A 61,798-nucleotide genomic window follows, 5' to 3' on the forward strand; every position below is an offset into this window, starting at 1 on the left:
ATCCATGACCAGATTCAAAATGATGTATGGTCGGTACATTATGAAGTAAAAAGCGATCATTTTCAAACTTCAAGCAACCAGTCCTGTCTGCTCCAGGCATACTCATATTTTCAAATACCCAACAGTACTCTTCCTTCTGAGACACACTGTATAATCGTTATGAGTTTGGCAAAATGTCGAATAGCGATTCGTCTGTTTTTTTAAATCATATTACGCATGTATTCATTTGATTAGCGAACAGGGAGCTCACCTTTAACGTTAAATAAATACATTTTACCGTTAAATAATTGCTTTGTTGTCCTCTGTCTTTCAAGTGTCTAATCTCCTGGTCTCTGATTCAAGATAATCCATACGTAAACGCAAACATATAAATCAATATTCGGCATTTTTCCAAAATTATAACGATATGTACCCATATGATAATTTGATGGCAGATGTGTGAACTGGTATAAGAATACCGATTGACCGGCTTCGGCGAAAGCTCTTGCATATGTATCCGTCGGACACCCGTAATTTTCGTCAGTCATTACGTCAACATAGGTAAAGAAATAGTTGGCATCGGGGTCATCTGCAAGCTTCCAGTCTACATAGGTGTGCATAATGCCTTCCAATATCAAATCATTCCGGTATGTGCGTAGACCATCTTGGAGTTCGCTCTCAAATCTTTCCCTGTCAGAATATGGGTTCCTGCGTGGGAGCTGGTCTGGGTAAGCGAAGGCGGCGTTAAGTGTACCATCATCCTTGTTGGTACCTAGCAGAATGTTTCCTTGGAAGAAGTTTCCTGCTTGCAACAGGTTGAGAGGTTTATCGGAAAGGAAGTCGCCATCGACCACTGCAACAAGTGGCATGAAAGTGGTACTGGTGAGAATAATCTGAAATTTGTCAAAATGTTTTAGTATTTATTACTATTGAGTGGGTTACATGAAAACAAATATGAAGTGCATTTTGTAGCCTGTATGTGGGGATAATGACCAAACTAACCTCATATCTGGCCATTTTAATCCTAAACGTGTCAATTTGTGGTCGCTATGCGCGAATTTATTCAATCCTTGCACCATATTTCATCAGGTTAGCTTCAGTATGGCAAAATATTTTTCGCGCCTTATTTTGTCGCTGGAAAAAGGTGCTGGATTCACTATACTTCAAGTAATTATTTTCAACGCCTTCCCCCAATGTCAAAAAGAAATCTACGTCACTGCGTGGGGGTGAGTGTGTGGCCTGTTGGGGGGTACTGTAGGCGTGTGTGTAATGTACGATGGGGGCATAGGTGTAGTTAAACTAAAACGTTATTACTTGGTGTTGCTGTTACCTTATCTGTTGCTCTGCTAATATTTTTAGCAGGTACATCTCTTAAACAGGCTACCATTGCAGCACTAGAGCTGGTATCACAACCACAATCACGTGCAATAAACTCAGCCTCTTTGTAAGCTTCGGCTATGTCATGCTGTATGGCCCATGGAGAAGTACCTGTGCCGCTCTGGGAGAACAAAGGGAGTCAAATACAAATTTGTTCATTAGTGCATTGTGTAAAATGATGCAGATAAAGCTGTCACAAATAACTCTACCAATTCGCGGAATTTAGCTTTTGTAGCATTCTGTCGCCAAAAGAGGCTGTATTCACTATACTTGTAAGAAACTCCCCCCACTAATGTCATAAAGCAATCTACGCCACTGTTAATAAAGAATAAGTCACAAGCAGTGCTGACATCTAACTGGTTAACAGCTAAGCGATCGTCTATCATTTTCTGTTCGCATTATTTCTGGAAGAAAATTCGGGCTTGTAAAACTTCAGACGAGCGTGTAACTTTTTAGAGTTCCACGCCCGACTGGCTTGTGCCAAAAAAAGTTACGATCCAGCCCTGTACACCGATACATGTATTTTTAAATGTTGCGCTCATTGTTTCAAGAATTGATGTTGCTCTTGGGGATCAAAACAAACTTCATGTTCCTACTCACCGTTGTTGTTTTCTTTTATAAGACGAACCCCAAAACTATAAACTTTCTCTTTTTTCCACTAACTATAGAGGAATATATTATCGGTTGCTATAATGATTCCTATTCACGTTTAACGGATTGTCTCATGCACTGCACGGGTGAAGGTTATAGTTAATTTGGTATTAGTCAGTAGGCTGCCTGACATGGCCTGATTTACCATTAGGGCAGATGGGCCCGGGCACAGTGCCTGCCCAAAAACAAAAACCTGGCGCCCCAAAAATTGCCATGTGCACCCCATTTTAAACCCGAAAACAATTTTTTCTGCCAACACATGGTAAAATTACAAATTTTGCACGCTTCACGTCACCGGTCCTTTATATAGCAAATTCATGTACATTTTGGGCTATTAAAAGAGTCTGAAATTGACATTTTACCGCGCTTCGATATGATATTTTGCTTCGTATTGGATATAATGATAAGGCCGACTGTATTGAATTCTCACCTCCATCACACCCTGGTTGAAATAATTCCAACTATGTGGTGACACAAGGTGCATTCCTATACTAGCAGCCCCGGTACTCTGACCAAATATCGTCACCTTATTAGGGTCTCCACCAAATGCTGCAAAAAATCAATAAAATATTTATATACCTTCGTGGTATTATAGCCCTACATACTGACGAACTCTGGATAACTCACGGTTGTTTGATAGCATGTAGAACTGTATTTATTTTAAAGCAAGTTTGAACAATGATGGCGCTAGTAAAGATGCAAATAAGATTTTAAAATCTTATTTGCATCTTTACTAAAGGTAGACACTTGTATAATTTTATTAAAACATCATAAAATGAGTAACATACAGCAAGGGAATTTTCAAACTTCTTTTCATCATGAAATGATAGGAATAACTCATAAGCAATAAACTCCGGATGATCATAAACTATCTATATACAATGGTGACGATAGAGGATGGTGTTTCTACAGTGTAAATCGATGTTCGCCATGGTCCATGTGACAACTCACACTGCAAATCGCAATAAGACGCTTCACGGATTAGTTTCGAGACGGTTAATAATAATGGGGTATTCCAGTTGAAATCCATACAGGATAAATCGACTATGGCATAGTCTATACAGACTACCTGATATATACTGGTTTATCCATTTCAGTGCTTCTAATTGATCCCACAGTCCATAGTTGCCCGGTAGCTCTGGATCCCCTAAACATAACAAATCACAGTAATTGATTAATACATGATTAACAATACAAATTCTTAAATACATGCATAATATCTTGCAATAATATACAAGCATAATCTGGATTAAAGAAACTTGAAACTTGGAGCGCTAAATAATGTGATAAAGCAATCCAGTCGCTCTACTAAAGTGTTAATTATTAAGCACTGTAAAACAATCTTAAAGTGCTAATATTGAGCACCTTATTGCACAGAGTATCCTTGATGGATATTGTTTCTTTTTAGCACTGCGGGGAACCTTGATGGCTATTGTTTCTTTTTAGAATTAGAGAAACGGTTTTCTAAGGTTTTTTAGTTAATATGTTAAAAACATGACAGAAAATATTGTTTAAATTAATAAAGGTATCAATCGGAAATGATTAGGCAATCAAGTTAGTTCAATCAATAAGACGTTCGACTATGGTGCGAGAGGTTGCGGGTTCGAACTTTGGCGGTGATAAGTATGCTCTAATATTGTTTCAATTAATAAAGGTATCAATAAGAAATGATTAAAACATTGTACAATTGCATAAATGTTAATAGCATTTTAACCCCGAGCCCCTTTTATCTAAATGGAAATTCGATACATGTTGTCTTCAATACACCTTGCAACTGTTGTTCAACTGTCCTTGCTTGGCTCCTTCAATGAGTGATTCAAGATTGCACGAGTGAATAAACGTGCTACCTCTTAAGTGGTTCTTAATGATCAAGCATCCAAGAATGACCCTCTTTAATCACCATAAACTTGCAGGACATCATTTCCTAAGAATAGAACAAAGCAATACTCCCTCGCCCCTCCGTGACACTTTGGTGGTCTCATGATGAGCGTATGTTGGAGGCGCGGCGCTCTAAATTCAGCAATAAAGTTTCTTTATTTTTAAAACTGTTACCTGTTGCCAAAAATCCATATGAATTCAAGCGGTAATGAATGCTGACGTAGACTATATCATGAAACCCAACCAATGCTGTCCCGTCATAGATAAGTCCCATGACCTCAGGGACAACGCTACCATATAGGAAAGCCCATCCGTGTATAAATACCATAACAGGAGCATTAGCTGGCTGTAAAATAGACAACAACAAAGGAATATCTTATTCTGTATACAAATGCGTAATGATGCAACCACTACGGTTGCTGTAAACAAAATGTGACCGTACAGCACGAATGAGCCGTAAATTCCCTAAATTGTATTCTGAGTTACAGAGTAAAATGTGCATGAAGGTCGTATTCATCGGTAACTCTAGCTGGCGCGACATCTATCTTTTGATAGTCAAACACCAATCAATAATATTGTTGAAGAGGATAATAAGCTTCTACCTTAGATGGCTATAGAAATTTTAATAGCTCTGGTCTTTGTTTGCTTTGGCTAAACCCTGTTCAAGTGGTGGGTTGCATTGTATTATGTATAGGAATGTATAACCAACAATTAACAATGAGAGAACTTTCTTGAACATCGTTGACTTGGGGATGATTTGAAATGACCGCCAATTATGACTGCTTTATATTTATTGCCAGCAATGTGGAAAAAGAGACACATTTAGAAACGAAAAAAGCTACCATTTTGTTGAAGTTCAACAAACCATACCCTGCTTCAGGATATCGTTTTAAGTCAAATAATATATCATTTTAAAGCTTATGATGTATATTTGCTAAACACGAAATAAAACAAAATTGACCGGGGGAGAAATTTACGGCTCATTCGCCGTGTACGGTCACAAATGCCTAATGATGCAAGCAGTACGGTTGCCGTAAATACTACGGTTGCTGTAAACAAAGTGCTTAAAGATATTTGGGCATTTTGGTTTGTTCATATTACATAATAGTAAAGTACATGCAATTTAACATACTTTTCATTTTCTCCCTTTTCTGTTCCCTTTTTCTTCCTTTTCCTTCTCTCCTCTTCTTTTCATTCCCCACCACCCCAATTATAGTACTCTGATTATCAAATAGGCGCCAAAGGTGTTCCTTGTACAGAGAGCCATCATACGAGGGGCAGTCAGTATGTTTTAAGAGTTGACTCGTGACGTCATTTGTGGATCGTTTTCATGGCATTTCTCAATGATTACATAAACCCTGTACCTTTGTCTTTGAAACAACACATGTAAAAATTATATCACACACGTGATTACGTAACAGCATTAGCATAAAATCAATGGTCTAGAGTCACCTGGTGAAATTGAGTCGTTTTTGTTAAGGGAAATAAGAGGCTGAAATGAGATATTGTTGTATTTTCTATATTTTCTCGGGAATTAAAGAATGGAGAATGCTGCCTTTTGAAACAGTAATAGTTCATTAAACCATGTTTGTTGGGCTGTAAAGGTTTTAATTCATTTAAAATGTGTGGTCTTATTTTTGACAAAAACAAGGCTTGTCTTTCTTTAAAAATCTTGATATTGCCAAAAATAGCAAACGTGGAAATTTAAATTTTTTGCCAGTTCTGTTGACTAGTCTCCAAACATTTAAACAGGAGTCTCCCTAGAAAATATTTGAATCCGTGATTAAAATATAACTGTTATTCTACCATTGTTACATTTATACAAAAAGTAGTGGTACAAAGATAGAGGCCGTCGTTTGAATGAGAAATTTATTTTTAAAACTTTTCTGTTCATTTCAGGTTGAGATCATCCATAAAAATTCATATGAATATTTAAATTACAATTTTCATAGCATTTTGTAATATTTTAGGCCCTATTTACGTGGAATTTTGCAATTTTCGTGCATTTCCACCATGTTGTATCGGTCATCCCACCTACGCATGCGCAGATTGTTGTTTGATTTGCACCAGTTATCATCGCACTAAGTACCAGCTCTCACACGTGACCAGTCATTATATTTTAGACTGTTTCATTTTGGAGATAATTGGTGTCATTTGTAGTAACTGCTTTTTCATTTTCGCCATTTTTGCAGAATAATTTCGCTTCCATTCAAGCCCTAAAGTTGTTGAAGTTTCCAGACGTCCCATTTCCACCAAAGTTTAATGACAAGTCTCATATTTTAACAAATGCAAACTGAGGACCTAGTGTTTATTCCTGCCCAAAACTAGCCATATGCATCTTGTACTTTTGCTGTTCTCGGACATTGTAAACACGTATTTTTTCTGTAATTTAAAAGGCCCGCCTTTTTGCGTGATTTGGGAGTGTCCCTAGACTATTGGTTTTATGCTAATGCTGTTACGTAATTATGTGTATGATATAATTTTTACATGTGTTTTTTGAAAGACAAAGGTACAGTGTTTATGTAATCATTAAGAAATGCCATGAAAACAATCCACAAATGACGTCACGAGTCAACTCTTAAAACATACCGACTGCCCCTCGTACATATGTACATTTAACTCAAGGTAAGTTTCAAAAAGAATAGTGTGAAATACTCGGACTGTCAAATCGCCCTTCCCGCACATTATAATTTTTGTTGGATATGCTTACCAGAAATTTAAGGTGGCGGGTCATGGGAGCTGACGGCGTACCGCTAAAAGGGTGTTCTTTGGAGCTACAAACAAGTAAAGGGGGTCTTTTGAAGCTGCGTACAATGAAGGGTCTTTCGCGACTTTTTGGTTGAAAAACGGCTGACAAAAAATTTAGGGGTCTTTCGGAGCTGCGCGATTTAAAAGCAGGGGTCTTTCCTGGGGACCATACCCGTATGATAATTTGTGTTGAGTGCCACCACGTCAATTCCTTCCCGGAATTACTTTAACACTGATTAACGGCTACCCGGGAAACACGAAATCATAAAACATATTTCAAAAAAGGTTACATAACATTTTAAATTGCCTAAATGTTATTGTAAATCATTTGCTGCCAATCTTTAATAAAATGTTTTTGTCAACTTACAAATAACATTATGAACCACGTTTTATGAAACCTTTAAAAAAAAAACACTAAAAAAAATGTTTGGAAAACGTTTTATACCCTTTACTATATTTAACGTAACCTTAGTAAAACCTTTAAAAAGAAAACTAAAAAGAGTTTGTGTTTACTTTATCTTCTCTAAATATGTCATTATTAAATTACAGAAAATTGTATACTTATTTACGCTTGGATTTGGAGTCCAAATATTCAAGTGTAGACAATCTTCATTTGCAAGATTATTATCATAATAAAAAGTTTGAAGACATGCTTTTCTGAAGTAGGTGGCATTATACTCCCCTTCCCACGGTGTCACTGGAGCTGGTTTGGCAAAGCGATACTGCCCCACAGGCGGCTGTGCAAACGGTATTCCACGATACACATCAAGGTTCTTGTCAATAACAGGGTATTCATCTCGATAAAAGTTGTACGTTTCCCCTATTACTACTCCTAGTCCTGGTATTGACACTTTAGGCTGGGTTTGCGACTTTGCGACAGTAAGAAGTAACATTGGAAATACAATCCGAATGACGATTTGGGGAATCATTGTGCTATTTAAAACTAGACTGTATTGTCTTTGTGGTCATCAACACAATGGACATAGGACCCATGAATTGATATCAATTTATGATTAGATATCTGAATTTGATCGCGCCATCCTCTTGACCTTTACACGACGTCATAGATTTGGATACAGAGAATCAAAAATACAATCGCTAGTGCCTACAAAGGAGGAAGGGGATGTTTTCCCCTAAAGTTTTTCATTGGGCATACTTAAAGCCTTAATGTACGATCTTATAATATGAAAATTGTTAATTTTTATTCAAATCTGACTTTGTTGGCATATTTGTAATGTTTACACACATCCCAACTTGCACGTAAATGGAACCAGTCAAAGTTGTTGTGTTTGTAAGTCAACAGAGCAAAGTTCGACATAGTTATTTACCTTTTTATTTCAGCTCAAAATAAACAAAACCATTTCCGACAATCATCACTAGTATAATTTCAGCATTTTAAGTATATAATAGTAAATTGAAGGCTTTATACTTAATGACTTTAAGTAATTAAAAGTAATCGAATTTTTAATGACTATCCTTTGTGGTCACTTTACTGATATCAATTTTAACTCACCACCTTACCAAGCCATCAAATTTGACCATTAGGAAGGTCTTAAGGGGGACGGGTCGAGTTTGAGTCGAGTCAAGTCTGGTGCTAACTGCGCAATTTATCTTTCACGAGAACAGCATTTTGCAGCAGTCGCGTGTTTGTCTTCCTGTGCAAACCAGACTGAAGTGACTCTTAGATGATTTTGGGACGAATATTCCCTCGATTTATTCCCTCGATATATCACTCGATTTATCCTAACCTAATCTCTTAGCATAAAGTTTTGCCGAACCATTGTTTTTAATCTTTACATTTGTTTGGAATAAGCTTTTCATATTCTTCAAATGCTGCCCGCCATTCTGGCATAGATTCATGAGTCCAATCATAGAATTCCTCTCTCCACTGTCGCTCCTCCTCTGTTAAGTCGGCTGAAAGAATAAAATGTGAAAATAAAATAATCGATTTGTGAGAAATTGCTATAAGTTGAAGAGACATCTTTAAGACAACTTTGCCTTTTGTCACACAATGTTAGAGTAAGGGTTCAACCGTTATGGGTTTTCCATAGTGACGAATGATTCGCATAACGGCGTATCTGACATTGTTGACATTTTCGTGAAATTTGGTAGAGTAAATGAGTAGACAACACTTTTCGAAATTACCAAACTCTGGCTGCGAATGTTGCCTAATTATTGTTATGACTTTTAATTGGGGAATTAGTCATGGGAAAGAAGAGCCAAAGGTATGAGGGAATGGACGGACCGGGATCCGGAATGACTAACACAAAATGAACCAGATGAAACAGAAATTGGGTATATTAATTTATTAAGAATTTAATGTTTTAACAATGAGTCTTACCAGAGTTACATCACAAGTATAATTGAATATGATTCACGTGCAAGACATGATGACATTATAATCGTCATCATGTTACCAAATTGAATCTAAATAATCATCCTGAGCACGTCTGAGCTTCGTCTGCTTGGGTCGCAGGGTTAACGAGGAGTGAAGACTTTATTAACGCAGAAACAAATCCTTGCTTCACTCAGTGCAATTGATGCACGTATTACGTATATAAAACGTTCACTTGATGAATGGTTTATCATGGCTTTCTGCACTATGATCAATAATCAATTATTGACTGAATTATCGTCACAACATTATTGAGATAATTAATTGATTATTAGTGGTCGTGTGCTTATGTGATCTTTTGAAATTCATACTGCAGGAGTCAATTATCATTTTTAGCATGTGTTGTATGCCCCAGTGTATTTTGGGCTATATGTTGTGTTAACAATCGGTGGGCGAGTGGTCTAACGCATTGAAAATAATACTGACGTTTTAGTTCGATAGCCATGATAGCGACAAGGTGCAGCATGGGTTCGAGGCCCTCCTCTGCCGAACTAGCGGGTTTTTTTTTTATTTCATTTTAGAGAAATGGGGCTAGGCGAATTTATGTATAGCGTAGGATGGGTGTGGTCGCGTGTCATATCATGGAGAGCCGATGGTCTAATTTTCAGGGCGTCAGCCTGGCACGCGGAAGGCCGCTGGTTCGATTACATTCTCCGACCTTTAAGCTGGGGTTTGAGCCGACACTTGTCAACAACATGTTTTTATTGTAATGCATTGGGTGGGTTAAATTGTAATTTTCTCTTATCAAATGCTTTGGAAATATCGAAAAACACAGCGCGAGTATCTGATTTGCTATGATCCATGCAATCGATTTCCCGTTAGAGTTATTCTTATTATAATTATTGTAGGAAGTTAGGAACATGGACAAGAATTCGATCTTGAGAAACCATTAAGAACTGTAATGCAGGAGCTATCTACTAAAGAATAACATCGGACAACAAATGTACAACATCAACTCAACAGTGATAAGGACCAATACGTGTCGGTACATCGTACTAGTTATATCTATGAGCGCAAGCATGACCATCTCAAGTTTCTGGAAGGTCATCTAATGTCCATCACTGGAAAGCAGCAGTATAACACTTAGTAAACACTTAAACAAGTCAATGGCTTAAGTGAATGCATAAGGAGTTTCAATTTATTGACACTAACTACGCATGAAAAACTATAAAGATGTTTATGTTATTGTAATCACAAGATAGTTTTAAGGTGTGCTTTTAACACGTTCTTGTTTTAATAATTAACATTTTGTTATTGCTCACGCGTCTGTGTGATAATATTCGTAGTTGAACACTCCCTGTACCTTCACATATTGTCATTAACGTTCCCAAAAGTTTATTGCAGATATGAATGCGCCAGCGATACTATGCATGGCCACTTGACAGTGAGTGAAAAGGAATAAAAGCCTTGACCAAAACTCTGCCCCCCGTCCCCTCCCAAACAAAATGATAGTATCTCTAAACACATTACAAAGCAGATGCTGTCTTACTGGAAGTGGATTTCAAATCATTCTCCAAAGTCAACCTGAAGTAAATATTATAGCAGATGCAGATAATCTCGACTGTTTGCGAGTTGGTATATGCTCATAATGCTCCCCCAAGTATGCTTCGACTATATTTATAAATACGTATTTATAAATATGCACATGAACGATGGGCGCGACATACCAAGACCAGCAATCGTGATCAAATCCTCATGCCATTGAAAAGGATAGGAACTTTTTAGATAAATATCATCAAATTTAAGTTTTAATTGAATAGAACAATTATTACACATAGGTGGATACAGTCAATTGAGGCTTGTGGATCAACGTCTAGGCGGTGTGCCTACGTGTGCGTAACGCACTGTAAATCATTGTGCCTTCTTTTCCTTCTTTTTATTTTAGGTCAGAGTAGTGCCCCTCTACGTAGTAACGTCTTATGCATATAGGCCTTTACTAGCAAGTCATACAAGGGGACAAGTTATGATGGCTTAAATGAATTGGCGTTACCCACGAATCCAAAGATAAAGCACCATATATAACATTGAATGTCCTTCAATCAAAATGAAATTATTACCGTTAGAAAGACGTTTGCATGATCTCTTATCATATGTAAAACGATTGAATTCCACCAAAGTTTGTGGACTCTAGAGGCCATTAAGTCAATTTGGCTAATAATTTTGTTACCCGCGTATCAAAAATAAAATGATCGTTCTGAAAAATGTTAAGTGAATATGCCATAAAGGACTATATCATGAAACGAAGTTTCGTTCTATAATTCTGAGGTCCAAGTGATTATTTTATGCAAATACGTTTTACCCATAAAATTCCATAAATTCAAATTAGACGTTACCCACGTATCAACTGTTACCCACGAGTCCAGCAAATATAATTGCCATAACTTAAATTAACATTTAATGACTTTGGACACTGCATTTAATTTCACAAGCGCTTAAAATTGTAAATCGTAAAAATACGTTCACCGCTTTAAAAAAGAATCTACGACGGTTTAAACTTCTGTTACCCACGAATCCCGAATAGATGCTAACCTTGAAAAACAAGGAGATTGTTTATTTTAAGTTTAAATCAGCACATATTCAAGCCATGGGTATGCTATAATTTTACAGTACTTACAGTTTATACACCTAAGAAACGCAAACCCCAAACGGTACTATAGTACTTATAGCTTTACCCACGAATTCGGCGTTACCCACGAATCCAAGGATTTACTCGTAAATTATATGTTTCTTATGCATCTTAACATTTTGAAAACATGCGAAATAGGTTCCAAAACAGTCCTGTTTAACAGCGTCCTCTTGAAGGTATACTGAAGCTGTATCATGAAGTTTTGATTGATTATCCTAAATTACCATTTTTTGGGTAAATGCAATTGGTTAGAGAAACGGGAATCATTGAAACACAATGGAGGAATAACCGCATGATGGTTTCCAACCTTCTGTAATATTTTCTATTTTGCCGCTTACCAATACATACCTTCAAATATGTGTTACCCACGAACATTTTGGTTACCCACGAATCCCTACTTAAATTATAGTTAACAATGTATTGATATTGTTTTAGTACATAGGAACTGTCAAACACGATTTAATAGAATATTGCTGCATGAAAATATGGAATGATTTTATTAAAATAATAAAATAAAACTGTTTGCTCTGTCTATTTGAATTTGGCAACTTCATTATTCTTAAAATTTTTATACCCAAAATGCCATAATGATCCATTCTAAATATTCCATGTAGTTTGTATATTGATTAAAATTCATTTTAGTGCCATTGCAGCCTGAATTATTTACATACGGAAAAGTATTTTTTTTTTTATTTAAAAAAAATTAATAGGAATTGCTATTTTCCAGACGCTGTTACCCACGAATCCATCCGAGATCCTCATCCTGCGACGAGATACAAAATCTAACTTTATATTTATATGAAGCATTTATTCTAATCTTTCGAAATAATACAGTAATGTTAAATGACAGCCACTTTGGAAAGAGTTCGAAGAATTGACACAATCTTAACTGTACACCTGGTTCTTTCTTAAAATTTGTAATAACCAAAATATTTCTTTGTAGATATATGTAATAAAATTCTATTTTACGTTCAAAGTCTTCACCGATTTCTAGTGTATATGAGTCACACATAAAATATTGAAAGATATTAGAGAAAGTGAAATTTTATGGCGTACAACAGGTGAAAAAGGCTTGAATTCGTGGGTAACATGCATATGCGCATTTAACACTTTATTTGGTCTAGCAAGAAAAGTCATTTTTCAATCCGGTGGCACTTCCACCTGATGATTCCCCAGAAATGATCGTCTCATTTGATAAGTCTAGAATTGAAAAGGAAAACATTTTCAAAATGGCCCCCAGAGAGAATTTTGTCCCGCTTTGGCTGGAATTGACCATATATATAAACAGAGATTTTGGCATCAGCGAGACCGGATGTACTATTGGGCTAGATGGGCTTGGGCCTCTCTTAAATTAATTCTACAATCACAATGGACCGTAATACACCTAACCTTTAGGGTTAACCTTAGGGTGTTAAAGGGTTAGGGTTAGGAATAGGGTTAGGGTTAGGGTTAGGGTTAGGGTTAGGGTTAGGGTTAGAGTTAGGGTTAGGGTTAGAGTTAGGGTTACAGTTAGGGTTAGGGTTAGCGTATTGCGTCCTATTACGGTTGCAGAAAGTAAATAGGCTACGTGCCCGGGCGCGTGCCCCCAAATTTTGAAGACCCCCCAAAAATGAAGACATTCTCTTTTCCATTGTTTATATTGAAAATAATGCTTGCTAATAAACAAATCATATTTGCCAAAAATATGTTGTATTTGATTGTAGCTCCTATCACAGTGTGGGTCAAATGTTGCTATCATTTCTGCATCTCAGCTACTAAAATTTCAACAGCTTCAGGAGGTCTGGACTCCCACCAGGGGCCCGCAAGCAGGCCCTCGACCCCACACCGAAAGGCACAGCGACGCGTGCTGCATCTTGCCTTACCCACTCCAACATCATCTCATAATTTCGGCTAGCCTAGGGCCCCAACAATTCAAAACTAATTTTTCCCAGGAGGGAGAAAACGCCAAAAACGTTCGTTTTGATATATGATTGGTTTTAACTCAATAACCCGAAGCCCCATGGAAATATAAATGTGATTATTGGCTTATTTCCTATAAGATCAATGTTTAAAATTAAGAAATACACTGCATTTTTTAGCTGAAAGTCTAAAACTGGACAATTATGTCTCCTATACCTGATTTCATATTTTAGCTGTTCATTGCCCATACAGACATCACGTTTACTTGAAGCGAAATTACCTAAAGACCCATACCTAATTAGACCATGACCCACATTTGAAGACACGGATGTCTGCTGGCAATACTTTTTAAAAGATTTTCAATATAAATTAGATTTACCAATTGAAATCAATTATATTTATCTCATTATAATAAGGCAAATAGTGTTTTATTTTGATTATGCTTTATTTGATTTAATATTGATATCAAATATTTGCTTTCAAGCTGTTTCTGTTTCACAACTATGATTGATTTATATCTTAACTAAACTGGCTCCAAAATAATTACAAATTAAATGTATTTTTCTAGAAATAATTATACGCATGCGCCTATGCGAAATAATATTTCTGAAACAACACGGTTCGCTGTGAATTGACTTAAACTTCAAACGATTTCAAAAGCAGCATACAATAGTGTTACACGAGAATTGGTAAAAATAGAAAGCGAGTATTTTGCATTAATTACCATTGAATCTTATCTTTTGATGTAATTATAATTATTTGAGGTCATAATTTTGTATTAACAGTCTCGGTGTGTGAGTACATTTTTGCGGTGAATAAAACGATAGGTCTGTAGATTAATTGAGTTATCGTAACACACAATGTTCCAGAATGATACTAACTTTGTTGCTGGTAGTTAAGGGTTACGGTTTTGATACTTAATTTTGATATGTCTCTCCAATGCAGTGGTGTGTGAGTCTATTTGATGAAGGGGAAGGTGGTTTTAGCTTTGAGTATTTACCCAGCGATGGAACCGATATTAGCATCCAAATGTAAGAAAATTTATATTAGTTTCAGAACGTACTTTCATAAATAATCAAGATAATTACAATATGTTACAACAACATCAATTCCCCTTTTTCCTTCAAATGAAATTCACTACAAGCGTTGTCTGCAAGGAGCAATCGGAAGCACTTAATTCGGCCTTATGCTATAGAATTGAAGAGTGTTGTATCACTTGCTTTTTATCAATAACCAAAGTTGCCAATATAAGCAAAGTTCAACTGTATTTTGTACTTATTAAATTCTACCAAACATTTCGACATAGTCTACGGGAATTGTGCCAATTACTTGAACCCTTTGATTCACATATCGGCCGATCCATTATACCCATGGTTACTCTATTGATATGTATCGTCGAATGTCGGTAATTGGAGTGTTGCAAAGAAGCAGCATCGTTGTGACTGCTCATGCATCTGCCTTCCACGAACCCATGCAACCAAACGAACTGCAGGGATGATGAAATTCTACTGACATAGGATTCCGATGTACAGATCATAAAAGGTCAAAGAAAATCATCCGGATACCAAAATTATACCGAAAGATCCTAGTGCAAGCCCTCTCCCTTACCTGACATCACTTCTTAAAAGTGCAGTACACCGGAGAAAATGCAGATTAGGTCCAGTCCAAATGTTCTTTATAAACTTGTTCCATGCTATGCATATATATTCAGCGATGTTAAATGATGTTTCTGGGAAAAAACATTCATTTTCCACTTTCGTATTCTTTTTTTCTAATTTATTTCATAATTAAAAAACTGTATATTTTGGCTCTTTTCTGTGCATACTGCGAAGTCTTTCAACTGTTATATTAAGCACAAATGGAGAAATTATATTTGAATTCTGGGTGGACCGCAATACTGCCCCTTCAACACCCCCCCACACACACCCACACACACCCACACACACACACCCAGTGACTAGTACTCACCTGCAAATGTAACCATTCTCGGAACAAAGTTATTCCACAGATTGCACGTTCCTGACTTCAACGCTCTCTTATCCGTGAACGTGGGTGAAAAGTCTTTGTAAGAAAGATCAGGAAGGGTGTACGGTTTCCATTCCTTCTCAGGATCATCCATATTTGTGACCGTACAGCACGAATGAGCCGTAAATGTCCTCAATTGTATTCTGACTTACAGTGTAAAATGGGCATGAAGGTCATATTCATAGGTATTTCAATTTGGTGCTACGTGTATCTCATTAAATGAGGTACACGTAGCACCAAATTGAGGTACCTATGAATACGACCTTCATGCCCATTTTACACTGTAACTCAGAATACAATTGAGGACATTTACGGCTCATTCGTGCTGTACGGTCACATTTAATGAACTGGTGAAATAATTGTTATACAAATTATGGATTCTTCAACATATTCACATTATGCAACATGACCAAGTAAACGGACAATGATTGCTGTACCATTTGTACCACAAGATCAGTGGCGTAGCGAAGGGAGAGGACAGGTGGGCCAGGGTGCAGGTGAGAATCTAAAAAGTGGGCGGGGATATTGACACACCCCATAAGACAACGCCCGTGCCACGTGCACAGTGCACCCCAATTTATACACTGCAACAACGTCTATTTTATTTTTTTATGTTGACTTTTACTTTTTCGTGGACCCTATTTTAACCATCGTCATTTCGGCGCCCTGCCCCCTAATATGGTGCCCATGGCACGTTCCCCATCCCCACTTTTTCTTGACCGCTCTGGGGAAAAAATTGGTGCAACAATTAATAATATCAGTTTGGGCGCCGCCATTTTGTATCCTTGCCCTGGCCGCCACAACCCCTAGCCACTCCACTGCACAAGACCATGTCGGATAGTTACATTCCTCGTGAAACACATTAATTATTTATTACACAGGCCCTATAGTACACAGAGGCCACATGGAAAAATAAATTCCTATATTTTAAGATTCCGATGCATTATTTTCGGAAAAACCTCTAATGGTGTTAACATTCATCTTTTTCTCCTTTTTTGAGACTGCCATATTTGAAAAGTGACGTGAGATGAGATATTTGGGCTGAAAATGCACTTTTTGTGATTTTATTGCAATTTCAAGATTTTTTGTTCCTAAAACGTTGTATGAGAAAGCCCCGGGGGGTTCTTCCTGGTTGAAGGTATACGGGGATGTGCCACGGTTTTGGGGTACCTTTTCAGCGATTTTGGTATATCGATGGGTGGGTTTTCAGTGGATACCAATGCGCCCAATTGGGCGCATTTGGGCAAAAATGCCATTCAAGCGCCCAATTATGGCAAATTTGGGTGCTTTTTGGGTGCTTTTTCTTGAAAATTGGTATACTGATGGGTAGCAAAAACAGCAAAAAGTAGGTATAGAGAAAGTCAGCATCCGAAAGTCTGCGTGGCACACCCCCGTACAAAATTTTTCGAAGAACCCCCCCCCCCCCCGGGGGAGAAAGCACTGCCAAAGAATGTTGTCAAAATGCTATTGTTAAATATTGTATGGTAATTTTTATGCAAACTGTTTTTTCAACAATTAAATAACATTATGTTAGAAAAATTTAAAAAAATGTTTTTGTGAATGTTATCCGCAAGTTTTATACACCATTTACATATTAACCCTACATTTAAACGTTTTCTGTTGTGTTTGGAACCTCCTCAAAATACAAGGTATATGCATCTCCCCTCCAATATTGCATTGAGATATCATGATGTGACTTTATCTTCATGGATATTAAGTAGTCATGTGATACAGCTTAAGGTCATAAGGTCATACAAAAAGTTTTACCCAAATACTCAACTCATGTTACTTTTCAGAAATGATAGCTGAAGAATATGAAAAGAACAGGTTGCATATATTACGAGCCTAACACCATCAAAATTTTTATTCAAAAATGTTGCACGGAAACCTCGAAATCACCATGTAGCCTCTTTTCTCATGTTATCAGGCTATGATAAAGTTGTAGAGTAACGAATTATTACCTGACAGATCTCAAACATTGCCAACCAACATTACAATGTGAGCTGGCATACAGAATAAACCTTTGAAATTGAGAATTCAATGTCACACTTCCACACTATCCAAAATGAGGGCTATCAGTTTAACGTGTTCTGAATTTTGTTTAAATTCAAAGAAGCGTACTATTTTTTCATTGCCATGATACATCTACCCGAAGTCTGAAATATTCAATATTGATACTTTCAAACGAGGAAAGAAGAATAAAATGTTAGAGTTTTATCGCGTGACTAAAGACTGGTAAATAACATGATGGAAATTTGAACCTTGCATAATTCTTTTGTCAATAGAGTTCGTAGATTTGTCTATTGTAAATACATTAACCGATATGTTACCATGGTGATAAAGTTAAGACTGATGTAAGACAAATAAAGTTTAATAAAGCTTTACAAATATTCGATAGGAGGGAAAAAAGTTTTTTAACGTTCATTCATCCACTCGGGCTTCTCCATTTTCTTAGCAAACTATGTGACTCGGATAAATTATTTGTTGTTGTAGGGAACTTTTACAAATAATATTATACACGATTAAAATCTCATATTTATCTTATCTTATCTTGCTTTCATATGTTACAAAAGAGGGAATAATTAGTTTTACAGGTTACGTGCCTCTACACGTCCAAGTGTAAGAGGAAATGTAGGGCACAAAAACAATTTTGTTACGTTGAAGAAATGATTTTGTACACACTTTGTCCAGAATAAAAAAGGGGAAACACTACAACGTTTAGAACGTTAGAAACTGCTTAAATGTCCAGTTTGCACATGTGGTTAAATACCACTAATAGGCCCGGGCGATGCATGAAATACGACGATGAACTATAAAATGTAACTTTTTTAACACTTTTGTTTTAATATGATACAAAAAGAGGGAATAGTGATAGAATAATAGCATATCATACGTAGCATACAACTAAGTAACTTGAAATGATTACACAAGTTGTGGAAGATATAGGTCAAACCATAATACAAGGGGAGTATAATTATGTTTCAAAATGATCGACCCTGACCAATTACATTTTGAAAAACATACTCCTCCTGTGGAAGATATTTCAAAAAAATTTCACAGGGGGTAATGTGGATTTCAACTGAAAAAGCCCATTGCTAGTAGATATTGCCTTTTCCTTTGGTAGCAGGCTAAAGCTAAATTTATACTCAATCGCTGAGCGACAAGCGATTGGCATTTGACCAATAGGCTAGAGCGGTTTTCCACGCAGCAAAACGTGCTCAACCTCATTGGCTAAAACCAATCGCTAAGTATAAATTCAGCTTAATTCAAATAGCTTTACTTGCAGATACAGCAGTACATCTTGTGAGCAGATTTATTCAAAAATACCTGACTGCAAAGAAAAAAGGCGGTATCTTGTAATGCGTTCAGAGATACTGCATTTTTAGTGTGGGAAGCAGTCATGTTTATATTACTAACCCCGTTTTGGCAAAGTTAGTCCATGCAGTCATTACGTCCAAAGACAAATTCCGTTCCTCCGGAGTTTGATCAAATAAGTAGTCTGGATTGAAGGCAGCGCCAAAAACGCAAGGCAGCTCCTCGCCGTGAGCAACTCCGCCCCACGGTGGAATGTCTGTGAAGTATAAAATAATTCATATGTATTTTGAGATATAGCCAAACAAAGCAAATATTTCTTTTTGTTTAATCATGTTTTGGAAAGTCTTTACTTGCTCATATCTTTTGAGCTGGTTGTTCAATTTCAATGGGATATTCGGCAAAATGTAGCTTTGCAAATGCTTGTTACAATTCTATAAGAAACTGAAAATTGAAAATCACCAACGTCAAACTAACTTTGCTTGATCAAACCACATTTTTGATACCCTAATTTAAGTTAATAGTTCTTATAGTGGTTATCATGATCATATTAATAAGTCATTTACAGGCCGATCATATGCATATAATTCAATTATCACAAAATGCCAGATATAGTGTTTCATACGAGCTGTCAGAAAATGACCTTATATATACTACGTACATGCATTGTTGCAATGTGAAAGTCACATTATTGCCAGACGATGGTGGCCGACAGTCATTTAATGCGGCAACAGCCAATATCATAAACAAACCAGACAATATGACGGCAGCACTGCCTAGACTGCCTCGGCCCAAGCCGAGGTGCATTTTAGCTCTATTGGCCTCGTTACAGAAAAAAAATGCACAAAATTATCATTTACATGCGGGACATTTTTAGTACATTATCATAATATATCGTGCGTTATTCATACAAAAAATTCCAAAAACAGTACTTACAATGAGGTTCACTGTCGAACCTCAACGGATTTAAACTGATAAAATAGTGCTTGATAACATACATACACTTTTGGAATTATTTAAGACATTATCGTGTTTACGTGTTAAACCAATAACGACGTCGAAATTCAGTCAATGTTGGCCGGCGCCTCCTACTTATAGCCACTATAATTGTTTTCAGCTATGATTTCAGTGTCTTCATTTTTATACAGGACAAATTAGAATAAGGGCTGATATGCAACTTTATTTGAACCCACACCCTTACCGTAATCTTACCTCACTTCCAATCATATTAGTCTAGTTCACCGCTATTGTTCCCTATACTCCCAGACGCATTTTTTTCTAACCTACTTCTTCGTAATCCTTAAAATCCCTAGTACACACATTTTATTGTTCCCAAAATAAAATATTGTCCCATGGGTGGGGGAAAGTCGTTAAACTTGTGGTCAAATTACAAACTTCATCAAACTGTGTCAAAAACATTACTAATGTATTCTTCTGGTCATAAGGATTCAGAAAATGTATAGTTTTACTTATCTAGGACGTGCCGTTCTTGAGTTATTACCAAAAATGTCAAAGGTCAAGCATTGACCTTTAAAAGGTCAAAATTTTAAACTTGCTCCGATCTTGATGAAAATGGTGTCTTCGTTCTGATAAATGATCTTAAACATTTTCTCAAGTCGCCGATACTAGATGCTTTAGGTACAGATTATTGGTTTTTGGTGAAACACACTGTATATTGAAATAAAATCCATGAACAGATTCAAAATGATGTATGGTCGGTACATTATGAAGTAAAAAGCGATCATTTTCAAACTTCAAACAACCAGTCCTGTCTGCTCCAGGCATACTCATATTTTCAAATACCCAACAGTACTCTTCCTTCTGAGACACACTGTATAATCGTTATGAGTTTGGCAAAATGTCGAATAACGATTCGTCTGTTTTTTTCAATCATATTACGCATGAATTCATTTGATTAGCGAACAGGGAGCTCACCTTTAACGTTAAATAAATACATTTTACCGTTAAATAATAATGCTTTGTTGTCCTCTGTCTTTCAAGTGTCTAATCTCCTGGTCTCTGATAATCCATACGTAAACGCAAACAGATAAATCAATATTCGGCATTTTTCCAAAATTATAACAATATGTACCCATATGATAATTTGATGGCAGATGTGTGAACTGGTATAAGAATACCGATTGACCGGCTTCGGCGAAAGCTCTTGCATATGTATCCGTCGGACACCCGTAATTTTCGTCAGTCATTACGTCAACATAGGTAAAGAAATAGTTGGCATCGGGGTCATCTGCAAGCTTCCAGTCTACATAGGTTTGCATAATGCCTTCCAATATCAAATCATTCCGGTATGTGCGTAGACCATCTTGGAGTTCGCTCTCAAATCTTTCCCTGTCACAATATGGGTTCCGGCGTGGGAGCTGGTCTGGGAAAGCGAAGGCGGCGTTGAGTGTACCATCATCCTTGTTGGTACCTAGCAGAATGTTTCCTTGGAAGAAGTTTCCTGCTTGCAACAGGTTGAGAGGTTTATCGGAAAGGAAGTCGCCATCGACCACTGCTACAAGTGGCATGAAAGTGGTACTGGTGAAAATAATCTGAAATTTTTCAAAATATTTTAGTATTTATCGCTAGTGAGTGGGTTACATAAAAACAAATATGAGGTGTATTTTGTCGCCTGTATGTGTGTTAATGACCAAACTAACCTCATATCTTGCCATTTTAGCCCCGAACGTGTCAATTTGTGGGAGCTTCGCGCGAATTTATACCAACCATGCACCATATTTCATTAGTTTAGCTTCAGTATGGCAAAAAATATTTGCGCCTTATTTTGTCGCTGGAAAAAGGTGCTGGATTCACTATACTTCAAGTATTAATTTTCAACGGCTTTCCCCAATGTAAAAAAGAAATCTACGTCACTGCGTGGGGGTGAGTGTGTGGCCTGTTACCGGGTACTGTAGGCGTGTGTGTAATGTACGATGGGGGCATAGGTGTAGTTAAACTAAAACGTTATTACTTGGTGTTGTTGTTACCTTATCTGTAGCTCTGCTAATGTTTTTAGCAGGTACATCTCTTAAACAGGCTACAATTGCAGCACTAGAGCTGGTATCACAACCACAATCACGTGCAATAAACTCAGCCTCTTTGTAAGCTTCGGCTATGTCATGCTGTATGGCCCATGGAGAAGTACCTGTGCCGCTCTGGGAGAACAAAGGGAGTCGAATACAAATTTGTTCATTATTGCATTGTGTAAAATGATGCAGATAAAGCTGTCACAAATAACTCTACCAATTCGCGGAATTTAGCTTTTGTAGCATTCTGTCGCCAAAAGAGGCTGTATTCACTATACTTGTAAGAAACTGCCCCCCACTAATGTCATAAAGAAATCTACGCCACTGTTAATAAAGAATAAGTCACAAGCAGTGCTGACATCTAACTGGTTAACAGCTAAGCGATCGTCTATCGTTTTCTGTTCGCATTATTTCTGGAAGAAAATTCGGGCTTGTAAAACTTCAGACGAGCGTGTAACTTTTTAGAGTTCCACGCCCGACTGGCTTGTGCCAAAAAAGTTACGATCCAGCCCTGTACACCGATACATGTATTTTTAAATGTTGCGCTCATTGTTTCAAGAATTGATGATGCTCTTGGGGATCAAAACAAACTTCATGTTCCTACTCACCGTTGTTGTTTTCTCTTATAAGACGAACCCCAAAACTATAAACTTTCTCTTTTTTCCACTAACTATAGAGGAATATATTATCGGTTGCTATAATGATTCCTATTCACGTTTAACGGATTGTCTCAGGCACTGCACGGGTGAAGGTTATAGTTAATTTGGTATTAGTCAGTAGGCTGCCTGACATGGCCTGATTTACCATTAGGTTAAAGACCACCAATAGGCCTGGGCGATACATTGAAATACGACGAGGAACTATTTGTTTTCATGGCATTCGAAAAGACTGCATTAAAATCGCTGAAATTGATCAAGTTATATAGCCAAAAAAGTACTTTGTAGGGCTTGATGCTTCAAAATGGTATATTTTCTCTCATTATTTGACATTTTTGTTGTAATAGTACCAAAATTCATACGCACGGCTTCGGTTTTTAGTAAATATTCGCCATATCATATTGTAACTTCCAGCTTCGAGGGCGCACTGTCATTTTAAGGTGTTTACGGTTCAGTGCGTTAAAACAAGAAAAGTCTCAGGTCAACCTATGTTGAATTTTTGATCATTTGGCATCTAAATCATATAGTTTCACCTGATATTAGTGGCATTGAACTGTGAGAGTTCTGAATATGAGAAAATTCCACCCAAAATTAGGCATTTTCCCATTGAAACCCGTGTAATACATAATTAGTGGTATTTAACCTATAGAAACACTGAATTCTATGGATCTGATATTCGTCATGGAGACTTTTCTAGCTATTTTTTGCGTACATTTCTCAATATTTAACTGTATATGCCCTGGCAAGAAAACGTGCATCTTCTTCGACTACTAAGGTATGTTTTTAGAACCCGTTGAGGTAGTAACTGGTTGAGGGGAGGGGGGACTTGTGACATTAGTATTGAGTTTACGGCTGGTTTCTTTCTGTGATTTCAGGGCTTCTAAATTCAACATCCTTTGCTTGCCTGCGTATACATATAGAAAGCTTAATGATGATGAAAAATCAATGTTGATCATCATATAGACATGCCACTTTGTTAATTAGGCCCATATGCACATTTTGCTGGTGATTTCCTTGCCCTAAATATCGTAAATAAGCCTATACGTGTAAATACAGTATAGGCCTAGGCTAGGCATTTTGCTTAAGCTTTAAGGCGCATGTAAGGCCTAAAGTCATGTGTAAAATAAAACCTAGTCTTTGTGTACACGTTGTCTAAGGGCCTCTACAGCATTCTGTATGACCTCACTCTATCCTAACTCAAGCCGGAACCCTAACTTGATCTATAACTCTATTTTAAACCCATATCTAATCCTCGGACCTAGCCGTATCTCTATCCCTATCCACGAGCCTATCCCTATAAAAACCCTATTCCTAATGCGAACCTGACCCTAATCAACAATTCTAACACTAATCAGCAAGCCTAAATCGGAACACTAACCTAAAAGTAATCTTAATCTGATCTGATCGTGCTAGGACAGGCTACAGATACGAATCTCCAGATATAGTCCTAGGTTGAAGCAAAAACAGCGAAACAGTCATCATACAGGGTGTCCGAAAATCATTGATATTTTACTCGTCATGCTGTTTTCCAGAAACATTTTGCTAAAACATGTTCTGCAAATGTCAATGTTTACATTCATGGCATTTTACCGAGATTGGAGCACTTTTGTGCTTATATAGGTTAAAGACCACCAATAGGCCTGGGCGATACATTGAAATACGACGAGGAACTATTTGTTTTCATGGCATTCGAAAAGACTGCATTAAAATCGCTGAAATTGATCAAGTTATATAGCCAAAAAAAGTACTTTGTAGGGCTTGATGCTTCAAAATGGTATATTTTCTCTCATTATTTGACATTTTTGTTGTAATAGTACCAAAATTCATACGCACGGCTTCGGTTTTTAGTAAATATTCGCCATATCATATTGTAACTTCCAGCTTCGAGGGCGCACTGTCATTTTAAGGTGTTTACGGTTCAGTGCGTTAAAACAAGAAAAGTCTCAGGTCAACCTATGTTGAATTTTTTGATCATTTGGCATCTAAATCATATAGTTTCACCTGATATTAGTGGCATTGAACTGTGAGAGTTCTGAATATGAGAAAATTCCACCCGAAATTAGGCATTTTCCCATTGAAACCCGTGTAATACATAATTAGTGGTATTTAACCTATAGGGCAGATGGGCCAGGGCACAGTGCCCAAAAACAAAAACCTGGCGCCCCCAAAATTGCCCTGTGCACCCCATTTTTAACCCGAAAACAATTTTTTCTGCCAACACATGGTAAAATTACAAATTTTGCACGCTTCACGTCACCGGTCCTTTATATAGCAAATTCATGTACATTTTGGGCTATTAAAAGAGTCTGAAATTGACATTTTATCGCGCTTCGATATGATATTTTGCTTCGTATTGGATATAATGATAAGGCCGACTGTATTGAATTGTCACCTCCATCACACCCTGGTTGAAATAATTCCAACTATGTGGTGACACAAGGTGCATTCCTATACTAGCAGCCCCGGTACTCTATCCAAATATCGTCACCTTATTAGGGTCTCCACCAAATGCTGCAAAAAATCAATAAAATATTTATATACCTTCGTGGTATTATAGCCCTACATACTGACGAACTCTGGATAACTCACGGTTGTTTGATAGCATGTAGACCTGTATTTATTTTAAAGCAAGTTTGAACAATGATGGCGCTAGTAAAGATGCAAATAAGATTTTAAAATCTTATTTGCATCTTTACTAAAGGTAGACACTTGTATAATTTCATTAAAACATCATAAAATGAGTAACATACAGCAAGGGAATTTTCAAACTTCTTTTCATCATAAAATGAAAGTCTCTCTCTCTCTCTAGGTGCCATATCCTAAGACGTTGGCGATCATGTCATGCCACAATTCTCTGTTATAAGCCATCTCCAGAAGCTCTGTCGCTTTATGTTCAGCTCCCCTTTCTTTTAGCCAGTCTTTCAGATTTGATAACCACATCACTCTCTTCCTTCCTCTGCTCCTTGTTCCTTCTATTCTTCCTGTCAATACTAGGTTCTCGAAACCATCCTTTCTGAGGATATGACCAAGGAATTTGAGCTGCTTAACTCTGATTTCCCGTAACAGCTTCCTGTTCACATTTGCTCTACTTAGGACATCGTCATTAGACACTTTATCAGTCCACGGGATCCTCATCATTCTTCTAAGGAACCACATCTCGCAGCTCTCCAATCTTCTTTTAATGTCTGTTGTTATTGACCATGCTTCACTTCCATACATTAATACAGGGATGACATAGCAGTTGAGTACCCGAATTCTGGTCTCTATACTGAGGGCACTGTTTTTTAGGATCTTGTCTAATTTTGAGAACGCAGACTTAGCCAGTGCAATCCTTCTCTTAACCTCCTTAATACATCTGGCATCTTCTGTCAAGGTAGTTGAAGGAGGAAACTTGCTTAATTCTTTGATCTTTCACCTTCAATATGCATGTTGGGCTTTCAGTCTTTGATACCACCATACATTCTGTCTTCTTGCAATTTAACGATAAACCTTTCCTCTCACTTTCCTGAACCACCACATCAAGAAGCCTTTGCAGATCCTCCTCAGACTCAGCTAATAGGACAGTGTCATCTGCATATCTTATGTTCGTGATGTTATGTCCACCTATACCGAGACCATTTTCCTTTTCTAGCTCCCTTAGGATCAGCTCACTGTAATAATTAAAGAGATCTGGTGACATCACACATCCCTGTCTGACTCCTCTCTTAATGCTTGTATATTCACTACAATCTCCATCCACCCTTATGCACGCTGTTTGGTTCCAATAAAGGTTCTGCAACAGTCGTAAATCCTTTCCATGCAGGTCTAACTTACCAAGATCTTCAAAAAGCTGATCATGTCAAAGGCTTTTGAGTAGTCAATGAAACACATGAAAACATCCTTCTGCATCTCTACCACTCTCTCTGTTATCATTCTCAAGACATAAATCGCATTCCTGGTACCAGCATCTTCTACAAAGCCGAACTGCTCTTTACCAATCTCAGGTTTTATTCTACTTCTTGCACGGAATGAATGAAATGAAAGTAATAACTCATAAACAATAAACTCCGGATGATCATAAACTATCTACAATGATGACGATAGAGGACGGTGTTTCTACAGTGTAAATCGATGTTCGCCATGGTCCATGTGACAACTCACACTACAAATCGCAATAAGACGCTTCACGGATTAGTTTCGAGACGGTTAATAATAATGGGTTATTCTAGTTGAAATCCATACACCCTCTATGGAAGACATGACCTAAATGTTCCACATAGGGGGTGCATATTTCAAATGGAGACTCCTATTCAGGTAACCCCTTTTGAAATTTGCACTCTCTGTGTGGGAGATTATGGCCATCAGGTAAGCCCATTTGAAATTCACACTCCCTGCGTGAGAGATTATGGCCATGTCTTCCATTTGGGGTGTGTGGTACGTACTCTGAAAGTTTGAACGCCCCCTGGTGAAAAGTGTTATAAACAGCTTAGGTTGACAACCAGGAATCCGCGCAGTTGTTTTGTAGCGTAACTTTATAACATTTGACCCCAGTGGGAGATATTTAAACTTTCTGAGTTGGTACAAAACGAAACCTTACAATGTTATGACGACATGTTCAGAGGGGGACTTATTTCTTTTGATGTGTTTATAAAAAATGTGTTATTAATCATGATGATTAATACAGTTGAACTCGTAAGTATTCAATAAATGGTCTTAAAAAGGTTTAAATATTAGTGACAGCAAAAGTAAAATATATACGCATGTTATCGAATACAACAATTATAACGAGGGCTCACTTACTGAATGTGCCAAGAGTAGGTTGGAAGGGGTCTGCATAAACCGCTAAAATTAATTAAATTAGTGGAGGAGGTGTCGGGAGATAGTGCAGTGGCGTAGCGTGGGTCACCACATTGGTGGAACCGACCATGATTGGGGGGCAATGGGTCAGATGGGGGTGGGGGGGCACAAGCCGTTTTTGGCAATTTTCTATGGGATTTTCTAAATTTTGCAATCGGTGGGGGAGGGGGCGTTCTCCCGTGCCCCCATGACGATTCGTTATGAGCTTAGGTTGACAACCAGGAATCCGCGCAGTTGTTTTGTAGCGTAACTTTATAACATTTGACCCCAGTGGGAGATATTTAAACTTTCTGAGTACGTACCACTTTTAAGAGCCATATTTTAAGCTCCACCAATTTTCAAACAATTGGAACACTGCAAGTACAATTCAGTTCTGACGAATGCCAGTTTACAAAATATCACCTCTTCAAACCCCAATAAAGTCCGAAATCGTGTCCCTCGCAAAGCTCAAATTCAGCCTCATTAAATCTGCCATTTTAGGCAAAAGCACTACATTATGAACACCATAATGTAAACTCATGGAATGCACATTTTCTTATCAAACAATCATTTTACAATATCTCATAATCCAATTTATTGAATACTTTACGAGTTCATCCCTATGCGTTCATCATGATTAATAACCATGATAACATATTTTTTATACATGTATATCATAAATCGACTATGGCATAGTCTATACAGCCTACCTGATATATACTGGTTTATCCATTTCAGTGCTTCTAATTGATCCCACAGTCCATAGTTGCCCGGTAGCTCTGGATCCCTCTAAACATAACAAATCACAGTAATTGATTAATACATGATTAACAATACAAACTCTTAAGGGTAGACGAGGTATTGTTGGTCGAAGCAACCTAAAAATCGATTTTCATTATCTAGATCAATATATTATTGAAAATTAACACCTTGATGTTTTGCAAAAGTTCATTCTACAAATCGTATACTCTGCAAACTTGCTTAATTTATTGTTGTTAATAAGTTATGTACGTTTTACAAAAGTGTTGTTGTTTCAGCCCTCTTCACAACGGAACTCAAGAACCGCAGCACCTATAAAAGTATATCTGTGATATTTTAATTCTTCTACACGCTCGCTATGAATTGAGCAATGCAGTTTTTGCCAAAGCTCACTACCATTCGTAAGATGCTGTGAACTACCAAATCACATCAGTTTAAAATAATTAATAACCTTAAATACATGCATAATATCTTGCAATAATATACAAGCATAATCTGGATTAAAGAAACTTAAAACTTGGAGCGCTAAATAATGTGATAAAGCAATCCAGTCGCTCTACTAAATTATTAACAGGAGGGTGAAAGTGCATATAGGAACAATGCCAAAAACTACGTCACGCCGGTCACGCTATTGTTCGACTTAAACTACATCATTCGCCATTTTGTAAATATTAACGCATGATCGTTGCTTTGAAGTTTCCACCGGATAGTCTGTGGATAGCGCAAGAGCATGCTTTGACCATGCGCAAAAAATGAATATCATGAAGATGTTTAAGATTGATTCGTAGATGTTTCAAAAATTACCGTCATATTGCATAGATTCATCAAAGAATGGTTTGAAGTACTAACCTTATTTAGTAATTTTAAAAATCGGGAGAATTTTACAAAATCAATGTTTTTACCTGTCGGTATTACAACTCGTGAAACACATTAGTGATGTGCCTGGGTGACCTAATCTACTAACCTTTAACGTTTCCTCTATGAACTCTAACCCTCCTGCAATATGGCGCCTATTGTCTAGAGTTAAACTACATCTTTCGGTGTGTTACGTAATACTACGATGCCTATCCCATTATATCGATCCCTGTTATTAAGCACTGTAAAACAATCTTAAAGTGCTAATATTGAGCACCTTATTGCACAGAGTATGCTTGATTGATACTGTTTCTTTTTAGCACTGCGGGGAACCTTGATGGCTATTGTTTCTTTTTAGAATTAGAGAAACGGTTTTCTAAGGTTTTTTAGTTAATATGTTAAATACATGACAGAAAATATTGTTTAAATTAATAAAGGTATCAATCGGAAATGATTAGGCAATCAAGTTAGTTCAATCAATGAGGCGTTCGACTATGGTGCGAGAGGTTGCGGGTTCGAACTTTGGCGGTGGTAAGTATGCTCTCGTGCAAAATGAGTTAGCTTGATATCCCCTAAGGTATGTATTTGTGATGAGTATGTTAAATACATGACAGAAAATATTGTTTCAATTAATAAAGGTATCAATAAGAAATGATTAAAACATTGTACAATTGCATAAATGTTAATAGCATTTTTACCCCGAGCCCCTTTTACCTAAATGGAAATTCGATACATGGTGTCTTCAATACACCTTGTAGTTCAACTTTCCTTGCTTGGCTCCTTCAATGAGTGATTCAAGATTGCACGAGTGAATAAATGTGCTACCTCTCAAGTGGTTCTTAATGATCAAGCATCCAAGAATGACCCCTCTTTAATCACCATAAACTTGCAGGACATCATTTCCTAAGAACAGAACGTGACACTTTGGTGGTCTCATAATGAGCGTATGTTGGAGGCGCGGCGCTCTAAATTCAGCAATAAAGAAATTTTCTTTATTTTTAAAACTGTTACCTGTTGCCAAAAATCCATATGAATTCAAGCGGTAATGAATGCTGACGTAGACTATATCATGAAACCCAACCAATGCTGTCCCATCATAGATAAGTCCCATGACCTCAGGGACAACGCTACCATATAGGAAAGCCCATCCGTGTATAAATACCATAACAGGAGCATTAGCTGGCTGTAAAATAGACAACAGCAAAGGAATATCTTATTATGCATACAAATGCGTAATGATGCAATCACTACGGTTGCTGTAAACAAAATGTGACCGTACAGCACGAATGAGCCGTAAATTCCCTAAATTGTATTCTGAGTTACAGAGTAAAATGTGCATGAAGGTCGTATTCATCGGTAACTCTAGCTGGCGCGACATCTATCTTTTGATAGTCAAACACCAATCAATAATCCTATTGTTGAAGAGGATAATTAGCTTCTACCAGATGGCTATAGAAATTTTAATAGCTCTGGTCTTTGTTTGCTTTGGCTAAACCCTGTTCAAGTGGTGGGTTAGCATTGTATTTTGTATAGGTATGTACAACCAACAATTAACAATGAGAGAACTTTCTTGAACCTCGTTGACTCTGGGATGATTTGAAATTACATTACATTACATTACATACAAGGCATTTATAGGGCGCCATTTCATAAAGACCACGGCGCCAAGATGGAACACAAAATATTTGAAAGGCAAAATAAAACAGCAAACTGAAACAAAGCCACCAGATTATTGTGGGAACAGGAAGGTTTTGAGGCCTTTCTTGAAACTTGGCAGAGAAGCAGCAGTACGGAGTTCAGATGGAAGTGAGTTCCAGAGTGCAGGTGCGGTGAGAGAAAAACTCTTGTCGAAAGCTGATTGCCGCCAATTATGACTGCTTGATATTTATTGCCATCAATGTGGAAAAAGAGACAGATGTAGAAACGAAAAAAAGCTACCATTTTGTTGAAGGAGCAAAGTTCAACAAACCATAACCCTGCTTCTGGATAACGTTTGAAGTCAAATAATATATCATTTTAAAGCTTATTATGTATATTTTCTAAACACGAAATCAAACAAAATTGACCGGGGGAAATTTACGGCTCATTCGCCGTGTACGGTCACAAAAGCCTAATGATGCAAGCAGTACGGTTGCTGTAAATACTACGGTTGCTGTAAACAAAATGCCTAATGATGCAAGCAGTACGGTTGCTTTAAAGATATTTGGGCATTTTGGTTTGTTCGTATTACATAATAGTACATTACATCTCTTCTCAAGTACGTGCAATTTAACATTTTTCTCTTTTCTTTTTCTCCCTTTTCTCTTCTCTTTTTCTTCCTTTTCCTTCTCTCCTCTTCGTTTCATTCCCTACCACCCCAATGATAGTACTCTGATTATCAAATATGCGCTCCTTGTACAGAGAGCCATCATCATGATCATTATGATACATATGTACATTTAACTCAAGGTAAGTTTCAAAAAGAATAGTGTGAAATACTCGGACTGTCAAATCGCCCTTCCCGCACATTATAATTTTTGTTGGATATGCTTACCAGAAATTTAAGGTGGCGGATCATGGGAGCTGACGGCGTACCGGTAAAAGAGTGTTCTTTGGAGCTGCAAACAAGTAAAGGGGGTCTTTTGGAGCTGCGTACAATGAAGGGTCTTTCGCGACTTTCTGGTTGAAAAACGGCTGACAAAAAATTAAGGGGTCTTTCGGAGCTGCGCGATTTAAAAAGCAGGTGTCTTTCCTGGGGACCATACCCGTATGATAATTTGTGTTGAGTGCCACCGGGTCAATTCCTTCCCGGAATTATTTTAACACTGATTAACGGCTACCCGGCAAACACGAAATCATAAAACATATTTTAAAAAAGGTTACATAACATTTTAAATTGCCTAAATGTTATTGTAAAGCATTTGCTGCCAAACTTTAATAAAATGTTTTTGTCAACTTACAAATAACATTATGAACCATTTATGAAACCTTTATAAAAAAAACACTGAAAAAAATGTTTGGAAAACGTTTTATACCCTTTACTATATTTAACGTAACCTTAGTATAACCTTTAAAAAGAAAACTAAACAGATTTTGTGTTTACTATATCTTCTCTAAATATATCTTTATTAAATTACAGAAAAATATATAATTATTTACGCTTGGATTTGGAGTCCAAATATTTAAGTGTAGACAATCTTCATCTGCCAGATTATTATCATAATAAAAAGTTTGAAGACATGCTTTTCTGAAGTAGGTGGCATTATACTCCCCTTCCCACGGTGTCACTGGAGCTGGTTTGGCAAAGCGATACTGCCCCACAGGCGGCTGTGCAAACGGTATTCCACGATACACATTAAGGTTCTTGTCTATAACAGGGTATTCATCTCGATAAAAGTTGTACGTTTCCCCGATTACTACTCCTAGTCCTGGTATTGACACTTTAGGCTGGGTTTGCGACTTTGCGACAGTAAGAAGCAACATTGGAAATACAATCCGAATGACGATTTGGGGAATCATTGTGCTATTTAAAACTAGACTGTATTGTCTTTTTGGTCATCAACACAATGGACATAGGACCCATGAATTGATATCAATTTATGATTAGATATCTGAATTTGATCGCGCCATCCTCTTGACCTTTACACAACGTCATAGAATTGAATACAAAGAATCAAAAATGCAATCGCTAGTGCCTACGAAGGAGGAAGGGGATGTTTTCCCCTAAAGTTTTTCATTGGGCATACTTAAAGCCTTAATGTACGATCTTATAATATGAAAATTGTTAATTTTTATTCAAATCTGACTTTGTTGGCATATTTGTAATGTTTACACACATCCCAACTTGCACGTAAATGGAACCAGTTAAAGTTATTGTGTTTGTAAGTCAACAGAGCAAAGTTCGACATAGTTATTTACCTTTTTATTTCAGCTCAAAATAAACAAAACCATTTCCGACAATCATCACTAGTATAATTTCATCATTTTAAGTATATAATAGTAAATTGAAGGCTTTAAATACTTAATGACTTTAAGTAATTAAAAGTAATCGAATTTTTAATGACTATCCTTTGCGGTCACTTTACTGATATCAATTTTAACTCACCACCTTACCAAGCCATCAAATTTGACCATTAGGAAGGTCTTAAGGGGGACGGGTCGAGTTTGAGTCGAGTCAAGTCTGGTGCTAACTGCGCAATTTATCTTTCACGAGAACAGCATTTTGCAGCAGTCGCGTGTTTGTCTTCCTGTGCTAACCAGACTCAAGTGACTCTTAGATGATTTTGGGACGAATATTCCCTCGATTTATTCCCTCGATATATCACTCGATTTATCCTAACCTAATCTCTTAGCATAAAGTTTTGCCGAACCATTGTTTTTAATCTTTACATTTGGTTGGAATAAGCTTTTCATATTCTTCAAATGCTGCCCGCCATTCTGGCATAGATTCATGAGTCCAATCATAGAATTCCTCTCTCCACTGTCGCTCCTCCTCTGTTAAGTCGGCTGAAAGAATAAAATGTGAAAATAAAATAATCGATTTGTGAGAAATTGCTATAAGTTGATGAGACATCTTTAAGACAACTTTGCCTTTTATCACACAATGTTAGAGTAAGGGTTCAACCGTTATGGGTTTTCCATAGTGACGAATGATTCGCATAACGGCGTATCTGACATTGTTGACATTTTCGTGAAATTTGGTAGAGTAAATGAGTAGACAACACTTTTCGAAATTACCAAACTCTGGCTGCGAATGTTGCCTAATTATTGTTATGACTTTTAATTGGGGAATTAGTCATGGGAAAGAAGAGCCAAAGGTATGAGGGAATGGACGGACCGGGATCCGGAATGACTAACACAAAATGAACCAGATGAAACAGAAATTGGGTATATTAATTTATTAAGAATTTAATGTTTTAATAATGAGTCTTACCAGAGTTACATCACATCATAAGTATAATTGAATATGATTCACGTGCAAGACATGATGACATTATAATCGTCATCATGTTACCAAATTGAATCTAAATAATCATCCTGAGCACGTCTGAGCTTCGTCTGCTTGGGTCGCAGGGTTAACGAGGAGTGAAGACTTTATTAACGCAGAAACAAATCCTTGCTTCACTGAGTGCAATTGATGCACGTATTACGTATATAAAACGTTCACTTGATGAATGGTTATCATGGCTTTCAGCACTATGATCAATAATCAATTATTGACTGAATTATCGTCACAACATTATTGAGATAATTAATTGATTATTAGTGGTCGTGTGCTTATGTGATCTTTTGAAATTCATACTGCAGGAGTCAATTATCATTTTTAGCATGTGTTGTATGCCCCAGTGTATTTTGGGCTATATGCATTGAAAATAATACTGACGTTTTAGTTCGATAGCCATGATAGCGACAAGGTGCAGCATGGGTTCGAGGCCCTCCTCTGCCGAACTAGCGTGTTTTTGTTTTTTTCATTTTAGGGAAATGGGGCTAGGCGAATTTATGTATAGCGTAGGATGGGTGTGGTCGCGTGTCATATCATAGAGAGCCGATGGTCTAATTTTCAGGGCGTCAGCCTGGCACGAGGAAGGCCGCTGGTTCGATTACATTCTCCGCCCTTTAAGCTGGGGTTTGAGCCGACACTTGTCAACAACATGTTTTTATTGTAATGCATTGGGTGGGTTAAATTGTAATTTTCTCTTATCAAATGCTTTGGAAATATCGAAAAACACAGCGCGAGTATTTGATTTGCTATGATCCATGCAATCGATTTCCCGTTAGAGTTATTCTTATTATAATTGTAGGAAGTTAGGAACATGGACAAGAATTCGATCTTGAGAAACCATTAAGAACTGTAATGCAGGAGCTATCTACTGAATAATAACATCGGACAACAAATGTACAACATCGACTCAACAGTGATAAGGACCAATACGTGTCGGTACATCGTACTAGTTATATCTATGAGCGCAAGCATGACCATCTCAAGTTTTTGGAACGTCATCTAATGTCCATCACTGGAAAGCAGCAGTATAACACTTAGTAAACACTTAAACAAGTCAATGGCTTAAGTGAATGCATAAGGAGTTTCAATTTATTGACACTAACTACGCATAAAAAACTATAAAGATGTTTATGTTATTGTAATTAAGGTGTGCTTTTAACACGTTCTTGTTTTAATAATTAACATTTTGTTATTGCTCACGCGTCTGTGTGATAATATTCGTAGTTGAACACTCCCTGTACCTTCACATATTGCCATTAACGTTTCCAAGAGTTTATTGCAGATATGAATGCGCCAGCGATACTATGCATGGCCACTTGACAGTGAGTGAAGAGGAATAAAAGCCTTGACCAAAACTCTGCCCTCCGTCCCCTCCCAAACAAAATGATAGTATCTCTAAACAAATTACAAAGCAGATGCTGTCTTACTGGAAGTGGATTTCAAATCATTCTCCAAAGTCAACCTGAAGTAAATATTATAGCAGATGCAGATAATCTCGACTGTTTGCGAGTTGGTATATGCTCATAATGCTCCCCAAGTATGCTTCGACTATATTTATAAATACGTATTTATAAATATGCACATGAACAATGGGCGCGACATACCAAGACCAGCAATCGTGATCAAATCCTCATGCCATTGAAAAGGATAGGAACTTTTTAGATAAATATCATCAAATTTAAGTTTGAATTGAATAGAACAATAATATTACACATAGGTGGATTCCGAAATTGTAATATATTTAAAAACACCATTTTGAAAGTTTTTGCCGACGGAAAAAAATTTATGTTTACAATATAATCACAAAGTAGACATATAATATAATCACAAAATAGACATTTTGCTGCACAGAAATATCGTGTTGTTTACCGCCTTTGCATTCAAATGTACAGGAAGACCACCATGTAGAAGGTCGCGTCGAGACTTACTGTCTGCAAGCTGTTATGGCAGCGCGGCGGTGGTCACGTGCGTATTTATAAATACGCATTTATAAATATAGTCGAAGTATACTGGCAAATACAAAGGGCAATATCCAGACCCGTAGTCGCGATTTTGTTGGTGGGAGAAATCTTCATTTAACCAAAAGAAAACCTTTATCCCCTCTACTTTTGGAGCCTATTATTTTGACACATTTCACAAAAAGTTCATGATTTGGGGTATATTTATTTAAAAGTTTGACGATTTATGCATGGGGAAAAGCATCCCTTGACTACGAGCCTGACAGTATCTGCTAGCAACACAGCTGATACTGTGATTAGTGCAGAGATATGTTGTTTATATTTTGGAATAGATATATGCAAATAGTATTACTTTGATGATATTATATAGCGGGAGGTTACGGGTTCGAACCCTGACGAGGATGTAGTACTCTCGTTTACAATTGAGTTACACCTGGACAAGGAAGTTACTGCGAATTGTCTCGTCAAAGGCCCCAGGCGTAAGCCGTACAAAACTCGAGGAGCTGATCCTGGCTGCGATGGTCCATTGTGGAATGTCTAGGTACCTGTGTTGTTGTTAAATGGTTTTGGGAATGATGTGGGGCCATAGTGGTCAGAGACATTAGGCTATACAGTCAATTGAGGCTTGTGGATCAACGTCTAGGCGGTGTGCCTACGTGTGCGTAACGCACTGTAAATCATTGTGCCTTCTTTTCCTTCTTTTTATTTTAGGTCAGAGTAGTGCCCCTCTACGTAGTAACGTCTGACGACAATATCAGAACACGGTAGATAAATGATAAACAAAACAAACAATACAACGAAAAATGAAATATAATAAAACGAAAAATAAAGCAACAAATATTAACTAGTACTAAATATTTAACATTGAGCATCAATTTCTCTTTAGAAATCGGGTCCTATTTTATGAACGTGCCAGAAATTAATATTTGACACTCCTAGCTGAGACGTATATCACAATCGAGTTGTGATATTATTAACAATTTTTCTCGCTATCTCTTCGTCTTTTCAATTTCCTGAAGAGCTGCGAATAGTCGTCACAGAACTCACACTAAAGGAAATACGATTTTTCTGAAGCGAAATCTGAGGTCAAGTTTGTAATAAAGAAGGTCACTGTTTACGTGCACGATACAACTAATGTTGTCGTCGATGCAGAATCGATGTCAACAAAGAAACTAAGCAATTTGCTGCCAAACATTGCCCAATATTAACTAAATAATGAATATGTCTTGCGCACTTTGGAGTGAATCAAAATGTGTGACTAGATCGACAACCTCATCTCCCATTTTACAATACTATTATATAAACTGAGATTTTGGTGTCAGCCAGGCCGGATTTACCATTGGGCCAGATGGGGCCCGGGCCGCTAGTACTTCCATGCTTTCTGCAACCATAATAGACCTTAATACACCTAACCTTTAGGATTAGGGTTAGGGTTAGGGTTAGGGTTAGGGTTAGGGTTAGGGTTAGGGTTAGGGTTAGGGATAGTGTTAGGGTTAGGGTTAGCGTATTGCGGCCAATCATGGTTGCAGAGAATAAATATGCGCCCGGGTCGGCTGGCCCAAGATACCCAAAAAGGTAAATCCGGTACTGGGTATCAGAAAAAATATTATATTTGTCTCTTGTCTCTGTAGCAAAAGCGTGGTGACAAGTACTTTTTTATCCTATGGGGTATCATAATCCTATGGTGTATCATAATAGCATTATACACATTTTTTTCCTTTTCATATCAAAACTAATTTTCTCATGAGGGTGAAAACACCAAAACAATTTTCGTTTTGATATATAATTGGTTTTAACTCAAGAACCGGAAGGCCTGTGTTAATATAAACGTGATTATTGGCTCATTTCCTATAGGATCAATGTTTAAAATTAAGAAAATATACTGCAGTTGTTTTTAGCTAAATGTCTAAAAGGGATGTCTCCTATAACATTCAACGAGCCTTGATTTCATATTTGAGCTATTCATTGCCCATACAGACATCACGTCTACTTGAGCGATGTTACCTAAAGATCCATACCTAATTAGACCATGACGCACATTAGAAGACAAGGATGTCTGCTGACAATACATTTTAAAAGATTTTCAATATATATTAGATTTACCAATTTAAATCAATTATATTTATCTCTTTATAAAAAAGACAAATAGTGTTTTATTTTCTATATGCTTTGATATTAATATATATATCAAATATTTGCTTTCAAGCTGTTTCTGTTTCACAAATATGATTGATTTATATCTTAACTAAACTGGTCCCAAAATAATTACAAATTAAATGTATTTATTCTAGAAATAATTATACGCATGCGCCTATGAGACATTATACTTCTGAAACAACACGGTTCGTTGTGAATTGACTTAAAGTTCAAACCATTTCAAAAGCAGCATACAATAGTGTTGCACGAGAATTGGTAAAAATAGAAAGCGCGTATTTTGCATTAATTATCATTTAATTTTATCTTTTGATGTAATCATATTTATTTGAGGTTATACTTTTGTGTTAACAGTCTCGGTGTGTGAGTACATATTCGCGGTGAATAAAACCACAGGTCTGTATATCGTAATACACAGTGCTCCAGAATGACTATAACTTTGTTGCTGGTAGTTAAGGGATCTGGAATGAGCGTTTTGAGCGTTTCGACAGTATTTTTTGTGGGACATGAGAGCACCTCAGACGTATCGAATTGCATTCTGAATACGAAACATGTCTTTCTGATATCAAATAATTTTCATTTTTTGAAATTCACGATATAATATAAATTTTATGACAAATTATTAATATTTGATATAACAGTCCTCGAAGTAAATTTTATAAATGTAATGATATATTCTTAAATTGTATGTAGCTGAGAGGAAAAGCCGACGATCAATTGAACATTTTGACCTTTCATATTGAAGATATGGATTTTTTCCCCAAAAGACCTATTTTTTTTGTGTTTTGGCAAAAAAATCCATATCTTCAATACGAAAGGTCAAAATTTCCAATTGATCGTCGGCTTTTCATCCCACCTACATACACTTTAAGTATATATCATCAGATTTATAAAGTTTACTTCGAGTACTGTTAAATATCAAAAATATCAATTTTTAATGATTTGCCATAAATGTGTATTACATTGCGAATTTCAAAAAATCAAATTTATTTGATATCAGAAGGACATTCTTCGTATTCAGAATGCAATTCGATATGTCTGATGTGCTCTAATGTCCCACAATAAATGCTGTCCAAACATTCATACCCCTTCCCTTAAGGGTTATGATTGTGATAACTTTATTTTGCTAGGTTTGTTCAATGCAGTGGTGTGTGCGTATTATTTGATGAAGGGGAAGGTTGTTTTAGCTTTGAGTATTTACCCAGCGATGGAACCGATATTAGCATCCAAATACAAGAAAATCTATATTCATGATATTAGTTTCGGAACGTACTTTCATAAATAATCAAGATAATTACAATATGTTACAACAACATCAATTCCCGTTTTTCCTTAACTTGAAATTCACTGCAAACGTTGTCTTCATTATTATTGTTTGGTCTATCCAAATAAATGAGCAATCGAAAGCACTTAATTCGGCCTTATGCTATAGAATTGAAGAGTGTTGTATCGCTTGCTTTTTATCAATAACCAAAATTACCAATATAAGCAAGGTTCAACTGCATTTTGTTCTTATTAAATTCTACCAAACATTTCAACATAGTCTACGGGAATTTTACCAATTACTTGAACCCTTTGATTAACATATCGGCCGATCCATTCTACCCATCGGTACTCTATTGATATGTATCGTCGAAAGTCGGTAATTGGAGCATTGCAAAGAGGCAGCATCGTTGTGGCTGCTCATGTATCTGCCTTCCACGAACCCATGCAACCAAACGACCTGCAACTTAAGGGGTGATGACGTTTCTATTAAGATAGGATTCCAATGTACAGATCACAAAAGGTCAAAGAAAATCATCCGGATACCAACTTAATAGCGAAAGATCCGAGTGCAAGCCCGTTCGCTTACCTGACATTACTTCTTAAAAGTGGAGTCCATCGGAGATAATGCAGATTAGGTCCAGCCCAAAATAAATAAACTTGTTCCATGCCATGTATATATATATTCAGCGATGTTAAATGATATTTCTGGGAAAATACATTCATTTTCCACTTTTGTATTCTTTTTTTCTAATTTATTTCATAATTTAAAAAAACCTGTATATTTTGGCTCTTTTCTGTGCATATTGCGAAGTCTTTCAACTGTTACATTAAGCACAAACGGAGAAATTATATTTGAATTCTGGGTGGACCGCAACACTGCCCCTTTAACACCCCCCTCCCAACACCAGTCACTGCTACTCACCTGCAAATGTGACCATTTTCGGAACAAAGTTATTCCACAGATTGCACGTGTCTGACTTCAACGCTCTCTTATCAGTGAACGCGGGTGAAAAGTCTTTGTAAGAGAGATCAGGAAGAGTGTACGGTTTCCATTCCTTCTCAGGATCATCCATATTTGGTGAACTGGTGAAATAATTGTTATACAAATTATGGATTCTTCAACATATTCACATTATGCAACATGACCAAGTAAACGGACCATAGTTGTACAAGACAAGTGGCGTAGCGGAGGTGGGGGCAGGGGGTTAGGTGAGAATCTAAAAAGTGGGCGGTGATGTTGACACACACAGGTTTTTTGTCGGCCCCTTTTTGAACCATCGTCATTTCGGCGCCGCCTCCCCCAAATGTGCCCCCCCCCCCCCCCCCACACGCACACTTTTTAGATTCTTGATCGCTCTGGAAAAAATTGTGCAACAATTAATAATTTCTGTTTGGGGGGCTCCGCCATTTTGTATCCTTGTCCTGGGCACCACAACCCCTAGCTACGCACCTACACAAGACCATATCGGAAAGTCACATTCCTCGTGAAACACATTATTAACTTATTACACAGGTCCTATAGTCCGAGCCTATAGTACGCAGAGGCCACATGGAAAAAAAATATTTTATTTTAAGATTCCCATCCATTATTTTCGGACACACCTCTAATGGTGTTGACATTCATCTCCACAATTTTTCCCCTTTTTCCAGGCTACCATTTTAAAAAAGTGACGTGATATGAGTTATTTGGGTTGAAAATGCACCTTTTGTGATTTTATTACAATTTCACGATTTTTTCCGTTCGTACTGCCAAAGAATGTTGTCAAAATGCTTTTGTTAAATATTGTATGGTAATTTTTTATGCAAACAGTTCTGTCAACAATTAAATAACATTATGTTAGAAGAATTAAAATCAAAATACAAGGTAATGCTTCTCCCCTCCAATATCGCATCAAGATACCATGATGTGACTTTATCTTCATGGATATCAAGTAGTCATGTAATACAGATTAAGGTCATAAGGCCACACAAAAAGTTTTACCCAAGTGCTCAAAATGAAAAGATCAGACTGCATAGATTCTAACACCGTCAACATTTTTATTCAAAAATGTTGCACGGAAACCTCGAAATCACCATGTAGCCTCTTTGCTCATGTTATCAGGCTATGATAAAGTTTTAGAGTAACGAATTATTACCTGACAGATCTCAAACATTGCCAACCAACATTACAATGTGAGCAGGCATACAGAATAAACCTGTGAAATTCAGAATTCAATGTCACACTTCCACACTATCCGAAATGAGGGCTATCAGTTTATCGTGTTCTGAATTTTGTTTAAATTCAAAGAAGCGTACTATTTTTTCATTGCCATGATACATCTAACCGAAGTCTATAATATTCAATATTGATACTTTAAAGCGAGGAAAGAAGAATTAAATGTAATCGCGTGACTAAAGACTGGTAAATAACATGATGGAAATTTGAACCTTGCATAATTCTTGTGTCAATAGAGTTCGTAGATTTGTCTATTGTAAATACATTAACCGATATGTTACCATGGTGATAAAGTTAAGACTGATGTAAGACAGAAACTGACAAATAAAGTTTAATAAAGCTTCAAACTAAGAGACTAAATTATTTTTTAGTTGTAGGGAACTTTTACAAATAATATTATACACAATTAAAATTTCATATTTATCGTATCTTATCTTGTTTTCATATGTTACAAAAGAGGGAATAATGAGTTTTACAGGTTACGTGCCTCTACACGTCCAAGTGTAAGGGGGTATGTAGGGCACAAAAACAATAAATTAACAATGAATAAAAGGACGGGAAAAAACTGCAACGTGTAGAATGTTAGAAAATGCTAAAATGTCCAGCTTGCACACGTGGTTAAATATCACTCATACTGCAGTTACGAACATTCATTTTCCTATACACAATACACAGTACTCTCACCATTCTAGAAAATATAGTTTTGTACCATGTCCTAAATTTTTAGCTAGTTTAGGTGTTTGGAAATATTCGCACTTTGGTGTTTTAGGAAGGACAATTTTCTGTGTAAATCGAATGCATCTTCTACTGACTATCACTCACTTGTGTGCCGCTCTCTTGCGAAGGGCATTAAAACTAAACCACTTGACGGATATTTTTTGTACTTGATGTCAATCAAGAATAATGAATACATTACATTTAGGCTAAAAACTTAGTAGGTTGGGCATCTGCAAATGGTCGTACCTTCCTGATATGTAAATGACAGATAACACCAAAAAAATGAAATTATTTCCAAACCGTGTTTAAAAGTCTACAACCATTATGTTTCTCATTTTCAAGAATACTGGTTAACACTATGCAGACTATTGTTTCATTTGGGAAACAAACGTCCACACAGTATTGTTACCTTGCGCTTGCTAATATAATCGTTCACCCAACTGAAACTATAATACCAACCCATTGCAATATCGCACAGGTAAAACAGAAACAGGTATAGTGTGGATTTAACCAGAGAAGATCTGATTTAACATATATAGTTGATCTGTTTTCAATGAGTGCTATCTTGGTTTAATAGCTTTTAATGGGGTTTAAGTCCTGCAAAGGTCGTGGTGAATTCTACTGTAGACATAACTGCATCATGTAATAGGCCCGGGCGATGCATGGAAATACGACGATGAACTATTTGTTTGTGCGGTATCTGAAAAGACTGCTTTAAAATCACTGAAATTGACTTTTACTTGAAGTTGGTGACGCCCGAAATTAGCCATTTTCCAATTAAAAACCGTGCAATAGATAATTAGTGGTATTTAACCACGTGTTTTACAAGACAGTGTCACAAAGGTAAGCCATTAATAAGTTTAAAGAAATTATATACTTTGACATTTTATTCATTGTTTTTTTTTTACATTCAATTATCATCAGGCTATTATTGTGTTTAGAGTAACTGATTATTATCATACAGATTTCAAACATTACCCAAAGCCACCCAACCTACATTGTAATGTGAGCAGGCATACAGAATAAACCTTTGAAATTCAAAATTCAATGTCACACTTCCACACTATCAAAAATGAGGGCTATCAGTTTATCGTGTTCTGAATTTTGTTTAATTTCAGAGAAGCGTACTATTTTTTCTTCGCCATGATGCATCTAACCGAAGTCTATAATATTCAATATTGATACTTTCAAACGGGGAAAGAAGAATAAAATGTTAGAGTTTTATCGCGTGACTAAAGACTGGTAAATAACATGATGGAAATTTGAACCTTGCATAATTCTTTTGTCAATATAGAGTTCGTAGATTTGTCTATTGTAAATACATTAACCGATATGTTACCATGGTGATAAAGTTAAGACTGACGTAAGACAGAAACTGACAAATAAAGTTTAATAAAGCTTCACAAATATTCGATAGGAGGGGAAAAGTTTTCTAATGTTCATTCATCCACTTGGGCTTCTCTAATTTCTTGACTAGACTCTGGTAAATTATTATTTATAGCTAAAAAACAAACTAAGACAGTACCAACTGGTCAGCAGGGGAACTTTGGATGGATCTATAAAGATTCAAACAGTGTATACAACGAAGAAAAATAAATATTAAAAACTGTTTAATATGTGCAACAACATTCCAAATTTATGTTTAGGTGTAAAAAGACAAGACAATCTTGTCTTTTTAAACTTTGTTAAGTTTTTTTAAAACTTTTTAAAATTTATTCCAAAACACCTGACTCCAAGTAAAAAGGCGGTATCTTGTAACGTGTTCAGAGATACTGCCTTTTTGTGTGGAAAGCAGTTATGTTTATTACTAACCCCGTTTTGGCAAAATTGGTCCATGCAGTCATTGTGTCCAAAGACAGGTTCCGTTCCTCAGGAGTTTGATCAAATAGGTAGTATGGATTGAAGGCAGCGCCAAACACGTAAGGTATCTCCTCGCCGTGAGCAGCTCCGCCCCACGACGGAACGTCTAGGAAATAGAAAATAATTCAAAGGTGTATTGGAAGACAGATATAAAAAGACTAGTTTGCGTCTGACATCATCTGTCAATCAATCTCCAGCACGGTTTGTTTACAAGTGTCGTGATGATATGAGTTGCTGAACGCGGCGTAAAAACCGGGCGCCTTATTGTTAATTTTGCACCTTCAAACATACAAACTATCTCAAAAGTTAGGTCTTGATAGTAGGAAACTTTCTTTCGCGAAGGCACCATGTCAACAATGTCTATAAAAGTTGCTTTTTTTTTTAAGTACATAATTTTTTGCCATTTTCTGCTATTCCTTTTCTCCGATAAACCGAACTTTCTTTTACGCGCTAAGGATCGTAGGGAATTTGATTGACAGTGACTTCAGACCCAAAGTAGTCTTTTTATACCATCATTATAACATCATTTGTGATGTGATCAAGCAAAATCAGTCGGAAGTCGGAAACATTATACATTGATTTTCAGATATAGCCAAACGAAGGAAATATTTCTTTTTGTTTCCTCTTGTTTCAGAAACACATTAATTGCTCATATCTTTTGAACTGGTTGTTTAATTTCAATGGGGATGTCTGCCAAATGTAGCTTTGCAAATGCTTATAACAATCTAATAAGGAACTGAACATTGTAAATAACCGACCTCAGACTGATTTTACTTGATCACACCACATTTTTGATACCATAATTATTGATACCCTGGTTTTACTAAATAGTTCTTATAGTGGTTGTTATGATAATATTAATAAGTCATTTATCATTCGATTATTATGCATGTATCATTTCAATTACCGGTATCTCAAAATGCCAGATATTAGTCAGTCTTATATTTTGGCCTGTGTGCTTCATAAAAAGCTGTACTGTCAGAAAATGACCTTTTATATAGCATTTAAATACCCAAACCAAATAGAACTGAATATTTTATGTAATTTAGTAAAAAGCCATCTATCATGCATAAATAGCAATGTGACAGGTACATTATAACCACTATAATTGTTTTCAGGCATCGGCTCAGTGTCTTCATTTAATTTGTATACAGGGCAAACTAAAATAAAAAGGCTGACATCTGTACCCACACCCTTATCGTAATTTAACCTCATTTCCAATCATTTTCACAAGTCGCCGATACGTGATGCTTCAGGTACAGAAACACACTGTATAAAGTATTGAAATTAAATCCATGAACAGATTCAAAATGAGGTATGGTCGGTACATTCATAAATCAAGGAAAAACCGATCATATTCAAACTTCAAATAGTAAACGAAGACTGCCTTATTAGGCATGAATTAGCAGTCCTGTTTGCTTCAGGCATAGTGATATTTTCAAATACCCAATGGTAATATTCCTCCTGCGACACACTAAATCGTTATGAGTTTGGCAGAATGTCGAATAGCAATTCGTCTGTTAAAATCATATTACGCATAAACTCATTTGATTAGCGAACAGGGATAGCGGCACTGCTCTGCTAACAAAACTGCTTGCTATCTTCCGTAGCTCACCAATAACGTTAAATAAATAAACATCTCAAAAAAAGTAACTAATCCCCTTTAAATAATGGCCATTATTCAAAAACGGGCTATTACAAATCTGTAAAATGTGTTGGATTTAGAATTTATTTCTGCGCATTTTGACACCTCATTTGATACAATAAACAATAAAACACCGGCCAATTTAATGTAGTGAGGTCCAGATTTAAAAGTTGCACTTACAGTAATACAAAAACACTCAGATATCATCACACAGATTTCCTTCCATTATACTACTTCCCTGATTGTACTGAATACAAATCAATTTACTACAACTTTCAAATCTTGGGTTACATTGATTTAAATGTACGCTGTGACAGCAATCTCCTGGTCTCTGATTCAAGATAATTCATACGTAAACGCAAACAGAGAAATCGATATTCGGCATTTTTCAAAAATCGTAACGATACGTACCCATATGATAATTTGATGGTAGATGTGTAAACTGGTATAAGAATACCGATTGACCGGCTTCGGCGAAAGCTCTTGCATATGTATCCGTCGGACAACCGTAATTTTCGTCAGTCTCTATGTCAACAAAGGTAAAGAAGTAGTTGGCATCAGGGTCGTCTGCAACCTTCCAATCCACATAGGTCTGCATAATGCCTTCTAATATCAAATCATTCCGGTATGTGTGTAGAAAATCCTGGAGTACGCCCTCAAATCTTTCCCTGTCACAATATGGGTTCTTGCGTGGGAGCTGCTCTGGGAAAGCAAAGGCAGCGTTGAGTGTACCTTCATCCTTCATGGTACCTAGCAAAATATTTCCTTGGAAGAAGTTCCCTGCCTGCAGCAGTTTGAGAGGTTTATTGGGAAGGATGTCGCCATCGACCACTGCAACAAGTGGCATGAAATTGGTACTGGTGAGAAGAACCTGAAATTGTTCAAAATATTTTAGTATTTATCACTTGAGGTTACAGAAAATTTAATATGAGTGTTTTTCATGGCAGTGGGCAAGGGGTGCATGTGGGTGAGTGTGTAGCTTGGTACCGGAGGTGTGTGTAGGGGTGTGTGTGATGTACGATGGGGGGAAAGGTGTAGTTAAACTAAACCGTTATTACTCGGGGTTGTTGTTACCTTATTTGTGGCTCTGCTAATGTTTTCAGCAGGTACACCTCTTAAGCAGGCTACCATTTCAGCACTAGAGCTGGTATCACAACCACAGTCACGTGCAATGAACTCAGCCTCTTCGCGAGCTTCGGCTATGTCAGGCTTTACGGCCCATGGAGAAGTACCTGTACCGCTCTGGGAGAACAAAGAGAGTCAAATACAAATTTGATCATTACTGCATTGAGTAAAGCTATCATAAATGGCTCTATCAATTCGAGCAATTAGCGTTAGCATGTGTTATTGTCTAATTTATGCAAACCACAATGGCTAAGAATACTTGATACTGGAATCAACGCCCATTTAGACAGACTTTCTTTTAGATCTTGCGCAACAACAAAATAAAAATGTATTGCTCTTGGAGATCAAACCAAAATTCAAGTTTCTATACACTGTCAGTTTTTCCCACTAATTATAGAGGGAGACATTAGGCACCACATCGAATTTGGTCCTATAGAACTATCGGTGCCCTGTTAGGTACCGATGACTCTTAACATCACTCACTGGAAATGTATGTAATAAATTGTATGAAGCATATAATTAAAAGGGGGTACTACACCCCTGCCCAATTTTGTGCGTATTTTTGTACAGGGTGTCCCAGAATGATCTGTACCGGGAAAGATGGAATTTTTTAGGTATGAAGGGCATGTTAAATGTTCATATTGTTTTACATTTTAAGTTTTACATTAAATAATTTTTTTAGATTTTAAAAATTGGACGTTTCTAGTAGAAGTTATAGAAGATTGCGTAAAAATGGTGAATTCTAAGTTTTGACAACGCAACCTATTTTGAAAATCTGTAACATTACTAACCGTTCAGCACAAAGTTATTTGGAAAAAGTTATGCAGGTATTTTAGTTGTGCCCTGTTCATATTTCCACTAAATAGCCGATATCTATCTATTATTTATGACGTTACGAAGCAATCATTACATGGAATTAAGGATTTGCGGCCTAATCCCATTCTCTCTTTGGCGGTAGTTTTAGTTATTGTGGTGTGAGGTCCATGTAATTTGAAATGCTTGCAGAGGTCGAACTGGTTGTGGTACAGAAAACATGGCTCCTCAATTTATTGTGCAGCAGCGTAGATTCCTTTCAAAAACTTACTGGCAAACCGGCAGCTATGTTGAGACGCAAAGAAGATTCATTAGACGATTTCCGCGAGCACGCGTTCCAGTCAAAGGAGCGATAGTGTATAACGTAAAGAAGTTTGACGAGCACAGAACTGTCAGGAATCGGCAGAGTGAAGCTTCAGGTGCTCGTAAGACTGTAAGAACTAGAGCGAAGATTGCAGCTGTCTGGCAAGCTTTAAGGCCCAACCCCAACAGTAGTTGTCGTCGAAATGCTGTGCCAAACATCCCACGTTCTTTATTTAATCGTATCGTGCCATTTTCAAGGGTATGCGAGTCGTTTGCGCTGAAAATGAAAAGCAGTTTTTCATTGATTTTACATTATTGCATGCCACGCCAAAACAAATAAAGGTAGCGTGCTGAAATTCACAGAATAAGTAGGAGACATGTCCAGCATTATAATGCATGTATCAAAAATAGATACACTGCCCGTCTTCTATTTTTAGTTATTTTTGCAAACACGGTACAAATCATTCTGGGACACCCTGTATTTTTCTCAAAAATGATAGCGCCTTGGTGTCAAGTAAGATATGTATAATATAGGGGCAAGGACTACAACTACTGCACTGGAAATTTTATTTCAGCATAGACAACATTTGTGGAGTTACAGTCAAAAATGAGGGAAAACCAGTATTTGATCAATAAATCAATAACTACTTGCCTTGAGTTGCTGAATTTTCAGTTCAGTAGTTGTAGTCCTTGCCCCTATAATATAAATATCTTACTTGTATCAAATGCGCTTTTATTTTTGAGAAAAATGCAAAAATAGGCACCAAATTGGCCAGGGGTGTAGTACCCCCTTAACAGTTGCATAGTGTTATTGTTTTTTATTTAAAAAACAACAACAAACGAATGCACTGTACAAATGTTCAGGGTACAATAACAAGTCCCAACGGTACCTCTTCGGGCACCGATAGTGCTATAGGACCAAAAAAGATGATGTACCTTATTGGTTGCTATAATGATTCCCATTCACGTTAAACGAATCGTCTTAGGCACTTCAAGGTAGTAATTTGGTATTAGTCAGTAAACTGCCTGACAGGACCGGGATTACCATTGGGGCAGATAGCCCGAAAACATTGTTTGTGCCGAAATATGGTAAAATTACAAATTTTGCGCGCTTCGCGATCACTGGTCTTTTATATTATATAGCAAATTCATGTTCATTTTGGGCTATTAAAAAGTCTGAATTTGACATTATATGGAAAGGTTTGTATACAAAAACGATTCTCTTATCAACCATATATGCCAAGTGTCCACCTTGATAAACCTAAGCACACATTTTCGTCCAAGAGCTTCCAATCAAGCAGTGAATATTCTCTATACAATCTTTGATTACACTACACGGTTGAGTGCATAGCATCGTAAGAGCTGTGTGAGCTTCTAGTTGGAAAATGGGCCTCTGTGATTTGTTTTTGTCAAAACCTTAAGTGCTCCCTTCATCCAATCAGATTCTTTTATATCGAACGAAAGCTAACACTTCCCCCTAAAAACACCTTTTCTTATTAGGTCAACAGATAACACAATTCAATGCAAGGAATGTGGTAAATCTGTTGAAAACGACCTATCCTAGCACAAATTTTGACCAAAATGTAGGTTTTAAAAGACAAAACCTCAATTAGTGTTCCTTACAATATTTTTCAAATTTTATGTCATTTAATGAAAGAGCACACTTATATTGTCCATATACGAGCCTCATTAGAATGAGCAATGGCCAATTATCTTTAAATTGCAAATCTTGTGCAAAAAGTAACTAGTTTGGCCTGTTTTGTCATACGGCTGTAAATTCAATGAACTATGACTCATAAATTGATAAGTTTTTTATGCTTCGCGCAATGGTTCAAATCTCGGGCACCGTGAAACATGATATTTTGCTTTGTATAAGGGCGAGTTTATGACTGTATTGATCACTCTCCCAAATACGAATGTCTCACCTCCATCACACCCTGGTTGAAATAATTCCAACTATGTGGTGACACAATGTGCATTCCTATACTAGCAGCCCCGGCACTCTGACCAAATATCGTCACCTTATCAGGGTCTCCACCAAATGCTGCAAAAAATCAATAAAATATCTATCGTCGTGTTATAACCCTACATAGTGACGAACTCCGGTTAACTATAAACTATCTACTCCCCATTCCAGAAAAATACAGTACTAATGTTTTGAGATTAATGAATATTATCAACTTCTGCCAAATAAAACACAGATCAATCCTAATTATTCATTTAGTTCTAACTAGCAATAAATGTTAAATTTCCTGATTTGGCAAATTTATGAATTAAGGGCCACAAACGTGCATTTTTAAGGTGTGTTTCATATGATGTGACAATTCAGCCTAAAGACTAATTTCAGTAAAAAGTCTAATTTCAATTTTTGTTCATTCTAGAAACACACAAAGTTTAAAACTAGTGCAACATTTTTGCATAAACACAAGTTTTTGAATGCTTAGAATTGTTCCAAGTCCTTGATTTTTGCGACTCAATTGTCAGAAAACACGCCGAAAATGCATGTTTTTGGCTCTTTTTTCTTTGATCTCCAGTTAGTACTGAATGAATGATTATGATTGAGCTATGTTTTATTTGGCAGAACTTGATAATATTCTTTAATCCAAAAAAATTAGTCCTGTACTTTTTTAGAATGGGGAGTACAATGGTGACGATAAAGGACGGTGTTTCTGCAGTGTAAATCGATGTTTGGCATGGTCCATGTGACAAGTCACTCTGCAAATTGCGCAATAAGACGCTTCACGGATTAGTTTCGAGACGGTTAATAATAATGGGATATTCCTGTTGAAATCCATACACCCTCTATAGAAGACATGAACTAAATCTCCCACACAGGGGTGCAGATTTCAAATTGAGTCAGACATTCATGTAACTCCATTTCAAATTCACATTCCCTGTGTGGGAGATTAAGGTCATGTCTTCTATTAGAGGGTGCACTGATTTCAACTGAAATATCATTATCTACTACTATTTGCAGGTAAGTGGTACGTACTCAGAAAGTTTGAACGGCCCCCTGACTCAGGCCTCAGGGGCCTTGAGGCCAAGTGTTATAAACTTATTGTACACAAATAAATAAACAGTTCATTGGACCACCAGGAATCCGCACATTAGCGTAAGTTTATAACATTTGACCCCGGTGGCGGACATTCAAACTTTCTGAATACGTACCACATTTAAGAGCCCTATTTTAAGCTCCGCCAAGATTCAAACAATTGGTACATTACAAGTGCAATTCAGCTCTGACGAGTGCCAATTGCTGACGAAGTTTAGGAAATATCACCTCAAACCCCAATAAATTTGCTAATAACAGAACAATGTTGCATAAAGTCCGAAATTGTGTCCCCCACAAAGCTCAAATTCAGCCTCCTTAAATCCACCATTTTAAGCAAATACACTACATTATGAGCACCATAATTTAAACTCATGGAAAGCACATTTTCTATAAGACAATTAATTTAATTAATTTTAGCCCGTGCGGCTTATGCTAGTCTTGGCTCTTTCAGTAAATTAGCCCTCGTTATAATTATGCCAAGATATGTTGCATTCGACAACATACGTATACTTTACTTTTACTGTCACTAATAGTTAAACCTTTTTATGACCATTTATTGAATACTTACGAGTTCAACTGTATGCGTTCATCATGATTAATAACACATGTTTTATATATCATAAATCGACTATGGCATAGTCTATCAGCCTACCTGATATGTACTGGTTTATCCATTTCAGTGCTTCTAATTGATCCCACAGTCCATAGTTGCCCGGTAGCTCTGGATCCCCTAAACATAACAAATCACAGTAATTAATTAATACATGAATAACAATACAAATTGTTAAATACATGCATAATATATACGAGCATAATGGATTAAAGAAACTTAAAACTTGGAGCGCTAAATAATGTGATAAAGCAATCCAGTATTTCTACTAAAGTGTTAATATTAAGCACTGTACAACAATCTTAAAGTGCTAATATGTAGCACATTAGTGCAAATTTAAGGTTGATAGCTATTGTTTCTTTTTAGCACTGCGGGGCAACCTTGTTGGCTTTTATTTCTTTTTAGAATTAAAGAAACGGTTATCTAAGGTATGTACGTATATATTTTTGTATAATTATGTATATTCATACGTAGCGGTAAACGTAAATAGAAAGCAAATTTATACTTCTACGCTACTCAAATTTGGTACACTCACCGGAGCGCATTCACCGGGTCAACCGGCGTCTTCAGCGGATGTTATTCCGACTGAAGATTGTTGTTGCTAGTGATGTAGTACTACGACACCTCCGATGACGTCACAGATGTTGATGACGTCAAACTTGAAGATGTTGTGCCGCCCCCTGGTTCGGGGGGGAAGTCAGGAGGTTGTCCCAGACAGGGTCGATGTCCAACCCTTTGTCACGGTTCAGTCTGGGTCTTTTAGTTCTGATATGGATTGCTTCCAAGACCCTGCGAGGGAAGTCCTTGGACTCCCTTTCTAACACGGACAAATAAGGACAGCGACGAAGATAGCAATAAGAAAGGCATATTTGTTACCTTGCCTCACGTGGAAGGACTTTCGGAACGGCTGCGCAGGGCTTTCAACTCTGCAGGTGTTAGCACCTCAGAATACTCTGCGCAGATCTCTTGTATCCCCAAAGGACAAAACTGAACAAGAAAAGCAATCTGGTGTCGTGTACAGCATCCCTTGCAAAGACTGTGACTCCCTATACATTGACGAGTCTGGACGCAAGCTCGAAAAGAGGCTAACAGAACATAAATCCAAAGCGGCCAGTTCCAAGTCAGCAATCAAGGAACACGTCGACAGGAGCAAAGGACACCAGATTGACTGGGAGAACGTAAAAGTGTTAGAAAGGGAGTCCAAGGACTTCCCTCGCAGGGTCTTGGAAGCAATCCATATCAGAACTAAAAGACCCAGACTGAACCGTGACAAAGGGTTGGACATCGACCCTGTCTGGGACAACCTCCTGACCCCCCCGAACCAGGGGGGCGGCACAACATCTTCAAGTTTGACGTCATCAACATCTGTGACGTCATCGGAGGTGTCCTAGTACTACATCACTAGCAACAACAATCTTCAGAGCAATAACATCCGCTGAAGACGCCGGTTGACCCGGTGAAAGCGCTCGCTCCGGTGAGTGTACCAAATTTGAGTAGCGTAGAAGTATAAATTTGCTTTCTATTTATGTAATTTTGGTTTCAGCGTATACAGAAAAGCTACACACACTGATCAGTACTTCAATTTCAACAGCCATCTACCAGCCGTCTACCAACCTGCTGTCATGTTATGTGACTCTGATGTCATATCCAAGTCACATGACCAAAATCCCGCTCCAGTCAACAACTCTTGGAAAAAATCTCGTCGGATGAAAGACGAAAATTTGAGTAAGTCAATTTTTTGTTGTGTGACTAATTCACCCATCATATTTTGGTTAGTATGTTAAATACATGACAGAAAATATTGTTTAAATTAATAAAGGTATTAATCAGAAATGATTAACATATTGTACAATTGCATTAATGTTTTAGGTTAATGTTTCTAACCCCTTTTTTTGAACGGAAAGTCGATGCATGTGGTCTTCAATACATGTTGCAACTGTTGTTCAACTTCCCTTGCTTGGCTCCTATAATTAGTGATTCAAGAATGCACGAGGGAATAAACATGATACCTCTCAAGTGGTTCTTAATTATCAAGCACCTAGGAATGACCCCACCTTAATCACCATAATCTTGCAGGACATCAGAAATTACCCTTCTTTAATCACCATAAACTTGCAGGACATCATTACCTCATAACACACCTAAGCACCCCCACCCCCTCTCCATGACACTTTCGTTCGTCTCATGATGAGCGTATGTTGGCGGCGCCCTAAATTTTCTTTGATTTTAAAATTGTTACCTGTTGCCAAAAATCCATATGCATTTAGGCGGTAATGAATGCTGACGTAGACAATATCATGAAACCCGACCAATGCTGTCCCGTCATAGATAAGTCCCGTGACCTCAGGGACGACACTACCAAACAGGAAAGCTCCTCCGTGTATAAAAACCATCACAGGGGCGTCAGTTGGCTGTGAAATAGACAACAACAAACGAATATCTTATTTTGTAACAAATGCGTAAATGATACAATCACTACAGTTGCTGTAGACAAATGCGTAAATGCAATCACTGCGGTTGCTTTAAACATATTTGGGCACTTTGGTTTGTTTGTTCGTATTACATAATATATCTCTTCCCAATTACCATGATTACGTGCAATTTAACATTTTTCTCTTATCTTTTTCTCCTTTTTCTCTTCTCTTTTTCTCCCCTTTTCTTCTCTCCTCTCCTTTTCATGCATGCACGACCCCCAATGATAGGTGTTAAGGATAAGTTTAAAAAAGAATAGTGTGAAAACCTCGGATTGTCAAATCTCCCTTCCGGCACATCATAATTTTTGGTGGGTATGCTTCCCAGATATTTTGCGGTGGTGAGTCTTTGGGAGCTGACGGCGTACCCGGGGGGTCACTCCCATTGTGGCCTGTACACCATCCGCGATAATCAACTTTTGAAAAGCACCCTAAACAAGGATTTAACCCTTGGCTAAAACGACACCCTAAACAGGGATTTCATCCCTAACATCAAATTTCATACCCTAAATTTCATTTCCGCGTATTTAGAAATTGCAATTTTGCTACCCTTTTTTCCAATTTTTCATGTTTTTGACACCCTAAACGCGATACGCGCGTATCGTGCCTACCCACGAAAAACTACCCTTTTACGCGTTTTCATTATCGCGGATGGTGTACAGGCCACAATGGGAGTGACCCCCCGGGACGGCGTACCAGTAAAAGGGGGGTAATTTGGAGCTGCGAACAGGTAAAAGGGGTCGTTTGGAGCTGCGTACAGTCAAAATGAAAGGTCTTTTGCGGCTCTATGGTTAAAAGTCGGCAGGAAAAACAAAAACGTGAGGAATGAGTAATTTAGGGGTCTTTTAGCATTGTTTAGAGCTGAAATTGTCCAAATTCCAGCGCTCTGTTGTGGTAAACTGCGGGGGTCTTTCAAAGATGCGCAGTCCAAAAGCAGGGGTCTTTCCGAGGCTGAGTGTTAAGTACCTCGGGTCAACTCCGCGAAATTACCATAACACTGATTAACGGCTACCTGGCAAAGGCAAAACGTGATTAAAACATCATAAAACATTTTTAAAAACGGTTACATAACGTTTTAAATTGCCTAAATGTTAGTGTAAAGCATTTGCTGCCAAACTTTAATAGAAACGTTTTTGTCACCTTACAAATAACATTATGAAAAAAAAAACACTGTAAAATATTGTGCAAACGTTTTATAACCTTTACAAATACTGTAAAAATGCTGTGAAATCGTTTTATAACCTTTACTAGAGTTGATATTTTAACATTGTAACATTAGTAAAACCTTTAAAAACATTACGAAGAAAACTAGAAAGGTTTTGTGTTTACTACACCTTCTCAAAATATGTCATTATTAAATTACAGAAAATTATACTCATTTACGCTTGGATTTGGAGTCCAAATATTCAAGTGTAGACAATCTTCATGTCCAGGATTATTATCATTATAAAAAGGTTGAAGACATGCTTTTCTAAAGTAGGTGGCGTTGTACTCCCCTTCCCACGGTGTCACTGGAACTGGTTTGGCAAAGCGATACTGCCCCACAGGCGGCTGTGCAAACGGTATTCCACGATACACATCAAGGTTCTTGTCAATAACAGGGTATTCATCACGATAAAACTTGTACGTTTCCCCGATTACTACTCCTAGTCCTGGTATTGACACCTTAGGTTGGGTTTGCGACTGTGCGACAGTAAGAAGCACAATTGATAATAAAATCCGAAAGATAGTTGCGGGAATCATTGTGATGGAATGGTTCTTATTCTCAAAGTGATTTTAAAACTACTAGTAGATTGTTTTGTCTCTGTGATCATCGTCATCATTTTGTAAACAAAATAAAGGTTATATCATCAACACATTGGACATTATAGTGACCCGTGAAGTGATGTCAATTTACGATTAGATATCTGAACTTGATCGTGCCCTTCTATTTACCTTTAAGCCAATTACAATTGATCCTTAGTTTCCTGTTTCCCTCGCGCGTCCAAAATCAAGAATGGAAAAATATTTAATTATTTAATTTTTATTTAGGTATTTTCATCTTTTAATTGACTTTGTAATTACTTTTATTTGCTAATATCTGTTTTTGATCATCTCAACTTTGATTATGAATATAAAACAAGAACATTGTAGGGTCCCCTACTACTAATATTAATGTAAAAAATCAATTATATAGGTAAAATAATTGAATCCGTAGTCTTAGTCAAAATGACCAAATGGATGTTGATAATAGTCAAGACCACATTTTCAAAATAAAGAAAGTAATAGATAATTAATAATTAATAATTAAAAGTCGCCTCGTCCTTTATTTTCAAACTTGAAACAGGAAACTAAAAATTAATTGTGAAGGGCCTAATACACAACCATGACAACGGCACAGATTTGGATACAGAGAATCAAAAATGCAATCACTAGTGCCTACGAAGAAGGAAGAATTTTCATCGAGCATACTTACATAATATCTTTATTAATATTTTTTGGCATATTTTTAATTGTCCCAGCATAGACTGGGATGATCATATTGTATTACCTAATCCTCAATATGGCTATGCTGTCAATAGGTTGTTGCTAGATACAGTGAACGAGCATGGATTACATCAACATGTTCATGAACCGACTCGCTTAGATAATATATTGGATCTTCTATTTACCACTAACCCTGATCTTGTGGAAAAAGTAACTGTCTCCTCTGGTATGAGTGATCACTCTGTTGTAACAGCCACAGTTAATATCAAGGCTAAATTAAGCAGGAAACCTCCTCGTAAAATTTTCATTTTTAGGAAAATGAACGTCGAAGGTATCAAGAACGATGCAAAGGTTTTTCAGGATAGTTTTTTACAATCTGCGTCTGAAAATGCACGTCCTACCAGTGACAATTGGGTGCTGTTCAAATCACATATCAATGAGTTGCTAACTACTCATGTGCCTCAGAAAGTAGTTAAGCAGAGATGGGACGTTCCTGGATGACGCAACCAATTCGTAGACTCATCCGTAAAAAGAAAAGGGTATACAATGCTTATAAGAGTCATAAAAACAGCCAAACTTGGGAGAAGTTCACAAAGCTTAGAAAGACCGTGCAGACAGAATTATAGCATTCCAAAAATGATTATTTAATGGGTCTTCTTGAAGACAACAATCAAGAAAACTCAAAACCATCTGCCAACAAAAAATTCTGGGGACATGTAAAAAACCTTAAACGTGATGGCACAGGCGTTGCTACACTTCAGGTTGATGGCAAAGAAATGGTGAGTGGGAAAGATAAGGCAAATGCTCTTAGTAATCAGTACTGTAGTGTATTTACTACAGAGAATCTGTCTTTTATACCAACTGTAGCAGGTGACCCTATACCCAGCAAACACAAAAACGTTTTAAAAACGTTTTAAATAAGTTATATTTTGGCTTTTGGTTTAGGTAAAATGTTTTAATAACATTAAAATGTCGGGTTATATAAAGGTCATGAAAACGTTTTAAAACGTTTTTGTATGAAAACACACTAAAACAATATTTTTAAATGTTTTCATAAAATGTTATTGTAAACTATTTTTGCAAACATTTTTGCCAAATATTGTGTCAATACTTAGATAACATTATGTTAAAATATTTGAAGCCAGTAAACACAGAAATGTTCTTAAAATGTTTTTTTCAAAACCTTTTAATAACATTTAAATGTTATATAAAGGTCATGAAAACGTTTTTAAAACGTTATTGAAAATATTTTGAGCAAACATTTTGCGCAAAATATTTTTTCAACCCCAAAATAACATTCTGTTTAGAATGTTTTGTATTAAGTTTTCAAGAATGTTTTTGGAATGTTATTAAAACGTTTTTATACCCTTTATATAACCCGACATTTAAACGTTTTCTGTAAAACATTTTTTGTTTGCTGAGCAGTAGATTATCAAAAATGTTTTTGAGGTTATGAAAAACGTTTTATACTCTAAATATACCCTTTATATAACCCGACATTTAAACGTTTTCTGACAACCTTTTATAACCTTTTGCGAATGATGTCGAAAACGTTTTGTGTTTGCTGGGTACCTACCATAGATGATCTCAGAGTAGATACCGAGGGAGTTGAAAAATTGCTTCATAATATAAATCCAAAGAAAGCAAGTGGCCCTGATGGTGTTCCGTCTGCGATCTTGAAAGAGTTAAGCAAAGAACTCGCACCAATCATGAGTCACATTTTCAACAATCCCTTGATACAGGTGATGTTCCTGCCGATTGGCTCATAGCAAATATAACAGCTATTTTTAAGAAAGGTGACAAGAGTATCCCTGCCAACTATAGACCTGTATCGTTGACATCAGTATCTTGTAAATTGTTCGAGCACATTCTATTTTCTCATATTATGTCACACCTGGAGAAATTCCAAATATTATCCACCTTCCAACACGGATTCAGAGCACAGCACTCTTGTGAGTCACAACTTGTCATCACTGTGGAAGACTTGGCTAAAAATCTTGACAGCAAACTCCAAACTGACATGTTAATATTAGACTTCCAAAAAGCTTTGACACCGTTCCCCACCAGCGATTGATCCCGAAACTTGATTTTTATGGTATACGTGGCACCATCTTGAATTGGATTAAAAAATGGCTAACGACCCGAACACAACGGGTCGTTGTGGATGGAGAATGTTCAATACCAACTTCCGTCAAGTCTGGTGTACCTCAGGGAACGGTGTTGGGACCTTTGATGTTTTTAATTTACATTAATGATATAGCAAACAACCTTGATAGTTCCACGCAAATACGCCTCTTTGCAAACGACTGCTTGTTGTATAGGTCAATAACATCTGAGCATGACTCACTGGCCCTGCAGAAAGATCTCAATTCACTTGTATATGGTCTGACAAGTGGCAAATGTCATTTAATACACGTAAATGTAAGACATTGCGAGTAACTACAAAGAAAAATCCTATCATTTAGAAAAATCCTATCATTTATACATATAGCATGGGCACTGATAACCTGGAAACCGTATCTCATCATCCATATCTGGGGGTTGAAATCAGTAGTAATCTAAAGTGGTCAAATCATATCAACAATATTACTGTTAAAGCCAACAATGCTCTATGGTTTATTCGCAGAAATCTCTGGAGGTGCCCAAAGTACGTAAAACAGCAAATGTACTTCGCATTGGTAAGACCGCACCTTGAGTTTGCTTGCGCTGTATGGGGCCCCCATAACGTGTCCGACATCCAACGAATTGAGGCAATACAGCGCAGGGCAGCTCGGTTTGTATCCAACAATTACCGGAGAACCGAGGGCACGGTCACTAGTATCCTTCAAAATCTGGAGTGGCCCTCCCTTGAGCAGCGAAGAAGACAACATAGATTAACAACAATGTATAAATGGTGAAATTGCAATACCCATTCCTGAATATGTTCAAGCACAGACAGTTAAAACTCGTCAATACCATCCCCAAAGGTTTAGAGTTATGACACCTCACATAAACACCTACAAATATAGTTTCTTCCTCCGGACAATCATAGAATGGAACGCCCTACCTCCTTCCGTGTATATTGCCAAATCAGTTGATTGCTTCAAGAGTTGTATTAATAATATGTAATTTAATGTATTTTTTTTCTTCAGTTTTGTATAGCCATGTTGTATTCAACCGGCGCCTTTGATCACCTCAACTTGATATTGCTTTCATGCAACTTTGTTGAGTATTTATGTAGATGTAGATGTGTAGATGTCCTCCTATACTACTGCATGTTAAACGGCCAAACTAACCAGTAGGGTTTATTTCACTTTACCTTGTTATTTCAGCTCAAAATGGGCAGAATCCCTTCCCGACAATTATTACTAATACCAGCATTTTGAGTAAATAATAACAAATTATAAACTATAAACGGTTATGTTTACATCCAAATGACTTTAAAACTAATCGTAAGGCTATCTGTGATATCAATGTTTAATCCACAGCCTTACCCGACCATCAAATTTGACCAATAGCGGAAGGGGATCGGGTCGAGTCAAGTCTTGTAAACACATGGAATGCTAACTGCAAAATTTATCTTTCACTAGATCAGCATTTTCGCAGCAGTCTTGTGTTGGCTTTCCTGTGTTTACCAGACTCGACTGACTCTGCTCGACTCGGACTTTAGACTCCCGATCACTCGATTCATCTCAAGTTTGACAAGTATTTTGGTGGTTTGGTGTGTGCGTGTGTGGGGGGTCACTTCTATCATTTTGGTGTCCACGTCTTTGCTTCGTAGCTCTTTTCATTATTGTATTTTGGATATTCCAGTATCCATGTGCTCAATCGACAATCGACTCTGGTCTAAAAACAACATGCAATCTCCAAATTATTTTTTTAGTAGCTGCCCCTTAATAATTTTTTTTATAATTTTTATTCATCTGAATACATGGTATGAAACATGTTTAATTCATCTTTTATTTTGCACATCTTAATGTCATTATGAAATCAAAACTGATGTAAAATTATTGATCATGCCAATGGTGGCGCTGTTCATCAGTCCAGGCATATTTTTACCTTATTGTGCTACAGTCCATACTATTCTTAGCGAAAACAGCTACACTTGTAGAAGCTCACATGTAAGTAAATGTCCGAAAACAAGTGTTAGACAAAGCTTGTTTTGTCGTAAGGACAGCGATATGTGAATCAAATTCCTATAGCACCATCGGTAAACCAGCCTTGGAATTAAGATTTATTTCTCCAGGTGCAAATCTGTACCTTACTTTTGAAGTCGGAGTGCAATTATTACTCATGGGGTTTAATTTTAAGTGCAGGTTTTAAAATGGCTGGCCTCAGGCCTCGTTTCTTGAAATACCATTTTGATTTCTGGGGTTATTTAAACTGAATTTATTTAACTTACCCATTTTGGAGCTAATTTTAATTTAACTCCCATTCTTAGAAAGTATTCGCTTTTAGGTACACATGAAATATGGTTTATTTTTTCAGGGATGCTTTAATAATGACAGCAGAATATGTGAAAAAGATGTATCGCAATTCCCCCCCCCCCCCATCTTTAAACTGGGGTGCAATAGGGCAGGCATATTTTGAAATGCGATGCGTTAGGATTAATTCTAGGTCTGCGGTACCCCGATACCAATAGCTCGTCCCATTGTACCTATGTTTCAGATGGGCATTCTATTTTTGAAAAGAACATCTTCGTTTTACATGTTAAGTCTATAGGGATGAATATTAGAGAAGGCATGAAAGGGCACTAGACTCATTTTAGGCCAGTTTAGGCATTAAAGTTCGTATCGAATGATTGAATGCTTCTGAAGAGGTGGCTATGGCCAAAACAAAATATGTCATATACCTTAGTTGTTATGAAACAAAGGTGACCGTACCCCGAAGATTTACATATTGCTACCAATTATTTCAATTTCAATATAAAAACAGATAAACCTGTGCAAATGCTCATTGGTATGATGTATGGTCTATATAATTTATTACATCTATAGGATACGATGGAAAGAACCATCAGTACCAATATCGGGCAACGATAGTGTTATAGATCCAAACTAAACTTAGTGCCTTAGCTTTATCTGAAGCTTATATTAACGCATGGAGCAACTTTAGAAATGTAGTTGCGATCAAACCCAATTATTATTAGTGATATTGATAAATTGAGAAATAAAGTGCATTG

At 37.0% G+C, this 61,798-nt stretch overlaps 3 protein-coding genes across 3 annotated transcripts in view; all 3 read right to left on the reverse strand.

The window, feature by feature from the left end:
* The window catches only part of LOC140142210 (cholinesterase-like), a 20,219-nt gene extending 12,657 nt beyond the window's left edge, over positions 1 to 7,562 (reverse strand). Inside the window, exons 1-6 of the mRNA XM_072164176.1 lie at positions 7,203 to 7,562; positions 4,060 to 4,231; positions 3,077 to 3,154; positions 2,438 to 2,556; positions 1,310 to 1,477; positions 413 to 872 (exon numbers count right to left, since the gene is read on the reverse strand). Coding sequence (XP_072020277.1) covers positions 413 to 872; positions 1,310 to 1,477; positions 2,438 to 2,556; positions 3,077 to 3,154; positions 4,060 to 4,231; positions 7,203 to 7,562 — 1,357 coding nt within the window. The remainder of the gene's footprint in view (positions 1 to 412; positions 873 to 1,309; positions 1,478 to 2,437; positions 2,557 to 3,076; positions 3,155 to 4,059; positions 4,232 to 7,202) is intronic.
* An 11,420-nt stretch (positions 7,563 to 18,982) lies between these two features.
* LOC140142211 (acetylcholinesterase-like) lies at positions 18,983 to 32,499 on the reverse strand. Its single transcript, XM_072164178.1, has 5 exons — positions 32,140 to 32,499; positions 30,083 to 30,184; positions 21,878 to 22,045; positions 20,983 to 21,442; positions 18,983 to 19,149 (listed from the first exon to the last, which is right to left on the reverse strand). Exons 1-5 carry the CDS (start codon positions 32,497 to 32,499, stop codon positions 18,983 to 18,985), a joined length of 1,257 nt encoding a protein of 418 aa, XP_072020279.1.
* Positions 32,500 to 33,358: 859 nt separating this feature from the next.
* LOC140142212 (acetylcholinesterase-like) lies at positions 33,359 to 55,914 on the reverse strand. The gene is made up of 9 exons (XM_072164179.1): positions 55,555 to 55,914; positions 53,940 to 54,111; positions 51,743 to 51,820; positions 49,964 to 50,082; positions 46,872 to 47,039; positions 46,209 to 46,668; positions 44,105 to 44,258; positions 40,283 to 40,443; positions 33,359 to 33,486 (listed from the first exon to the last, which is right to left on the reverse strand). Exons 1-9 carry the CDS (start codon positions 55,912 to 55,914, stop codon positions 33,359 to 33,361), a joined length of 1,800 nt encoding a protein of 599 aa, XP_072020280.1.
* Positions 55,915 to 61,798: the final 5,884 nt, after the last annotated feature.

Source organism: Amphiura filiformis, chromosome 20 (genome assembly GCF_039555335.1).
Source record: "Amphiura filiformis chromosome 20, Afil_fr2py, whole genome shotgun sequence".
NCBI lineage: Eukaryota > Metazoa > Echinodermata > Ophiuroidea > Amphilepidida > Amphiuridae > Amphiura > Amphiura filiformis.

Coding starts and splice junctions, on each gene's coding strand:
- LOC140142211 (XM_072164178.1), bottom strand. CDS start 32,499: ATGATTCCCCAAATCGTCATTCGGATTGTATTTCCAATGTTGCTTCTT. Junction 30,185..32,139: donor TTTGGACTCCAAATCCAAGC/GTAAATAATTAT, acceptor TCTATTTTACAG/CCAGCTAATGCTCCTGTTAT. Junction 19,150..20,982: donor GCCATCAAATTATCATATGG/GTACATATTGTT, acceptor TATACTTCACAG/ACATTCCACCGTGGGGCGGA.
- LOC140142212 (XM_072164179.1), bottom strand. CDS start 55,914: ATGATTCCCGCAACTATCTTTCGGATTTTATTATCAATTGTGCTTCTT. Junction 50,083..51,742: donor GATAAACCAGTACATATCAG/GTAGGCTGATAG, acceptor GATTTTTTGCAG/CATTTGGTGGAGACCCTGAT. Junction 47,040..49,963: donor TCAACCAGGGTGTGATGGAG/GTGAGACATTCG, acceptor TTGTTCTCCCAG/AGCGGTACAGGTACTTCTCC.